The sequence below is a fragment of the Vicia villosa genome, linkage group LG5, assembly GCF_029867415.1.
Source record: "Vicia villosa cultivar HV-30 ecotype Madison, WI linkage group LG5, Vvil1.0, whole genome shotgun sequence".
NCBI lineage: Eukaryota > Viridiplantae > Streptophyta > Magnoliopsida > Fabales > Fabaceae > Vicia > Vicia villosa.
The window spans coordinates 139,643,104-139,711,548 of record NC_081184.1 but is presented as its reverse complement, the minus strand read 5'-3'; the positions used below and the strand labels follow the sequence as shown (position 1 = coordinate 139,711,548).

Sequence of the window (68,445 nt, the reverse complement as noted above, 5' to 3'; positions counted from 1 at the left end):
CCATAAATAACTTTTAGTGACAGATTTTTCCAATGCTAATTTTGTCACAAAAATTGATCAAATCTACATGGCATTCTATGTTACAACCACATAGCTAGGGGTGATCGCGGTGCGGTTTTGACGAAAAAAATCATTCGAACTGCAAGAGAAAAATCGTGCGGTTTGGTTTGGTTCGGTTGGCTTTTTAAAAAAATCTGAATCAAACCAAACCAAACTAATGCGGTTTGGTTCGGTTCGGTTTGTTCGGTTTTTTACAAATATTATATTGAACAATACATACATATAGATGACAACATAACTTTGTATTTAGATATTCATATACTGTCAAATAACAACAAAACTCGTCATGTTTTGACAACAACTTTATATTTAATATGTAAAAATTAAATTAGACAAAAGTTAAATAATAAACATAAAATAATAGTATAAAACAATATAAACATTATTAGAAATGAAAATAAAATAAAAGAGAGAAGAGATTAGTGAAGGTGAAAAAGAAAAAACAAAAGAGTTGAAAGATTATAGAAGAAGATGTGCGATAAAAATGAAACTGAAATAGGGAACATTTGCATAAAAATAAGGTAAAAAAGAAAGAATATAAGAGAGTCGATATTATAGAAAAAGAGGGAAGATGTATGTGGCAAAGAATGCGCGATAATACTATTAGAGATTTGAGAAGATCGGGACTAAAATCATATGTGTAAGGACGAGAAAATTGTTCCTAATCATAAGGCTAAGGTATAATACATTTAAGTTTGGGTTGGATGTGAGTTAAGTAAAAGTTAGGTTGTAACATAATGCGGTTTGATTCGGTTTGGTTCGGTTTACAAAATACAAACCGCAAACCGAACCGAATCGTGCGGTTTTATTAAAAGATGACCCAAACTAATCCGAACTAAATGCAGTTTTTTGCGGTTTCGATTTGATTTGGTTTGACTTGCGGTTTTCTATTGGGTTGGTTTGGTTTTGAGCATCCCTACACATAGCTTATTATAAGACTTTGACTAATAGTGTAGATGAAAAAAACTAATGTGCTTCGGTTTGTATATGTAAAGGATTTAAATGATATTTTTTAGTTAAAAAACTAAAATGAATCCTGACTATAGGATATAGGACTAAAAAATTATTAAATCTAAAATTAATATTGTTTACAAGCAAGATCATAGAAACTTTTATTTGCAAGTACACACATTTTAATTTAAATTAGGTCTACAGGCTCTTTCGAACATGATTGTTGCTTAAATAATTTTCTAAACACATTATGTAATATTTTGAAGGTAAAATTACACTTGAGATTATTTAAGTTATTTTTGGTAACAAATTGGTCCTTAGGATTTTTTTATCACTATTATTTCTTGCTCGTTCCGGTCAACGATTAAAGATTTTAGGTCTTATGTTTTAGAAGAAAATTATGGATATTTCACAAGTAAAACTAAAACGATTCATCAGGAAGAGATGTGAGAGATGTATTATCAAATGCACTAAGATGCTATTTTGTTGGCTTTTGGAGCCATGGGGAAGAGCGAGAATATAGTGCTTGGGTGTCTTCAAAAGAAAAAGAATGGCTCGAATGGCGTCTTGGTGCGCTTGCTATCGAAAGGGGTATGCTTCTTCATGAGTTTGTTGGGTCGTCTAATCTTTTAAGGGAAAAAGATGACGATGTGCGAGTGTTTAGGTACCTCTCTTTGTTAATTGAGAAGGTAAATATGTTGTCTATGGGAATAAAAGTGAGGGATATGACCTTGACGCAAGTCCGAAAGGCATTGTTTGACATAAAGACTTCCTTAACCAATGTAAATGAGGCGTTATATTCTTCTCATCAGACGGAAGGGGGGTAGATAGAGCCTTGAGTGAAGCCTAAAGTGATTTGGAAGTAGCTTAGAACGGGTTGTGTGAGATGCAATCTTATAAGGTTCATCTAACTATAGAGTATGTGAAAGTTATGGAGTTTAGTTACTCTATCGTGTAGGTAGCTTTTGAGAATTATTCCTTCCTAAAGTGAACAATTTGTTGAGCAAATTCATCCTGAGCAAGAAATAGTGGACGAGAGAGTGGTCATTGTTGACTTTGTAGGACGTATAACATTTTTTGTATGAATGGTGTTCCTCTCGAAAAGTCTTTGTAAGAATATTGCCAATGATCGAAACATTCTATCTATTTTTCTCTTATTTGTATGGTCAACTGTTGTCTTCTATTTACCATGTTTCTTTTTTAAAACATGTGTTAACTCCGTGTTTTCTCACAATGCGATATTTGCCTTTGAGAGTTATAGTTCTTGGAATGAGGTCAGTTTCCCTGGTCTTTGGTAGTTGTCACAAGAGTACGCTCTGAAGCTTTATTAGTCCTCTTTAAGGAGCGTGTTCGATCAAGCGTCTACTCCTTTTCCCTACCCAAGTGAAAACTTAGTTTAAAGTTGATGTGATAAGGCTTTACCTCATACGCTATGGAGCGGCTACCTACCAATGGGGTGATCCCAAATCACCACCACCTTTGTGGTCGGGGTCTCACCGCTCTTAAATTTATTTTTTAGATTTATTCAATAATCAATGTACATGGTCAATATACAAATTAAATATACTAATTATTTAATAAATTTAAAAGTATTATTATAAAATTATATAGGTCGACAATAGTATTCTATTGTAGTACTTCATTAAGTTAGGGGTGTAAGCAGATCAGAAAAAACAATTAAACCGACAATCTAAACCAAATTAAACCAAAATAAAACTGATTCCTTCTAGTTCGGTTCAAAAATCAAACAAAAGCAATGAAAATCAATGTAGTTTGGTTCGGTTCTGGATTTTAGTTTTTAGGAACCGTCAAACAAAAGAACCGAACCAATGGATAAAATTACGCTCAAGATATTTTATTCTATCCATCATTAATCTTAAATTTTGTATCAGTCCAACCATTCTACATATTTTTTTACTCTTCATTCCTTTAAACAAAACATACATCTAAAACCAAACTCCAAAATATAGAAAGTAACAATCATAAGTCACAAAAAGTTACTTTCATTGAATTGTTGATCTTGCTGCCCGCCATAATTGTTTCTATCTATATTGTTGATTCTAATATATTATGGTCGCCTTCTTCTTGTTCAAGTTCTCTATGTTAATTTTCATATTTTGCTTTTACCTTTTTTTTTCTTCTTCAAAAATTTCATTCTAATCTTGTTACAAAATAGTTTTGATGTTTGTTTGGGGTGTGAAACATGTTAATTGATATATGTTTTGTTGTGTTCTATTTGTTAAGCTTTTAAATCTCTTCTCAAGTTTCTAATGTCATGTGTTAACTTATATATTTGATAGTGAACTCATTTTATTATGCAATGGAAATCATGTAACTGTTTCGTATGGATTAAGAGCAACTTGTAATTTGTTTGAAAAAATAGAGCCTGGAATATATTATTTAAAACGATAATAGCATAAAATACACAAAAAAACATGATAGTTGAGAATACATTGATAGATTTAATGTTTTGAAAAAAATACCATATACCGATCAACCAAACCAAATAGGTCCAAACTTGATAGTTTGGTTCGGTTCTAATTTTGAAAAATATTAAAAATCAAACCAAATCAAATCGATAGAAACATCATCGATTCAGACCTTTTATTGATAAAAAACATGTCCAAACCAATTCGATTACACCCATAACATCAAGGGTCTAACCATTCTAATTTAAAAAAAGTAATGTATTATAATGTAGCTCAACAACATAGGTTTAGCAATTCTAATGCTAGTAAATACTCCTTCTCTCCAAAAAAAAATTCTTTTAGTGAGAGAAATTTATCCTAAATTAGTGTCATTTAATGATTTCAATATAATAGTTAATCCATTTCATCTTTAATCAATACACTCTATATACTAATATTTTAAAAATTAGACTGATCATCAAATAGGTAAGAATACTGAGTCATTAGTTTATTTGTCAAACTATTTAGAGCTATTAAAATGGATGTCTTATGGGTCAGTCCGTCAGGCCTAAAAATCATAGGGTTTGGGTTTTAAAATTAGAGCCTCATATTTTTCAGATTTTTTTAACCCAACCCTAAAAAGACCATTACCCATTAGGGTTAGCTCGTATGGGCCGTGGATAGTTCATTAAGGCTCCATAGCTACAAATTATTAAAAATTATATTAATCCTTATATTGTCGTACTCCAAAATATCAAATGATTTTCTCACCTCACTAAATTTTATATCTATTCTATTCAATCTTTCAATTTTAAATATTATACTTTAATATTATCAACATTCTTTACTTGTATTCTATTAATTTCTCTTAGGTTAAATATTCGAATATTATTATATATAATTTAGACATGTATTACATTTAAAAACACATTATAGTATTTATAAAAAATAATATAGTACTTAAAAATGTTTTATGTTTAAAATAATATAATTTTTAATTTCATTTATAATAAATATTTGGGTTAAATAAGTTTTTCATCCCTCTAAATATTTGAAATTTCATTTTTAGTCCCTCCAAAATTTTCCTTCAACAATTCATCCCTCCAAAAAATTTTGTCTCAATAATTGATCCCTGACGTCAAATGCCATTAACGGTTGCTTATGTGGCATCCTACTGTTAGGTGCCAAATTGTGTTTATATTTAGTTTAATTAATGGCACCTTTCGACCGTTTTTATCGGATATTCGTACAATTCCCTGAAGTTTTAGATAATTATTTATAGTTTATAATATTAAGCTTTCATTTTATGTTAATATGTGTTTTAGTTATGATTTTTGTAGGTTTTAGCCAATTTTGGGGAAGTTTGGAGCTTGTTTTGAGCTTTGCAAGAGAGTCCCAGGCAGAGAGTTGCGCGCGTCGCGCGGAGATGTGGGCGCGTCGCGCCCTGGGCGAGATATTTTGGAGCTTCCAGGCAGAGAGTTGCGCGCGTCGCGCGCATGGGCGGTTTATAATTTTAAGTGTATTGGCGCGAAGCGCGCTGGAGGGCGCGTCGCGCCCTGGACAGAATTCAGAATTCTATATAAAGGGGTTTTCAGATATTTTGGAAGGGGGTGAACTTTGAGAGAAAACATAAACACTTGTGCACTGTAGCAAACAAAGAATCGAAGATTGGAAGCTTTGATCGTCGATTAATCGCCTTTGATGCTTATTGATCTTCATCCTTTACTTCTTGTGCAAGCTACCATTCTCATGGATAGCTAAATCACTTTTGTATCAAGATAAGATGTAATCTTCCTAGCCTTTTGTATGTTTTTCTTGTGAATATATGTGTATGAACAAGTGATGATCAATATAGATGGTTTAGTTTGTTTATTAAAGCTTTTTCTTTGGTATAAGTGTTTGAGACATCAATGTTTGTATCTAGACCTAACTAATCATCTTTCAAACTATAAGTTGCAGACATGGATTTAGAGTTTGATGTTTACTAAGTATCGGTTCTTAAAACGTTATTCGTATTGTTTAAACGGTGGAGAAATCGTCGGTTAAACAATATGGTAAATCTAACTATATCGTTGCGGACACGGACGATATAGGTGTCGATACGTAATTATATTGATCGTTAGCAAGTTCATAAGCATCTATTTATAAGGAGACATACAAATTTAGGTCGATGAAATCGAATCTTGATACATTTTCTTTAACTTAGAACTTTCATTAATTTACTCTTTGCTACTAAAAGAATTGAATGATCTTTTGCAAACCTAAAACTAAAGTAACATTAACTCAAGACAAAATAGGCTATAGAACGGCGGTGATATCGCAATAATCCCTGTGGATACGATATAAACGAAAAGTACACCACAATAATCTTTCAACAAAATGGCGCCGTTGCCGGGGATTGTTGTTTAGATATTGCAAGCATTGCAATAGTTTGTTTTGTATTGAGTCTTATAATTAATATCTTGTTCTAAATTTATTTTCCTTGTGTTTGTTAATTTGCTTGGTTAGTTTTTCAGATTACAGTTTATGCGAGGACGTGTACCTGCAGATCAACTCCTTTTTGATCCTGAGATTGAGAGGACTGCTCGTAGAGAGAATAGCAAAACTCGTAGGAGGAGACAACTAGCTAGGGAAAGAAGACAGCAACAAGAGGCATCTTCTTCTTCAACTCCTGTTGAAAACTTGGTTGAGGAAGAAATGGCTGCGGATCCACCACCTCGAGGGCCATGTGTTAACAGCCCTCGTCTCAATGCACAATTTGCTCGTGATCAGGCCAATGGAAGAAACTCCGAAATGAAGACGGGGTTACTTCAATTATTATACCAAAATCCGTTCACAGGGGCAGATCACGAGGATCCATTTACTCATCTAACAAAGTTCTACGAGATTGCCGGAACAATAGGTGCTCCGGAAGACCAAGAAGAACAGGTGTTCAGGAGACTTTTTCCTCATTCCTTAATTGGAAAAGCTAAGGAATGGTACCTTGATCAACCTAATAATGTCATGACAAATTGGAACGAGTTAGAAGAGAAGTTCTTGGATCGGTTCTTTCCTCACAATAGGTTCATGGAAGCGAAAACTTCTATTGCGGTGTTCTCTCAAGGTTCGAATGAATCTCTCAATGAAGCATGGGAGAGGTTCAAGTCCATGGTTAGAAAGTGCAAAGGTCATGGGTTTGATGAGTTGTCTCAAATCCATATCTTTAGAAATGGACTCCAACCTCAACCAAAAACTCTTTTAGATGCTACCGCGGGTGGTTCGTTGATGTCAAAAACTGCTGCAGAAGCGATTGCTATCATTGATAGAATGGCTTTGAATGATCATCAAGGGCAACACAACCGTAGTGCATTGCAAAGAAAACCGGGAGTTCTTGAATTGAATACTAGTGATGCAATACTTGCTCAAAACAAGTTATTGACACAACAAGTTGAATTGCTCACTCAACAAATGTCAAAACTCCCTCAACAAATCAAAGAGATAAATGGGAGCCCTTCTAAAAATCAACATGTGATGTGTTGTGAATTGTGTAGGGGTGACCATCAAACAGGTTTTTGTCCTCCACCGGGTGAAGAGGTGAATTATGTGTCTAATCCTAATCAAGGATATGGTGGAAGACAACAACAACAACCTTACAACAATAACCAAGGTTACCAACAAAGAGGTAATCAAGGTTATCAACAAGGATGGAGGCCGGAAGCGGGCCCTTCGAATCGTCAAAATCCTTATCAAGGTGGTTACAATCAACAACCTCAACAAACAAAGCTTTCTATCGAGGACACTCTTAGCCAATTCATGCAATTGCAAATTGCAAGCCAAAAGAGTACGGATGCCGCAATTAAGAACCTTGAAACTCAAGTTGGGCAATTGTCAAAGCAACTTGCCGATCAAAACAAAGGTCCTTTTCCGGCTACTACACAAGAAAATCCTCGTGAGCATTGTAAGTCAATTCTAACTCGTAGTGGTAGAAATGTTGATATGGGTGTAGGAGAAATAGTTGAGGAGGAAATTGTTGAGAGTGAAAAAGATAGGGTGATTGAAGTAGAAAAAAATGTTGAGGGTGATTTAGTTGAAAATGAGAAAGAGAAAGAATTAGTGGAAAAAGAAACTCTTGAGAAAGTTGTAGAAAAAGAAAGAAAAAAATTGAGTGTGAGTGAAAAGGGAAAGAAGAAGGTGGATGATTCTATACAAGTGAAGAAATTACCTTACCCTCCTGGTCCGTCAAAGAAAGAAGATGCAAAGCACTATGCTCGGTTCTTGGACATTTTTAGCAAGTTGCAAATCAATGTCCCTTTTTCCGAAGCATTAGAGCAAATGCCGATGTATGCAAAATTCATCAAAGACATCATCACTAAGAAGAGAAGATTCTTGGATCCGGAGGTAGTAACGGTGAGCTCTTGTTGTAATGCGTTAATTCAACGCACCACTCCGATAAAATCAAATGATCCTGGGCGGGTAACCTTACCGGTGTCTATTGGAAATGTTCACATAGGCAAAGGTTTGGTAGATACCGGTTCTAGCATTAATTTGATCCCATTGTCTATGGTGAGAAGATTAGGAATCAATGATTTGAAGCCGACAAGAATGACTTTATCATTAGCAGATAAATCCACAGCTCATCCTCATGGAGTTGCGGAAGACTTGCTTGTCAAGGTTGACAAATTTTGGTATCCTGTTGATTTTATCGTTATAGACATGGAAGAAGATCCTGAGATTCCATTGATCTTAGGAAGGCCTTTTATGAAGACGGCCCGAATGATGATCGATATTGATGATGGCTTAATGAAATTAAGGTACCAAGATGAAGAATTATGTCTTGATCTCTTTGAAGCCATCAAGCATCCTAATGATGAGGATGATTGTTTTAGAATCGATGCTACCGAAAGGGCTATTATGAAAGTGGAGAATCAAATGCATTTGTCGAATCCTCTTGAGAAGACTTTAATGGAAGCTCTCGAAGTTCTCACCAAAGATCAAGAGAAGGAAATTGAAGATTGCTTGAGAAATTTAGAGGCTTGTGAGGAGATGAATCCATTTGAAACTCAAATTGAAGAGTTGAAGGATGAACCTAAAGTTGAAGAGCAAAAGGTGGAGTTGAATGTGTTACCATCTCACTTGAAATACGTGTTTCTCGGTGACAATTCTACTAAGCCGGTTATCATTAATAATGGTTTGTCTAGCAAGGAAGAGCATCGATTGAAGGAAGTATTGATAAAGAATCAAGAAGCAATAGGATGGGTTCTATCCGACTTGAAGGGTATTAGTCCGGCCTATTGTATGCATAAGATTATGTTAGAAGATGATTTTCGGCCCGTGGCACAACCTCAAAGGCGATTGAATCCAACCATGAAAGAAGTTGTTAGAAAAGAGGTTGTGAAGTTATTAGAGGCGGGGATGATTTATCCCATCTCCGATAGTGAATGGGTGAGCCCGGTGCATGTGGTTCCTAAGAAGGGTGGATTGACAGTTGTGAGAAATGAGAAGAACGAGTTGATTCCTTCGAGAGCGGTGACCGGGTGGCGTATGTGTATTGACTATAGGAGGTTGAACCAAGCAACAAGAAAAGATCACTTTCCATTGCCCTTTATGGATCAAATGTTAGAGAGGTTAGCCGGAAGAAATTTCTATTGTTTCTTGGATGGTTATTCGGGATACAATCAAATATCAGTGAATCCGGCGGACCACGAGAAAACTGCTTTTACATGTCCTTTTGGCGTTTTCGCTTACCGAAGAATGCCATTTGGACTATGTAATGCTCCTGCAACATTTCAAAGGTGCATGCAAGCTATCTTCTCAGATTTGATCGAAAAAAGCATTGAGGTGTTCATGGATGATTTTTCTGTGTACGGGTCATCATTTGACTTGTGCTTAAAGAACCTTGATGTGGTGATGGAGAGATGCATTGAAACAAATTTGGTTCTCAACTGGGAGAAATGCACTTTCATGGTGACGGATGGGATTGTTCTTGGCCACAAGGTTTCTTCAAAGGGTCTTGAGGTCGATCCGGCAAAAATTGAAGTTATTGAAAAACTTCCCCCTCCGGTGAATGTGAAAGGCATAAGGAGCTTCTTGGGACATGCTGGGTTCTATAGAAGATTCATCAAGGATTTCTCCAAGGTTGCAAAGCCTTTGAGTAATTTGCTCAACAAAGGTATGGAATTTAATTTTGATGAATCATGTCTAAAAGCTTTCCTAGAACTTAAAGAAAATTTGACCACCACACCCATAATTGTCGCTCCTAATTGGTCGCTTGAGTTTGAACTCATGTGCGATGCGAGTGACTATGCGGTTGGTGCGGTCTTAGGCCAAAGGAAGAACAAACAATTCCATGCTATACATTATGCGAGCAAAGTTTTAAATGAGGCACAGGTTAACTATGCCACTACCGAAAAAGAATTGCTCGCAATTGTATTTGCATTGGAAAAGTTTCGCTCTTACCTCATTGGTTCTAAAGTTGTGTGCTATACTGATCATGCCGCAATCAAATATCTTCTCACCAAGCCTGATTCAAAACAGAGGCTTATTCGGTGGATTCTTTTGCTTCAAGAATTTGATCTTGAAGTGAAAGATAAGAAAGGTACAGAAAATTTGATTGCGGATCATTTGTCTCGGTTAGTGAATACCGAGGTGACAAACAATGAAAAAGAAGTGAGGGAAGAATTCCCGGATGAAAAACTGTACATGGTACAAGAAGTTAGACCCTGGTTCGCAGATATGGCTAATCACAAAGCATCTGGCTGGATACCGGAGGATCTAACTTGGAATCAAAGGAAAAAGTTTTTGAACGATGCTAATTTCTATGTTTGGGATGATCCTCACTTGTTTAAGTTGAGTAGTGACAATCTTTTGAGAAGATGTGTCGCGGAGGACGAGGCAAAAAGCATTTTGTGGCATTGCCACAATTCGCCTTATGGTGGTCATTTTAATGGTTTGCGTACGGCCACAAAAGTCCTTCAATCGGGATTTTGGTGGCCTACTTTGTTCAAAGACGCCTACCACCATGTTGCCTCATGCGACAGTTGTCAAAGAACTGGAGGAATAGGGAAAAGAGAGGAAATGCCCCTCCAAAGTATTGTGGAAGTTGAGGTATTTGATTGTTGGGGTATTGACTTTGTTGGACCATTCCCTTCCTCAATGTCAAATGAATACATCTTGGTAGCTGTGGATTACGTGTCTAAGTGGGTGGAAGCGATTGCTTCACCCAAAGCGGATGGTAAGACCGTGATAAAGTTTTTGAAGAAAAATATATTTTCGCGGTTTGGCTCACCAAGAGTGATCATTAGTGATGGTGGATCTCATTTCTGTAATGCCCCGCTTGAGAAAGTGTTGGAGCAATATGGAGTAAAGCACAAGGTGGCTACTCCATATCATCCACAAACTAATGGGCAAGTTGAGAGGACCAATAGAGAAATTAAGAGAATTCTTGAGAAAACTGTGTCTAGTTCTAGGAAGGATTGGTCAATGAAGTTAGATGAAACCTTGTGGGCGTATCGGACCGCTTTCAAAGCACCGATCGGTCTTACACCATTCCAAATGGTGTATGGTAAAAGTTGCCACCTTCCCGTAGAACTAGAGCATAAGGCATATTGGGCCTTGAAGCTTTTGAATTTTGACCACAAGTTGTGTGGAGAGAGAAGAAAAATCCAACTTAATGAGTTGGAAGAGATGAGATTGCATGCCTATAAGTCCAATTCGATTTACAAGGAAAAGACCAAATTCTATCATGATAGTAAGGTTAGAATGAAGGACTTTAAGGTAGGGCAATTAGTTTTACTCTTCAATTCCCGGTTAAGACTTTTTCCGGGAAAGTTGAAGTCTAAATGGTCCGGACCGTTTTTGGTCAAAGAAGTGAGAAGCCAAGGGGCTATTGTGATAGAGGACCAAAAATCAAACCAAGAGTGGGTAGTAAATGGTCAGAGGTTGAAGGTGTATCGAGAAAGCGATTTTAATCGTGAAACTTGCGTTTTATCGTTTGGCGATCCTTGATTGCCTTTGACCGTCGAGCTGACCGACGTTAAACAAAGCGCTCTTGGGAGGCACCCCAAGTTGTATATATTCACTTGTATTTGTGTTATTTTTGCAGGTGGGATTTTTGAGTTGTCGTCGAGCCAGAAACGATCTACCGGTATTTTTGGGCGTGCTGAAACAATGCAGTTTTTCTGCTGTTTCTGGTGTAGCGCGCGTCGCACCCATTAGCGCGCGTCGCGCGCTTTGTGAGTTCTAAGACCCCTTCCTGGCAGAGATGAGGGCGCGTCGCGCCGAGTCTGCGCGCGTAGCGCGCTGTGCGTATTTTTGAAAAAAAAAAAAAAAAAATTTTTTTGTTTGGGCCCACCCATGCTGGGCCAGACCCAAACCGAGGTTAGAAGGGGAGTTAGGGTTTTTGGAGGTCTGTTGCCTCCATTGTTTCACCCTTTTCCTCTTTGTTCCAAGAAAGAAAAAGAACAAAACACACAAAGCTCTTAGATTCTTGCATTTTCCTCACTAATTTTCGTCTCCCCATAATCATCATCATCAAAGGTTAGTCTATCTTCTTCTCTATTTCCATTAATTTAAGTTTTAGTTGTTAGGATTTTAGGTTTAGGAGTATTTTGAATAAATCTGAAAAACTAGGGTAGAAACAATCTTTTGCTGTATATAATGCTTGCTGGGACCCTTAGAAGGGAGGAGAAGCTTGTTCTCCTCTTCTGTTTTGCTTTAAATTGAAGAATTTTTTTCTGGGTTTCGCAGAGCGCGCGTCGCGCCCTGTTCAGCGCGCGTCGCGCCCTGGGTTAAATTTTGAATTTTTTTTTCATGCATTCTGTGATGTTGTATAGGGTCTGTTTTGTGATTGATGATGAATGTGGATTGATGTAGGCTATTAGAAATGAGGTTATGCTAACTTTGTTTCAATTTGTGTGTGTTTTGTTTGATTTTAAATTTGTGCAGGAATGGCACCCTTTTTGAAAAGAAAGAAGGCTGGTTCTGGTGAGGGATCTTCCTCACAAGCTGGCAGGTTTGATCGGACGAGGTTTCTAGGTCCGGAGCAAGAGGCGAGGTACCATGAGCTTGAAAGCCGCGTTGTGTGGAGTGAACGCACGGTGGTTCCTATTGACCACGGCCTCTTCCAAAGGGCGTGGACTGCTTTGTCTGAAACATGCTGGGACAAGTTGTTCACTCCACCACAATTCTATCAGGTGGAGATTGTTAGAGAGTTTTATGCAAATGCCTTGCCTCCGAGCAGTTGGACAGGTACTGAAGCTTACCCGTTCAAAACATGGGTGAGAGGTAAGGCCATTGATTTTAGCAAAGAGGCTATTTTTGATTTTCTGGATAACCCTCTTGCTTTGGTAGAAGAGTGTCAGTACCATCCCAGGTTGAATAGAGGAAATTGGGATGCAGACAGCATTAGGGACAGGATTTGCAGGACTGGTTTCACCTATACTCTGACTAAAGCTGGGCTGCCAAAGACTTTTACTCGTAGTCAGTTGACGGAGGAGGCTCAGTTGGTGGCTTCGGTGGTCCTTTACAACATTAGGCCACGGAGTCACACTTCTTCTCTCACCATTGATACGGCAGGTTTGGTTCAGGGTATTCTGAATAGTGATAATATTGATGTGTCCAGGATTGTGGCGAATGAGCTGAAAAGAGTCGCCCTGAATGGGACTCTTCATGGAGATGGGGTGAAATGTAGGTTGATTTTTCCTGGTTTAATAATGGGTTTGTGCAGGAAGGCTGGTGTCCGGTTCCCAACTGGTGGGATGATCCCCATGGATGGTATTATCGATGATATTTTTGCTAACAGGTACTGTTTGCCAGGAGGTCGTCCTTTTGGTGTTGCTGCTGGTGCATCTGACCTTCCCGATGCTTCTCAGGCTGTTCCGGTTGCTGCTGCACCGCCTGCTGGTCCACAGTATGGTGATGCAAGTGATTGGAACTATCAGATGCATATGGCGCATCAGAGAGCGTTTATGTTTTTGCAGGATTCTATCCGGCAGCTTTCTCTGCAGCAGCCTGTTGGTTCCAGGGATGATTTATCGGCCTATGCTGCATGGCCTGAGGGCAGGCCAGATCCTGAGGAGGGGATGGAGCAGGATGATCCGGAGACTTCCGATGAGGAGTAGATTTTTTATTGCTTTATGTTTTATTGTTTTTAGTTTTATGTTAGAACAGTTTTTTTAGTTGTCTTTGTTTTTAATTTTGTTCCATCCTGGCGGATGAGGTACTTTGAAAGGCTAAGTTTTTACGCCTTTGGATAATTAACACCGCTTGGTGTGGTTTTTATTTTTATATAAGTTCAGTTTATTTTATTTTTGCATTTATTTATTTTTAAGTAGTTTATTTTAGTTTAGTGTTTATATTTTAGAAATAATGGTTTGACAAGTTGTCCTAATGATTAATTAGCTGGAACACAAATTTTTATTGCCGCGATGAATTTGGATGATACAACACAATTTGAGTGGTGATGATATAAGTTGAAAACTGTACGCGCAAGGTACATCCTTTATCGTTTTATTTATCAAGTACTTTTGATTCTGATGCTTTTAATTGTACAAATTAGTTGTCATTAATTTCTGTGGATAAAATTAGTTCAATTGTGAATCACTTTAGCCTAGCTGTAGTTGTGAGGAGACTTTCCACTGTGTATATATATAAATTGTGCTGGATACCAGCAATGTGCGTTTTAACTCGTTTTTATTATGATTAATCTTGCATTGTTATTAAATTGTGTTAAGCATGAAAGTGATCAAGGCGTTTTGTTCTGCACTACGAGTATAACTTCTCTTCCAAATATAACCTACCCGGTGAGTGTGTGAGTATTTGCTAACCACTTTGAGCCATTTTGCCAAGATTCAATCGGTATCATGTCATGCCTTATAATTGCCGATTTTTGATTTGAATCTTGATGACTTTCTGTGAACCTTGAAAAGTACCATGAAATGTGGTTAGGATTGATTCCTTTTCGCCTTAGAATAGGGAGCATTCGTGATTATGTGGTGGTAATATTCAAGTTGGGGAGAATAAAATTTTGATCTTGGTTGTATTGGTGAGTAGAAGAAAATAAATAAATTGCTCAAGAGAGAAAAAGAAAAAGAAAAAAAAAAATAAAAGAGAAAAAGAAAAAAGGAAAAGAGAAGAGCTTTGTATATAGCTAGTTCTTTTAAAATAAAAAGATGAACTCTTGAGCAATAAAATTGTGTGATCGGTTGATAAGGATGTGTGGATATAATCATGATTTGAATGCTCTCTTAGGAATTGACCCCTTTTGTTTCAATGGCCGTGAGAAATGACACTTCCTTGTTAACCAAGCCAAGCTACAACCTGAAAGTCCTTAGTGATTCATGCTTATATACTTTTTATATATCTTATGCTTAGATGAGTTTATAATTAATTCGGTATGTTTGCGTCATTGTCTGGTGAGTGTTAGGATCCTCCATTTTTGTTCTCTTAGTAGAGAAGTACGTAGGTGTGATTCATTCTTGAACTTCTTTTGCTTTGTGGAATTTCTGACATAGAATTTGTATATAGGATTAGCATTGTTATCATGGTACTTTGATGAAAACTGGTAAGGATTGATCTTTGTGTACTTTTGGAATTTGAACCATTAAATTGTTCTTGTTTCTGCCTTGTTGTTTCATTTGTGATATTTTGTGTTCCCGGTAACTTATCATTGTTTTGTTTGAGGACAAACAAGAGTTTAAGTTGGGGAGAGTTGTTAGGTGCCAAATTGTGTTTATATTTAGTTTAATTAATGGCACCTTTCGACCGTTTTTATCGGATATTCGTACAATTCCCTGAAGTTTTAGATAATTATTTATAGTTTATAATATTAAGCTTTCATTTTATGTTAATATGTGTTTTAGTTATGATTTTTGTAGGTTTTAGCCAATTTTGGGGAAGTTTGGAGCTTGTTTTGAGCTTTGCAAGAGAGTCCCAGGCAGAGAGTTGCGCGCGTCGCGCGGAGATGTGGGCGCGTCGCGCCCTGGGCGAGATATTTTGGAGCTTCCAGGCAGAGAGTTGCGCGCGTCGCGCGCATGGGCGGTTTATAATTTTAAGTGTATTGGCGCGAAGCGCGCTGGAGGGCGCGTCGCGCCCTGGACAGAATTCAGAATTCTATATAAAGGGGTTTTCAGATATTTTGGAAGGGGGTGAACTTTGAGAGAAAACATAAACACTTGTGCACTGTAGCAAACAAAGAATCGAAGATTGGAAGCTTTGATCGTCGATTAATCGCCTTTGATGCTTATTGATCTTCATCCTTTACTTCTTGTGCAAGCTACCATTCTCATGGATAGCTAAATCACTTTTGTATCAAGATAAGATGTAATCTTCCTAGCCTTTTGTATGTTTTTCTTGTGAATATATGTGTATGAACAAGTGATGATCAATATAGATGGTTTAGTTTGTTTATTAAAGCTTTTTCTTTGGTATAAGTGTTTGAGACATCAATGTTTGTATCTAGACCTAACTAATCATCTTTCAAACTATAAGTTGCAGACATGGATTTAGAGTTTGATGTTTACTAAGTATCGGTTCTTAAAACGTTATTCGTATTGTTTAAACGGTGGAGAAATCGTCGGTTAAACAATATGGTAAATCTAACTATATCGTTGCGGACACGGACGATATAGGTGTCGATACGTAATTATATTGATCGTTAGCAAGTTCATAAGCATCTATTTATAAGGAGACATACAAATTTAGGTCGATGAAATCGAATCTTGATACATTTTCTTTAACTTAGAACTTTCATTAATTTACTCTTTGCTACTAAAAGAATTGAATGATCTTTTGCAAACCTAAAACTAAAGTAACATTAACTCAAGACAAAATAGGCTATAGAACGGCGGTGATATCGCAATAATCCCTGTGGATACGATATAAACGAAAAGTACACCACAATAATCTTTCAACACCTACGTGTAATAAATTTTTGCTTTTCTTTTACTTTCTACAATGACAGCGTGGCATAAATAGGTTAATTTATAAAGAGGAATCCCAATTTCTTCATTTGCCCTAATCATTACAGAAAGTTTCCCAAATTTTTCATGTTCTTCTTCTGCTTCTCCTGCTTCATCTCCTCTCTACTAAAATCGTGAAACTCATCATCCCACTTGCTTGTCTTTGTCATCCTTTTGCTCGTATTCTTGTTCTGCTCTCCATCATCATGTCAACTGCTTCGGTGAAATCTCGAGTTGGGAAGTTCTGTGGGTGTCATGTTCGTATGGTATCGTATCTCTGCAAGAATGGACCAAATAACGGTATGTTGTTTTGGAGATGCCCTAATTGGAGGAGTGCAGATACGTGTGATCTCTTCATATGGGATGAAGATTTTGCAGACCATTTTGGAACTGAAGTTGCAGATTCGACGAACACTGATTCAGAAGCCATGTCATCTTTGGGATATATGAAGTTCTTGTATGAAGAATCAAGGAAGAAGAGCAAGAACTTGAAGATGAAGTTGAAAACAGAGAAATTTCATGGAAGATTGAAGATGTTTTGTCTTGTTGTGTCCTTTATCCTGAATGTGTATTTTGTTATGAAATGTAGTTGATGAATTAAGTGTTATGTCATGAAATTTGTAATGTCATTTTTTATGGTGGTAGTGTTGTAATGTTAACTTGATTTTTAATGAAAGGAGATTGTTATGTTCTGCATAATTACTTGTATGTATCATTAGGGTTCAAAATTGGTAAATTGGTAAATTGTTAGCAATAGTTACTTGTATAATGACTGTAATTAGTAAATTTTTAAAACAATTTTATTTGATAGATGACCAAAAGTTACTCGTAACATGACTGTAATTGGGAATAGGATAAGGATAACATTACTTAAGTTGCAAAATACAAAATGAGGAGCTCTATAACAGTAGTTGCAAAGTACAAAAAGTGGAGCTCCATTACATTTCTTGCAAAGTACATAATCAAGAGCAAATTACAATAGGTTCATATTACATAACTATAAACTTGGTTCATAACATATAAGTTTCAAGAAAAACACATAATGATAATAGGTTCCAAAACAAAGTAGTTATAGGTCTTCATTGAGTCATGTTCCTTTGGATTTCATCCCACTTGTTATTCCCTCTAGCACTGCCAACACTTTCTTCTCCTTCTTCTTCAAGAATTACAAGTGAGTCCTCTGGATCCCTTCCAGGCCCCACTATGTTTTTTGTCTTTAAAGTATTAAGCCTGTCATTTTTTCTTGTAGGAGATGTAAGAATCTTGGTCTTTTTCCTTGGTGATACCATTGTTTTCACATATCATTAGCAATGAAAATACACTTGGCATATCTAAGCATGATGAATAAACTTACAGGATCAGATGTCACAGTTTTGGCAGTAGGAGTTGGTGACTCAGGTCTTGGAACTTTGGAGCTTTTGATAGCAGGTTTTGGTGCCTTAGGACATCTACCTACAAAAGTTTTGGGACCAGACATATTTGATTTCACAGGACTTGTATCAGTGTTGAAATCCAGGATTTCATCATCATTTAACAATGCTTCAAGCTCATCAGGATCTATACCACAATACATTCTCATGGCCTCGGCAGAAGATTGTGTACTTGTTACCTCAGGTTGTGCATTTGGCAGGGGCACATTGTTTACAGCAACACCAGGGTGGGTCTCAGTGTTTGCAGCAACACCAGGCTGGGTCTCAGTGTTTGCAGTCTTCTTAGTTTTCTTATTCTGGACTCTTTTGCTAGTTGTTCCCTTTGGCATACTGTAGCAACCTTCCCTAAATATTTAGAATTTTAGAGTCGCCACCTATTCTGCCAAGGCGAATAGGAAACCCTACGAAGTTTAGAGATCTGGATAAGTTATTATAATCAGGTCAAGGGAAGGTGTTAGGCACCCTTAAATCTTTCCTAAGGTTTTGTCTAAGGTAAAAGTTTATGGCTAATAAAGAAAGGTGACAGACAGTTAAATAGGGCAAACCTTGAACTTATTGAAGCTTTGGGGAAGGGGACTCGCCTTGTTACCAAGTGCCTACGTACCTCCTTATGGAGGATCAGAGTCTACGTAGTTCGGGGGTATGTTGGTGTTTTTTAGAGGTTGTATGCATTTTGTAATTTGTATGTTGAAGTGTGTTTTAAATTGCAGTTCGCAGTTATGCAATTATCGCAGTTTCGTAGTTCGTAGTTTGTGAAATGTTAATGAATTATTAGTAGCATACAACCCTAATTAGTATTTTGAACTTTCGTTAATCGCGTTGATCAATTGATTTGATCAACACAATTAACAAATTAATAAAGAATTACTAATTATCGTAACCAATTTATTCGGTTAAAATCCTTAGTAAATGAACCTATTTAAATGTATTGTTTTAATTAAAAATTGAATAATTTATTATTAATCATCGTAATCAATTGATTTGATTAAAGTAATTAATAAATCGACCCTAAACCTGAATTAGCTTGACAAAATTAATTTGTCGCTAATTATCGTAATCAATTGATTTGATTAAAACAATTAGTGAAGTAACCTTAATTGCGCGTATAGAATTAAATATTAATATTAATTTGCATTTTTTTTAATCAGAAGCAAATATTAATAATCAGCGCGATTATTAAATATAATCGAATCAAATATTAATTATTTAAACCTAATTATTTTAATTATTTAAAAACCTAAGGTTAAATAAGAACAATTAAAAAAAACCTAATCCTAATTAAAATAAAATTATTCTTAAATAATTTACCTAGCTTCCTAATTAATTAACTTAATTAAAATAATTTTAAAAAATTAACTAATTAAAATAATTTAATTAAAATTATAAACCAATTATTCTAATTACTTAATCAAAACTATTATTAACTAATTAAAATAATTAAACTATAAAAAACTAATCTAAAAGAAAAGGGAGTTTATATAAATAAAAATAAATAAAAAATTGAGAAACCTGGCGCCTGATCCTGTGTGGTCAAGGCTGGGAGGTCCATGTTGCACCTGCAGCTCTTGGCTTGTTAGATCGATCCAGAAGACGTCTAGATGGCTGAGATGATATAGGCACATGGCATCTGCGTAGGTCTTAACGTACCAGACCCAAAGACTTCCCCCCACACACGCGCGCCTTCTTCGTTTTGAATGGGCAATTGATACGACGACACGTAGTCGTCTCCTACCTTTGTCCGTCGTGTAAACTCTGCAACTGTTGCTATAGGCTATAGCGACGGTTTTCTAGCGTAGCCATAGCTCTTTTCCCCTGGAACCTGCAACTTATCATCAATACACAAAAACAAATAGCCCAGACCGTGTATAAGCTACCTCACGAGTCTATTGGACTCATCAATTTGACTTGACATCGCCCCTAACGGAAAATCCCTCTTTTGAGAACTATGAACCCTAACAATGGAGCACGTCTGTATCTGGACCAAAACTCAAATTAAAGTAATCAAACACGTTATAAACATCATAAATAACAATAATACGCAGTCAAAATCAATTAATGTTGCATGAATTGAAGAAAACAAATTTAGACATGATGAAGCAAACTGTGACTTGTAGGATGCGTTTCTTGATACCTCAGGCCTCAATTGTGATTAGAAACGATCAGCAGTTCCCCAGGAATGTATTTGAATCCTCCACAAGCCTTGATTGGTCTCTAACTTCAAAAACGATCTTGATTTTTTTACTTGGAATTTTGGAGTATGGAAACAATTCTGGAAGCTGCCCGAACCTCTACTTTAGGTCTGCAATGCTTGCTTATATATGGGAGAATGAATTAGGTTACTAAAACCTGAATAAATCTCATAGAATCAACCATTGGAAATTTGATTGAAATGTGATATCAAACTTTTTAAATTGGGTCCAATTTCAATCTCATTTAATCCAATCTTGTTTACACGTATTTAAATGTAAAATATGATGTTTATTTGATTGGTTATGATTGGAAATCAAAATACAATCAAATCCTTTTCAAAATTTCTTGATTATTTGATTTTCTAACCATATTTAAATGAATAAAAACTCAAATAAAATCAAATATTCTCCAATAATTCGTGGCAATTGGATTTGATGCTTTGGATAACTTGAGGATCAAGTTTGAATCAAAAAATATTGGGCCCATTTGCAAGAAAACTCATTTTGAACCATATTTGCTTCACATTTTTTACTCAAATTTACCCAACTTTGACAAGGCATATCTCCCTTAATTTTTAAGATATGAAAGTGTTCTAGGACTTTTTGGAAAGCTCAATATGTCTTCTAAAGCCACTTTGGAACAATTTTTCCATTTGGAGATTTTATCTTGATGATATGAGCTTTGACAAAAAATGACTTTTGGTTGACTTTCAAAAAAGGACCTATAATCTTTTGGACCATATCTCTTAAATAAAGCATTTTTGGCCTTAGCATTAGAGAGACAAAGTTGTAGAGAATTCAATTTCCTTCAAGATAGGCTTGGGTTGAGAAATTTCTGAGAGTTATGATCAGTCAAAGTTGGGTTGACTTTTAACTCAAAAACCCTAATTTAGAAACTTTGAGTTTTATTGATTTCTGAGCTTTCCTTGATGAATCATGATCAACCTTTGATCAAATGATGAGTGTTACTTCAAAATATGTTGACCAAAAATCAGGAATTTTGACTATGATTTAACCATTGTTGACTTTTAAGTCAAACTGATCGATTGTTGACCATTTGAGCATTTGACTGAGCAATGTTGTAAACTGAGGGTTGCAACTTGTCATGGAGATGATTTGAATCCTAAGAGATCATATGAAGCTTACTTGAGGCCTTGATTCATCAATTTTCTTAAGAGACTGCAAAACCCTAGTTCAGGAGGTCTTTGATTAGGAGAGTGTGTCTTGAGTTAAACCTTGAGCCTTGAATTATTGTATGAGTTTGAAAGTGAAATGAGATGGGCAAATTTTGGGGTATGATACATACCCTGCAACCATCCCAATTAAATCAAGTCATGATGAATTCTAAAATACATTCAAAAATATAGTCTAATGACAATTTGAGATACTAACCCTTTTTTATGTTGTCTCCATTGTTGCAGTTTGAGTTTGACTACCTTGGGTGGCTGCAATAGTTCTTGGCACTTCTCCTTCAACACATGCTAGTTGTTTATTTTTACTACAGGTCCTTTTGTTGGGCCCATATCCAAATCAAGTCTTGCACCTATGACTTGTATTTGTCCTTTTCCACTTATTTTGAGAATCCTCATCTCGCTCTCTTCTTCTGAGTTTCTTGGGTCTACCTGGGCCTCTCTTAAAACTAGGTGGTAATATGTCTGGGTCAGTAGTCCTTGGCCATTTATTTTGGACATTAAGAATGGTGATAACTTCATTGTAGCATGCCAAATAAGTATTCCTATGATAACATTTGTGGACATACTTAATGGGATCATTAACTTTCCTATTTATGGCTGCAACTGCATGTCTACAAGGGATACCAACCAAGTCCCAAAAGTTACAAGAACAAGTCTTTTTTTCTAAGTCTACAACAAAACTATTTGTGAACATAACATGTGTGACCTGGAAGGTTAATCTACCAGCATAGGTTGACAATCGATTTTCACTTTTTTCTATCTCCCTATCTAACTTCCTAAGAATCTAAACTAACCTCCTTAATATGATTCATTTTCTCCTCATGTGCTTCCAAATAGGTGGCCTTTGCTGCAGCCATAATGAGATCTATGTATAGTGTACCACCTCCATTTTTTTCTTAAATTTAGCATATAAATGCCTCAGGCAAAACCTGTGTTCAAACTCAGGATATTCTTCATCAAATACATTCACAAGTTCCTACATAAATTACAATAGATCAGAAATAAACAAACAGTAATGAGGTACGAATCATGAACAAACATTAATGAGGAATTACAAACACCTTCTACTGGTCAGACACAAAGCATCACATGTTTTCATGACCAATATCATCAAGAAATAACTTAACAAACCAACTCCAAGAGTCTCTAGTTTCAGTCTCCACAACCCCAAAAGCAAAAGGAAGGTATTGGTCATTTGCATCCCTACTAACAGCAATCAGCAAGATTCAACCATATGAATGGTCTGCATCCAACCTTCAATGCTTTCTTAGTTCCATCAAAACACGTGTAGAATCTTTCAAACCTTGGAGGTGTTCCATAAATGTTCATCTTAAATGTATTTCCTATTGATGCCCTTCTCAATTCAGCTCCATAAGACCAAAGCATACTGTATTGCTTGGCTGAGTCTCCTTCAACAACCTTTCTAGCTAGCTTCCTAGCCTTAAAAGCCCTACACCCAATAATTTCTGTAGAATACCTAAGTCTTACATCAGCCACAACTTCATTCAATTTCATACCTGAGTTGTTCTTTAATTTTTCAACAATAACTCTAGAGACCCAATCAGCATTAACATTCCTGTTGTCACATTGTTTTGATCCTAAATGTTGTTATTCTCAGTACCTTACTGCATAGGAATTTGTAGTCACATTGTTTTTTATCCTTACAAACAACCCTACACCTTGTTAAATCATTTTTTACAAACCTCGCCTCCCTACCATTCAACACATTGTGTTCAAGTACAACCTTCTTAAATTGATTTACAGATGCAAACTCCATTCCCATCTTGAATGAGAACTCTTTTCTTAGTTTTTCACCTTCATTAAATCTGATCACTAGTGGCCTCTCATCAGCACTATCATCATTTGCCCCACTATTAATATCATCAGTCATGTAACCATCATCAATTACATGTTCCCTATCCATATCATCAGTAATTAAACCCTTCTTAATACCTTGACTTGTTCCAGCATCAACAGGATCATTCATATTACTTGTCCCAACACCAACACCATCACCAGCAACATCATTCACTTGAGTTGTACCAGCATCAACACTATCACCAACAGCATCATTCCCTATACCTGTCTCAGCACTACCACGTTTCTCCACATGACTTGGACCTTCACCAATGAGTTCATCAAAATCGTGCATTCTTTCCTCTTCACTGTCTTCAAAATGTATACCATTCAAAGAGTCCTCAGATGATTCACTATTAACCTCTTCAATTTCCTCAACAACAACATGGCCTTTTTCTTTCTCTATTAAGCTCTATATGTAAGTCTTCTCACCACCAGGTAATCTTGCCTTTGCATATATCTCGACATCACACTTATTCTCCTTAGCACACACAACTAACTTTGTTGCATCAGCATCATTATCAAAAGGTTTAAGATCATTTTCAAGACTTTCCCTTTTCAGCCTTCCACCACATCTTAACATCTTCGATTTTAAATGAAGAATCCATGTCCTTAATCAAGTCACAGGCTTCAAAGTAGAACCAATAATCCGGGTCTTGACCACTGACAGCATAAACATCCCCCTTCATATGTTAACCCTACATCCTTTACAAAAGAACCTTTTGTATAGAAAACAACCTTAAATAACCCCATTTCCTACACGTTTCAAGAAAAAACAAAAGTAGGTTCAGTTTTTAAGAAAACTCATAAACCCTACTTTTTCAGGTACGAAATACAGTTGGATCGTTCTCACTGTCATTACTGAAGAGAATAAACAAAACGGAGTGGGCCTTACCTTGTCGTTCTTGGGACCGCAACAAGCTTCGTAACCTTCGTCAATTGAGGGACCACAGAGGAGCTACAATATCGCGCGTTGAAGGAGGGAGGGGACAAGGGACCACACCTTTCTATTAGGGATTCTGAAATGTTTTTGAAATTATTATCAATAATTCTTATCAATAATGTATAAGGACCACAATATGCCACCTAAGCTAATGTAATCCAAAAGTTAAAAAGAAAAACAAAAATTTATTACACGTAGGATACCACATAAGCAACCGTTAGTGGCATTTAACGTTAGGGATCAATTATTGAGACGGGAAATTTTGGAGGGATGAATTGTTGAAGGAAAATTTTGGAAGGACTAAAAATGAAATTCAAATATTTATAGGGACGAAAAACTTATTTAACCCTAAATATTATGAGGTTATTATTTTAATTTTTTTTATTAAAAAAAACTTTGTTTAGGGTCGGGTAGTCTGAAACCCATTTAGGGTCGGGCTCTGGTAGTAATTTTTGAGCTCATGTTATAATAGGGTTTTTTTTTACACAATCCTAAAAAGCCTGATGCCTGCTATGGTCGGGTAACCCATGTTGATAGCTCTAGAACTATTGGATCACTAGTCAAACCGGACGATTCTATCTCTAAAAAATATCATGACACCTATAAAATTTCAAAATATCATAATTTTACGTGTTCATTATCTAAATTCAAATTATAAATATGATCATCACACATAACAAAATAATACAAAACAAAAATATAAATAAATTTTGAATCGGATCTAATTGCAAACAAACAAAAGTTGTTCTAAATAAGTTTTGAAAAAAGTCTAATTATATTATATTTTTTTTAAAAAATCATCAAAATGACATCGTTTTGTCTGAGAAAAAAGACATGTATTTAACTTGCCGATTTTCCAAAATCGTCGATTCATCAGTTTTACCAATTTTGACCAATTCTCAATGGTTCAATAGCATACCCGATCTAGCAAATCAGGCCAAACTAGTAACCCGTCCTGTTCTTAATTCGACTGGTCCAACTGACTGGTTCGGTTCGATTTTTTAAAAAACTATTTTAACTTATAATACCAATTGTCATAAATATATAGTATAATATAACAGCAATGCTATTCTTACACCCCAAGTATTTACACCGTATTTTACATCGTATGTACGGACGATACTATTCACCGTTCGTACATGAACAGTGCAATATTATATTAATATATATATATATATATATATATATATGTATATTTTACGTTTTTTTTAATTTTTTTAAATATTTTTTTTTTAATTTTTTTTTTTATGTTTTTAAAAAAATATTTGACAATACCTGCAGATTTACTTCCGAATTTTACCTGCATTTGACATTACCTGCGGATTTACCTAAATTCGTAGGTAAATTCGCAAGTAAATCCGCAGGTATTGTCAAATTCGTAGGTAAATCCGCAGGTATTGTCAAATTCGTAGGTAAATCCGCAAGTAAATCCGTAGGTATTGTCAAATCCGCAAGTAAATCCGCATGTATTGTCAAATATTTTTTTTAAAAACATTAAAAAAAAATTTAAAAATAATATTTAATAAAAACGTAAAATAAATATTAATATAATATTACACTGTTCATGTATTGACGGTAAATAGTATCGTCCGTACATGAAGAGTACCATCCGTACATGAAGAGTACCGTTCGTACATTCGGTGTAGGTGTACACTTTAGTGTACAAATAGCATTTTTCATAATATAAACAATATTAATTAGAAAAAAAGTTTGAAATACTGCATTTAAAATGTAAACAATACGTATTTTATAACACATTCTTTTTGCTACAAAGACAACTCTTTTAGGGCATGTACTTACTAGCCTACAAGATGGTAGCTAGGTACCGGCAGGGACGTGTCTAGGGAGGGGCATCAAGGGGTAGGGGTGTTCATGGGTGTGGGTCGACCCACGAATCCGCGAACCCAAACCAAACCAACCCATAAATTACCCGAACCCATTCATTTACGGGTGTACCCAACCCAACCCGCAACAACCCATATAGTTTTGGTTCGGGTATCGGGTTTGAGCTTTGCAACCCGCAGACCCGTTGACCCAACCCATTGATGTTACATTAGTAATTTTTATTATTATTTTAAATAGAAATATAAATTATTATCTCAATTTAACCATAATTTCTTCAAAAAAAACTTTATTCTCCGCCAATAATACTACTAAATCAATAAATTTACGTAATTCTAAGACTAAATGTTGTTTCTTATTTTCTTTTGTATCATTTCCAACTTACGTATTTTATAAAAATAATGTGACTTGTGGAATTTTATACTATTATGCAGTATTATGTCATGTCTATGAATATAATTAGATATTATATGATGTGCTTCATCCATTTTGTGCGTTAGAAATGAGTTTAAATGTATTGAATTGTGTTACAATATTTTTAAATTGAAAAAAAATATTATTTTTTAAATTTGAAACATAACCCACGAACCCAACCCAACCCAACCCATAAATGAACGGGTCGGTTTGGGTTGGTTTTGATAATGAAATTGTGGGTTGGACGACGAACCCAACCCATTGAAATTTGAATGGGTTGGGTAACGGGTTAGGCCAAACCCAGCTCAACCCAACCCACGTACACCCCTATCAAGGGGCTTGAGCCTTTCCTTCTTCATCCTATTAATTATTATTTTTAATTAGGCTTAAATGCAGTTTTAGTCCCCCTATTTTACTTTTTTTGAACTTTTAGTCCCCCTATTTTATTTCTCAGCTTTTTGGTCCCCCTATTAAGCTTTGACTGGTTTTTTTTTTGGTCCCTCCTCATTTTGGTCTATTTGGCATTTGTAAAAGCTGATGTGTCACATAAAAAATCCTGCCACCTCACTTATTGAAAATAAAAATCTTAAAAAACAAACATATCAATTTTTAAGTAAAATAACTATTAAAAAAAGTATCTTAAAATAAACTAAAACTTGTAAATTATTTTTACGAACCCTACTTTATATTGGTTGTGTGTAGATGTGTGCTCTGCAACTTTCGTCGCGTTTACAGCTTTGTGCCGTAGCCGTTTTCATCAAATTTTCACCTTCCGTGTTCCTCAATATTGTTTACGACGCTCTTCACCTTCATTCTCTCTGCGTTTAATCTTTATCAGAAGCAAAGATTTTCACGGGTTTTGGAAGATGAGGTATGTAAATTGCAATTTTTTCCGGGTTTATGGTTTGCTGAAATTGTAGTAGTTTAATAGCTTGAGTGTTTTCTTATGATTGGGTTTGCATAATATATTTTCCAGACCTTCTCAAAATCCTCCAATGGTAGACGAGGCTGAATTAGTAAATGATTATGAAGAGGAAGTACAATTTATTGATGAGTTTGCTCCAAATTCTGATGATGAGGAAATAGAAGTTGAAATCAATGAGGATGAAGTGCAACTTAGGGGTGAATTGCAAGTAGTTGTCGATGATGTTACTGGTTATGTTGGAAGTGAAGATGAATTTGATAGTTTCAGTGACACTGAGTATGAGCATAGTGATGATATTGTTGACTTTGATTGGACCACAGTTCTGCCTTCCGAGATCTTATTTGATAAGGTGAACAATTCTGACGCTGATGATGACTCTGATGTGTTGCTTACACCTCCTGCTAGTGAAGATGATGAGGAACATCAAAAGTTTCCTGCCTATAAAAGTGGAGAGGTATTCAAGTTTCAACTAGGTATGATGTTTAACAACAAAGATATGGTCAGAGATGCTTTGAAGGAGTATGCAATGAAGATGAATAAAAATGTTGCTCTGAAGAAAAATGATGGAAAGAGAATGGTAGTAAAATGTATGGATGGCTGCAAGTTCTACATGAGAATTACCAAAAGGGTAGGGAACCAATTTTGGCAAGTTGTAAGTCTCATTGATGAACATACATGCTATCGAACTGCACATAATAGGCAGGCAAAGACAACATGGCTCGCCAAGAAATTTGCACATATTTTAAGGCATAGCCCTGACATGAAACCTGTGGGATTGATTGCTGAAGCTGTTGATAGATGGGGAGTAAAATTGTCCCACGATAAGGCATATAGAGCCAAAAGAAGGGCTATGGAGTTAATCCAAGGTGCTGGTATGGACCAATTCACCCATTTAAGGCGTTATGCGCAAGAGTTGCTAAAGTCAAACCCTAATAGTAATGTTGTGGTGCAATGTGCTGATTCTAATGAAGGTCCCGTGTTTGAGAGGATTTATGTATGCTTAGATGCTTGCAAGTCTGGATTTGAAAAATATTGCAGGCCACTTATAGGTTTAGATGCTTGTTTTTTGAAAGGAGACTATGGTGGACAATTAATGGCAGTTGTGGGGAGAGATGGAAATAACAAGATATATCCTATTGCTTATGCTGTTGTGGAGGCCGAGACAAAAGACTCTTGGGAGTGGTTCATCAACATTTTAATGGAAGACCTGGAAAGCCTAAACCATAGGGCTTATGCCTTCATTTCAGACCAACAAAAGGTAACATGTTAATGTAAAAAACTTTTGCTATTATTGTATAAGTTTTACTCTATTTGTAAAAATCTCACTATATATATAATGCCAGGGCCTAGTACCAGCAGTGCAAAGTGTGAGTGTTCATGTGGAGCAACGCCTTTGTGTGAAGCATTTATATGGGAATTGGAAAAAGAAATATCCTGGGTTGGAATTGAAAGAGATTATGTGGAGTGCTGCAAGGGCTACAACAGTTGCAGCGTGGGAGAGGGCAATGCTAAGGATGAAAAGTTTAAATAAAGCTGCTTGGAAGGAAATGAATGATATCCCTGCACAACACTGGAGCAGGTCACACTTCAAGACTTATTCTAAATGTGACCTACAGGTAAATAACATGTGTGAAGCATTTAATAGGGCAATTTTAGAATATAGAGATAAACCAATCATCACTATGTTAGAAGGGATTAAACATTATTTGACTAAGAGAATCACTACTCAGAAGGATGCATTAAGCAAGTATAATGGTGATATTTGCCCTAGAATACAGTTGGTACTTGAAAAAAACAAGAAGGTTGCAGGACTATGGTATTTAATATCACCATATTACTTCAGGACTATGGTATTTAATATGTTCATTGTAGAATCACCATGGTACTTATGGACTTAAGCCTTATAGTACTCCAGGACTGTCATGACAGAAATTTGGATGAGTTGTTTCATTCATAATTTAAAGCAATATTAATTCACACATATACTACAATGACACAAATTTGGAGCAATATTAATTCATTCATAATTTATCATTACATGATTGTTTCACAAACCCAAACAACTAAACAACAACACCACAACATGGTTGTTTCACAAACCTAAACAACTAAAAAACAACACCACAACATGGATGTTTCCAAAACCTAACCAACTAAACAACAACATCACAGCATGGTTTAAAAACCTAAGTAACTAATCAACAGCATGACAAGGTTGTTTCAAAACCTAATGTGCATCCCAATTGTTGCAACCAGTCCCATTAATAACACAATGCTCATCCCAATTGTAAACTTCAACTGCAATTTCACAAATTTCATCTTCACAGTCAAGTCATTCTCCTTCTGTTTGAATTCATTGGCTTTATTCTTCTCTATAATTAACTGCTCATTCAATGAAGAAATTAACTCTTTTGCTCTTGGAGTCGTCTCTTCATCGTACCAAACAAAATGGTTGCACATTTTGTGTCCCTGAATCTACAAAGAACGCAGGAAAAAAATTACTATCGAATCAAACAGAAACAGGGCTTAAGCGTAGAATAAAGTGAGTTATAGAGCTTTAATACCTTATACATTCCACACCCATAGAAACGACGTCCTGGATTAGCATCAGTCCATGTTGTCATCAATGGTGCATCCAACCCACATCTGCATTCATCACGGATGAAAGGATATTTGCTGCGAATGCTTCCTTGGGAAAATCGAGACATGATTGTTTGAACAAGATGGTTGGATTAGGGTTTCACACGGGAGAATTGTAGATTTTATAACTTGATGAAGGTGCAAATTTTACACGGTTTTCACACAGATTAGGGTTTGAACAAATTGATGAAGGTGGAGCTCACAAAGGGGAAGGGATGAGAAGAAAATGCGATTCACACAGACATCCAACACACAATAGGATTTAGTAAAAATTAATTAAAAGTTTTAATTTATTTTAAAATACTTTTTTTAATTGTTAACTAATTTAAAAATTGATATGTTTGTTTTTTAAGATTTTTATTTTTAATAAGTGAGGTGGCAGGATTTTTTATGTGACACATCAGCTTTTACAAATGCCAAATAGACCAAAATGAGGAGGGACCAAAAAAAAACCAGTCAAAGCTTAATAGGGGGACCAAAAAGCTGAGAAATAAAATAGTGGGACTAAAAGTTCAAAAAAAGTAAAATAGGGGGACTAAAACTGCATTTAAGCCTTTTAATTATTTAACTAAATTTTAAAAGGAAAGTATTTTGATTTTTTTTTTAATAAATTATAGATATGCAAAATTATTAATATAGCGATTGAAATTTGAAATTATATCGACTCAAAAATATCATTATAAATAACAATTTAAATTCATAAAAAATATTACTCAATATATATTTTTAATTATTTTGAATTATTTTGGCCCCTTTTGTTTGATAGGCTTTTGGATCCATCCCTAGGTACATACATACCAAGGCATAACACGTGATATTTATCACATTCTCCAAATAAATTAAAGTAACAAATCAATGTTTAATTATAAATTATTTTTTCTTCTTGAAATTTTCGCATTTTTTTATTAGTGGAAGCTTTTTTTAAAACATTTGACATTTTTTCATTAATATGTATTTTTAATATTAGAACATGTTCCAAACTGATTGAGAGGATTTTGATTACACAATTGTTGCAAAGTAAACGTGATATAAATTTGTGTTAAAATACTTCAACAAAACATTTTTTAATGAAATATTGGTCAAACCATTCATTTTTTTTACGGGATTGGTCTAATCATTCATGAAAGTCTATTGTCAAACCATTCATGAAATGTATGGATGTAATGAAATTGTATGGAAGTGACATAAAAACAAAATAGGTTTAATAATGTTTGCAATGTTCCTTCTCTTTGGCCAGGCCATATGTGATCGCTTTACTTTGATTGGTGTATAAATAGAAAGAAAAAAAACAAAACAAAACTTATAGTAATAGACAGACACATCGTTGAAGTTACTTCAACAAACTATAATTTGTCGTACGTGGTAGGATGCAAAAAGAAGTTTGGATTTGAACCACACATAGATAGTGCGACAAATGAAGAGCAAAATATCTGTTGGGGGGAGGAGAGATTATAAGGGACAAGGTTTTTGCTATTGGATGATTTTGTTGACTTTGTCTTTATTTTCTTAAATCAAATATTTTTTTATTTTAATAATTTATTTTAATAATTTTGTATTTATACTAAAGTCATCAAAAGTCACCAAATAATAAATTCTACCGGCCTTATGAGTGTGCAACAAGAATCACTGCACATATCTCATATACGAGGTCTCAAATAAAATATATAATTTAATTAGTATTTATAACATTTGGTTATTATATACAATGTTGTGCAAACATTTAATATGAATGATAAACTAGCATGATGAATAACACTCTCTTCCAACATTTAATATGAATGATAAACTAGCATGATGAATAACACTCTCTTCCAAGTAAAGTGCTGTTAGTTTTTTCTTTTTACTAGAAAGATAATTCATTTATTCAAATTGAAAAACATATTGATCATTACAAATTCAAGATCCCTTAAAATTAAAAAAGTGAATTTGCAAACAATCTTGCAGCACCTAGGTTAATAGCATACAACGGCAACATGAAAGTGCCTACAAATATGACAAAATAAAAGTCACCAAAATATTCATATTGTTGTATCTGTAACATTGACGCCCAAGTCTTCCTCAGAGCTGCAATGATTTGAAGTGATTGTGTCAATCTGAACCAACAAACGTCGTACTAAAATGAGAAAACCAACAAACACTGTATTAAGACGGGAAAACCAACAAATACCGTACAAGAAACAAATCTATATGGATAACCACTTATTTAAATAAAAAGAGAAAGAAAAACAGTGTGGAGGGGTTATTTCTAGTAAAAAATGACCAAAAACCATCCCTAAAATGAAAGAATGAAAAGAGAGAAAAGTTGAAAGGAGAAAAGTTACTTTATAGAAAGAGAGAGAAGAGGAAGGGGCTGTTAGTTTAATTCTCATGGTATGTTTTTTTTTTCTTGTTTTATTTACAAAAATGACATCATAAAGACTTGAACTAACAACTATCACCTTAAAAAGTTTTATTCAACCACTTCATTGAATATGAATTATTTTAGAATACTTAAAATACTTGATAAATATACCAATCGTTAGTCGGTCTAATGGTGATTGGCGCTAGACTTGGTAGGGAGAACCACGGTTCGATCTCCCGCAACTGCGATCGGGAGGGGGATGAAACCACTTGAGCGATCGGGAGGGGGATGAAACCACTTGATGCTAGAACTGACCTCCGAATCGGACTAAACCGGTGGTGACAAACCAAAAAAAAATTGATAAATATTAAAAAAAAATATTAGAACCGATTTTTTTTAAATTTTTATTAATGTCTCATTTTTAAATTGCGATTAGAATCTCTATAATGTTTGAGTCGGTCCTGAGCAAACTGATTGAAGGCAAGCAACAACTTTTTACATGATCAAGTTATCAATTATCAGTTAGGTATCTTTCGATTTCAAACTTAACCTTAGTAAGAACAACACAAAGTTTGATTGAAATGTTAGGTAGCAAATCTTAAAAACCATTAATCCATATGATCAGATCAGTATTACCTTACATACATTCTGTAAGGGTTCTTCCTATGCATATCTTGCTTAGCACTTATTTATGGCCATGTGCTATCCTATTTCATGAATTTTTTTCATAAGAGAAACTCGAACTCTTACTTTGAGACGACACGATCTCGAAATTCACACATGTGAAGTTCATGTTGTATATTTTTCCATGAGATACTCACCCCCAGTTTTTAAATTCATTAAGAGGTTTAAAATCCTCAACTCTCTATTTAAAAATAGTTAACATTATTTCACAATGTCTGCCACACATCCAAATCAACGACTTGTTGTTACCCATTAAATCTTGAAGTTAATGTTCGTTTAATGTAAGATTGGGTTGCCGCCATTGTTGGAACTCTTATTCAAGGAGTTTTAACCCCATATCTCTCAAGGTTTTCTTAAGATCCAGGTTGACGCAACTTTGCTGTAGCATGCTTTCAAAATAAACATTGCTTTAATTAGGTCTTTTGAATGTTGTAACATGGTCTGGTTCACGGTTTTTGAACAAAAGGATATACGGTTCAAAATTTGATTTTAGCCCAACCCATTTGCTTTGATGTTCTTCAATCCCACATTCAGTTAATTCGATACATACATTCAACTTTTAATGGAAGTTGTAGGTGATGATGTGATGGTTCGAGAACCACTGAGATTTTTGAGGTGGCAGTCACCCATTCTTGTTTGGTAGTCAACAAATTTTTTCTTTTGTTTAAGGATTGTTGGTAATCCTTCTTTTTTCGACTTTTTTGTTGTTATTTACCCCTATTTTTGTCTAGATTGTTCCTTTTGAATTTTCAATCCAGCAGGATGCCCTAATTTTTTGCCTAGGTGGCTTTTTCATGTTCTCGACTTAGCGAGCTTTTCTTTTTTGATTCTTTTTTATAATTTTTTATTTTTTGGAATAACCTGTGTGACATTTGTTTTCTTGATTTAAAAGATTTGTGACCGCCATATTGATGGTTCAACAGAAACAATTGTTGTAAGCTTTTTGGTTCTTCATGATTTCGTCGACACTTTACGATGTGTGCTAGGAAGAAGATGTAATTGGACCTCTTGTTAGAAGGTATCTGAAATGGTTCCTGTAGAGATGGAATGATTCTCGCGGAATTCGAATGCATCAATCATTTTAACTGAACAACCACCATGCCCAGGTTAAGATTAATGGTTTTTTTCATGCAAAAAGAAACACCAACTTCTAGGCTCATAGGTTTTATTCAAAAAAAATTATTTTCATGGTACGAAAACAATTTAGTTAAGTTTGAATGAAAAAGTCTTTGAATCGATTATTGATTTTATTTGTGAAAGTGTTTTGGTATGTTATTGAAAATGGCTTGATGTTGATCAAGCATTTTATTCATAAAAGGATGGTTTTAATTGTTGCATTAGCAAGGTAACTAACTACACTAAAACGAAAATCAAAATGAAATAAAGTAAAATCAAGGGAGGGGATACATGTAACACCCCATTTCTACCCGACAATTATAATGCGGAAAATATTAGAGTATTTAAAAAATTCTCGACAAACACATGAGGCGTCACATATTCATTTAACAACAAATCACATCATCGCATTTAGCGGATACATAGCACTTCTTTGATCAATTAAACAGATACTCAGCATATAATACCATTCAACATAGAATAACTTCTTTTATTAGAACATGTCGGAATCATAGTTCTAAATCTTTAAATCAATAACATCATGTTCAGCTAAGATAAAACAATAAACAACAAATGGTAAACAACATAAATCATCCCCCCGAGTGCTACGTATCAGAGCGACAACCGACTCGATAAACAGCTACTAAATCTTCATACCCGAACACCTGCACGTTACCAATATAAAGGCAACGGCGAACAAGAGAAAAGGGTGAGATATCAAATCATATAAGTGAGCGTATGATAAATTGTATATTAGGATTCAGACATATATAGTTATCACATCGCAAGCATTAATATTGCTATACACTTCATGCTTTCACTAATTCACAAATCTCACATGCCGTACATCTCACAACAAGTCACAACACTTCATATTCACATCAATTATATATATACTTCATCTACTTTGCAAGCCAAGTCCCAATTCATCATAAGTATATAAATCACAATTCTAAACCTAAAACATCACCGCATATAAGTCATACATCTAGTCACAAAAATATCACATATAAGTCACCCAAACATATTCAGTTAATTGCACTCACAGGTATTGATATCATCATAATATTCATAAAATCATCAATTCACATTTTCACATACTTCCATCATTTAACAAGTCACCAAATACAATCACAATATATTCACAAAACGTCACAACTATGAATCACATAAGACACATGGGACATGACTCATGTATATGCATGTGGTACCAATCGGAGCTTCAGCCCTCATCACCAATTGCCATTTGGCCCGTCATGTTTGCCATAGTTTTCAGGCCGTCATGTTTGCCATAGTTTTCAGGCCGTCACAGAGTATGCATATGGAATGTGACTCGACAAACAAGACAACACATCATACTCATCACAATCACATATCGTCACGAGGCATAAGCCTATATCACAATCACATTACCATTTATTCGAGGTAATTCACGTCACCATAATATTTCATCTTCACTTAGTCACAAAATTATCATCACAAATATATACAACATCACGTATTACCAATCATCACAAACATCGTCATGTTTCGACACATCATCGCAAATCATATAACTTCACATATTAACAAATTCATCACAACATCATCATGTTTTGGCGTAACACCACAAACATATAACTTCATATACCGACAAAATCATCACAACAAATAGACACATTAAGCCAAGTCGAATTAGTCTTATAATTCTCTATAAATTAGTCTTCTAATTAACTCACTAATCCACTATCAACTAACCAAAATTATTCACCTAATATTCTCTAATTAATCGGATACATCCCGCGTCACTACCAGTTATCTAATTTCCGGTTAAATTCTTAATATTCACGACTTTACGAGTCTTTGGGTTACACTTCCAAGTCACCAAAAACACAACTCAACCGGTTAATTCGGATACAATTCTATTCTTTACCGGTTATTCGATTCGTTCGGTTAAATTCTCAAGATACCGTTATTTACCGACAAACCGAATAATTAATCTAAGTCTAAGTGTTTTTCAATTAAATAAACTAATTGAGATTAATTCAACCATTAATTTAATCGACCAATTAATATTACAATTTCGACAAAATAACACCACCACGTTAATCTACTAATTAAACTTAGCTACCACGTAAATTTTCATCAAATTCCAGTCAACTAATTATACCACTTAATTCGGCTATTTCGGTCATACGGGACTGTTTTTACATTTTATTAATTAACTAACCCCATTAGAACCAATGCTAACTACTGTCAAACAAATTGTATTAATCAAGTAATTTTCTCCTCATGTGAATATTTATTTCTAAATGCCAATCCATTTCTTCCTATAGTGAAACAGTGAAACCGGGTATTTAGTGTATTTAGTGCTACGATCCTACATCATTATCTCACAGACTCACACTATCTATAGTATCAAGAAAATATAATATATGTCATGGTTTATTACTAATAACTAATAAGGCTCATATATTCCAACACTTTCAATCATGATTTGATAGTTAATAAAGTAGTCAAAGACAGCAAGAAACAGTATATAGCACCTAATTAGCAGCTTCATAAAAATGAAATGTGGAAATAGTTTAATGAAATAGCATAAAAACAAGTCACAAAGAGAATACAGCAAGAAGAGCCACCCTTCCAAGACAAAGGACGCCCGTCTTTGGGACCAACATTAACGACAACAACAAACAACAACAAATAGAATTCCAATTCCGGTACAAGTCAGCACATCAAAATATTAATCTAAATTTTTAATTTCCAGCAATAATTACCACAAACAAATGCAATAATTTACACACCCAATTCCCCACATAAAATTGTTCATGAGCCCCATTATAGGAAGAGAACGCACCCTTACCTTATCAATGGAAGCAACTCAATGGGTCTCTAATTGCATCTTCAATTGACACCATGGATGAAAAATCTTCAAGCTCCTTCTTCTTCTCCATAGTCTTGCCTCTTTCTCCTCTATTTTTGTTCTCTCCAAAAATGACAACTACTCATTCTCATCTCTAAAACCCTAATTTTATTATTCTAATTGGGCTTAGTCTTTCACTTCTTTTTCACAAACTAATTTAGGCTCAATAAGAATAATAACTTAAAATAACAATATATCACTTTAAATAATATTCCACCAATATAATAATTCCGACTTATAAATAATATTATTCTTAATATTATTTTCCGACTTCAATTCAATAATTCCAAATGTGCCCTTAAATAACACCGACAATCCAAATTCGACTAAATCGAATATTTCCGGTCTAATCTTAATTACTCAGAAAATTCCCAAAACTTCAAATATTATCCCAATAATATTTCTAATACTGAAAATATCAAAACTCTTTATTAAATATCAATCCGCTATCCCAAACTAATACCGACTAAATCGTCTCAAAATACAAAAACTTCACTAAACACTCCGAACGTCTAGGTTAAGCGAATAACCGAATTTCCGGGTGTTACAATACATTTTCAACATCGGGATAACGGAGCAAGCAAATCGTAACTCACACGTCAAGTAATTGTATAGAATAATGTCACACATGAATTTTCACGTAAGGAAACATATTGAGTTCATTCATTACGAGGACGCGAATTCATATCAGTCTACAAGATTTAAATTATACGCAATAAAATCGAATCGCTGTATTAACACAAATCAAAGCACAAATTACTAGTGTGTGACGCAATCATGGAAACTAAGTCGACATATGAAATGTAAACTCAATGATAAAGAAAGCGATAACAAATCGTAACATTTTGAAAATTAAGTTAGCAATAGCATAATGTAGCAACCAAACCAAGCAAACTCAATGTGAAGAAATGCGACACAAATCTCTTATCATAATTGAAACGGGGACACAATGACAATAGAAGCAATATATCACGCGTAAATACGAGAAAATCCAGCGTGGTGCTAACATGTGATGCGCTCATGCAAACTTAATCGAACAAAGCGTAAACTGTTATAATATACAAATAACGCGATGTAAAGCTACCGCCACGTATGAATTCAAAATGATAGCACTTAGAAAATATAGCAAGCCTCTATGCAAATAGAATTGCGACATGAATTCAATGTCACGGGAATCAAACTAACGCAAACATCAACACATACAAGTAGTACATATAAGCAACATATTTATATTATCAGCACATCATTATAATATCACAACAGTCCCAAAATCCAGTGGGAATACAAGTTCTCAAAACCTAGGCCGAATAAACGATATGTTATGATACAAACTATGTAACACCCTAAACCCAATCACTTGTTTCATAAAATATGTGAAATAATTTATTCAAAAAAGGTGTCACATTTTCTCAGCATAACATACTTTTCAAATCATATCATAGAAACAGAAGTACATCTCAACACAACTTTAAGTGTCTCATAAATAAAATCAACTTCATTTTAAATAATAAAATAAATAGTTCAACAACTTACAGAATACAAAACAGAAAACAATATTCTCATCTCAGTGTTACATTATTAGAGCGACATGCAGAAACTAAACAACTCATAAATAATAAACAACAAAGAAGGCCAAGTATGCCATCGACCAACACAAACAACATCTAAATCTCCTTTTCGGCTCTACCTGAGTATCTGCACCATAAGTTTAAAAATAGCACAGAAAACAAACATGGGGTGAAAATGCATTCATATATGTTAACAATGCATAAAATAGCAAGGATAATACAATTAACATAGATAATCTATCACATAATTCATCCCCAATAATAATCATTCACAATTGCAAATATGTATACAATGCATTCATCTCTTCTACTCTAATTCATGTGGTATCAAAGTTTTGGATGTCAGAGGTATGTTATTGATTAATCTACTTGTTATTGGCTCCTCTCTAAACCTGAAACTCATCATTAATTCCTCTCTGAACCTGAAACTCGTCACTGGACCGAAGTCTTACTTATCACTAAACCGAAGTCCTAACTATCTCCAATATACAAGATGCATGAGTGCGACAAACAAATACAATTCGGAAAACTCCAAAATACCCCTGAAAAACACCCCTGAAAACTCCAAAATACCCCTAAAAACTCCAAAATACCCTTCGAAAATGCATCTCCGAAGGCACCCATATCCTAATTTTAAAGATTTCAAATATGCATCTCCGAAATCACCCTTAATCAGATTTCAATGATTTCGGATATGCATATCCGAAATCACCATATGCAGATTTTCAATGATTCATTTTTTTCCAAAATAACAACATAGTAGAAATAAAATTAAAACCTCCTACTATTCGATAAAATGTAACGGAAATAAAAAATACGAAATATAGATTAAAAAATAATACAGTAATATGGAAGTAGTTGTTCGGATAAGTGCTCAATGTAAAAATATTACAACACCGAATAAAAAGTCATAAATAAAACATAAATAGTCATCTACTACTGAGTATGCCTAATGTGAACTCCCTGCGACCACCTCTACCTCCTATTCCCCACCACACTGGACGCCTCACCGACCATCCTCTGCACTGTAACAACCGCCCTGCTCAATGACCCCTCTATCTAATGCCTCCTGTCCTATCGAGTGTATCCGCTAACAGATCGGCAAGAGATTAGTGGCATAGTTATCCTCGGCTTGCTATCTCTCCAAGAGCTCCTCATGTGTTGGCCTAGGTGGACGCCTAGGAACATCGAGTGTCATGATAGGATGTGACATCTGATAGAACCATGTCACATATCCATCTACACAGTGCCAGCTCTGGGTGGCCAGTGTACGCCGATACTCCTCTGGGACTAGATGATGTGCCCAATCCTCAAAGATTGCAGTGAGCTCCCAGCGGTTAACAGAGTCAGTATCAACCTCAAACGGAGACCTCAGTATCATCTGCACACGTCCAAACTGTCTCATGCACCACTCCGACAGATATCTGACCACGGTGTTTGCCCCACATGCCAACCATCCAGAATACAATGTAATATGGTCGAATGGGACAACCGTAATCAACGAAGGGTGTCCATTGGATGTCATCGTGAGCAGTACGATCGAGGTATACACGATATGGCCCCACTTTTTGATTCCCCTTCTGGAGGACATATCGTGCAGCCCTAGGCATGGCATCAATGTAAGCAGGATCAAGATCGTAGTCGTGGGTGCGGTGGAAATAAGAGATGATCCAGCTCAGAAACAAAAATACGATATGTTAAAAAGAAATATGATATAATTAAATGTGAAATAATTAAAAATAAATGTACCCTAAAGAGTGTGCAAGAGCCGGTCATTTGTCTGGTCCTCTTGTTGGAGGCTTCATTCAGCTTCTGGTATAGGTATACCAGAATGGCGGCCCCCTAGTTCCACTCGTGAACTGTAGCCAGATCAATAAAGTACCAGAGATAAGTCATGTCCACGTAGGTTGCACTTTTGTCCATAAAGAGTGCAGTGCCTACCAAGAACATGAACCAACACCGCAGAGCGCAACCATGGTGATACTCAACAAAAAGCCCGTCACCTCCTTCTCAGACTCCGCTACCGCCACCAAGCGATTTTCGTAAAGCTCTTTCAAGCTAGAGAACTGGATATGCGCCCAACTCGTCGCTCTGCACTCATAATCCGCCATATTTGGGTCCATACCCAAATAATCCACCATCCACTCTATGGACTCAACCTTCTGTATACGAGAATGGTCCAGTAACCTCCTCTGATTGGTAGGTGGAGAAGACAGGCCACGTCATGTAGGGTGATCTTCAACTCCCCAACTCCCCACGTCATGTGCCACCTTTCAGCAAATGCCCCCTGCATGTCGTGGTTGATGGTACTATATCCGGTCATGCATAACCCGCCAAGCTCGCTCCCAGCTACAACGTCACTAAACCACTAAGCCTGTGGTTTAAATAGATCAAATATTTTCTGTGCATGGTTCACGGATTTTATGGTCGCCCGCTCCTGTCACAGCAAAAACAAAAAACAATGTTAGTTAAACCGTTTGAAGAAAGTGCAATAAAAACATAAATAAAAAACTGTTAAATTATAAAGTGCAATAAAAAATAACCTCGTCGTCCCAAACAACCGACTCCTAAATGCAAGATGAAGATCCTGCAAGCGCGTCATCCATTTGGATTGGTACTCGAACTCGATCCCGTCCCCGAGCCGCTGCTTGTTGTGCAGCTCTCTCGCGCCGAGCTGAGGCTGTCTGTGTCTCCCTACCTTATCTAAGTCGAGCGACCGGTGCCTGGATGCCTGCCATTTTTCTGAAAAAGTGCAACTGGTAAGACTTTGAAACAAATTTGAAAATTAAAAAAACAGTTCAGACCATATTTCAAAAGTGCATCTCCGAAACTAATCAGAGGTGATTTCGGAAATGCACTTCCGAAAACACATGCGAACAACCATTTTTGACATACCACCATTTCTTGTCCTAACTCAATAAAAATCCAATTTTTACCAACTAAACATTATCATTGACCTACAATAACTACACCCTACAAAAAATTTCTAATTTTTTAACAGCCTTAATAACATTTCCAACTTAGAGTTCAAAGTTATGGAAACTTACACTCTGTTGAAGCTTTGAGTTGATGTTGAATGAGGCTTTGAATACTTATCTATGTTTAGAACTAGTTGTAGAGCAAGAATCATTTGAATGCAAGTTGGCACAGATGGGTTTATTTGAAAAAAAATTGTTTTGAAGAGAATGAAAGTGAAGGGATGTCTGTTTGGGTTTTGTAAAAAACGCAACAATTTTCGGAGATGCGTCTCTGAAGACACCTTTTTTTAAAAAAAAGTTAGGTTATTTCGATATGCATATCCGAAAATAATTTTTTTTTTAAAATGTGTCTTGGGATATGCATATCCGAAATCACTTTTTTTTTTTTTAAGAAAAATGTGCCTTAGGAGATGCACATCCAAAATGTAAGGATATTTTAGAATTTTCATAATAGGTATCTAAGAAAGCATATTTAAGAAAGCATATTGGAGTAAAAAGAAATTCTCTAATCATTAAGGTGTTTGGGCCTGACTGCATTCCTCTTGGCCCTTAATTTAAGAATTCATATATGTGTTGTTCTTACTCATGTGGATCTTCTTCATGTGCTTTATCTTCCATAACATCATCATATCTAAGGAGTAATATGATATTTTGATATAATGCCCTAATGATTATGACAAAATACTCTAAAGATTGCTTAAAATAATTCGGTTGCCACTACAAAACATATAAGATAGAGCAGAACATGATCTCTGAATCATCATCTCTTTCAATGCTCTTTTGCTATAAACCTATGGAAATGGATGGCTAGCATCACAGACACCCATCATGAGATCACTGGCTAGCATCACAGACATCCATCATGAGATCACTTCTTTGCTGATTGTTAGACCATGATTGAAGCTCGAAATTCCAACCATTCTAAGATCATTATTATGTTGTCAGCCATTTCCAACACACTACCAATGAGATATAGAAGGCAATGAACCCTGTAATATTTAATAGCCGTAAATTCAAATTGGAAATCAACCTGCAACTTTTTCCTATGTTTCTCTTTGTGGCAGGCTGATAGAAGCCTCATCAAATCGACCTATTTGTGATTTAATGCTTCTTAAAGCCTTTAGGATTCAATTCAATCTAGCAACACCTCATCTGCTCAAAGAGATTTTATGGACTCCTCTTATTGTTGACTGTTTTAAAGGGAACATTGATGGTGCCTTAGTTGGAAGTTGGAACCCATAATATTGCAACTTGGGGTGGTACCATACTGTCAATCACATGGACAATGTTACCTCTTTTCTAGGTGCAATCATGGCCATGGAATATGTAATCTCTTCTAATTGGCCGCATTTTTTGTTGACATTCGATTCAATGCTAGTATCAAAACCAACTTTGTTTCATTGAAAGATAAGAAATAGATAAGACAATAGCAATCTCGGCTTGAAGCCAAAAAAAATAAATTAATGGTAACTCATATTTATAACAAAGAAGGTAACAAATTTACAGACATTTAAGTTAACTTAAGCCTAAAATCTATGAACCATTCTTAGTGGGATGATATACACTACTGTAATTATGAATTTTAATAGAAATTTGTTAGTGCTTTTTGGATGGGGTAATTGAAAAATTTAAAAGAATTTAAAATTAAAAGAAATTCAAATGATTCAATTGAAATCCATTCATTTTTAAATTATTTTATTTGGATAAAATATTAAGATAATTCATTGTTAGATTTTTGGGGTCATTTTTTATAAAATTTAAAATTTTTGGACCAAATTAAAAAATTAAAATAATAGGGACCAATTTGCAATTTTTAAAAATTTGAAGGACCAAATTGTAAAATTTAAAAATGAAAAAACAAATGCCCGCAAAAGCCCACAAAAAAACAGGGCGGGGCGGGCACATTAAAGACAACGGGCCTAAAACCTTGTCCTGCCCCGCGAAAAAGTGCGGATAAAATGGGCTTTCTCCGTGGGCCGGACCCGTTTTGCCACCCCTAGTTTTTGGTGTCATTTCAAAATGATTAAATTTAACTTACATCAAATCCTCCATAAATTTCCATCATTTTAACAATTCTTCATTTTTGTATCTAAATAATAAATTTTGTGCAAATCATTTTAAATTTTCTTAAAATATTACATTACCTCATTAAAATACTTCATTCAAAGACACACTCTTAGAGTTATCAACTCTTAAATCCTCCTATTTTTATACATATGTTTACCAATGACTTGTTGTCCACTTTTATCTTAAAAAAAATATTACATTAAATGAATATTAAAAAAAATACGTTACAAGTATTTAAACCCTAACTAAAATTCACTTCAAATGTGCAACGTTTTAATGAAGATCCTAATCTCTCATTCAATTACTTTGTAACTTTGGACTGATCAATGAAACAATAACTCATAGTAGGGGTGCTCGCGGTGCGGTTTGGGCGATTTTGACGAAAAAAATCATCCGAACCGCAAGAGAAAAAATAGTGCGGTTTGGTTTGGTTCGATTGACTTTAAAAAAAAATCTGAACCAAACCAAACCAAACTAATGCGGTTTGGTTCGGTTCGGTTGGTTCGGTTTTTTACAAATATTTTATTGAGTCATACATACACATATATATGACAACATAATTTTATATTTAGACATTCATACACTAACAAATAACAACAAAACTCGTCATATTTTGACAACAATTTTTCATGTAATATGTAAAAATTAAATTAGACAAAAGTGAAATATTAAACATAAAATAATAGCATAAAACAATATAAAATTATTATAATGAAACAAAAAAATAGAAGAGACGAAAGATTAATGAAGGTGAAAAAGAAAAAGAAAAAGTGTTGAGAGATTAGAGAAGAAGATGTGCGATAAAAATGAAACTGAAATACAGAACATTTACATAAAAATGAGAAGGTGAAAAAGAAAGAATATAGGAGAGTAAAGATTATAGAAGAAGAGGGAAGATGTATGTGGCAAAGAAGGTGAAATAATGTTATTAGAGATTTGAGAAGATCGGAACTGAAATTATATGTGTAAGGATGAGAAAATTGTTCGTATTGATAAGGCTAATGTATAATAGGTTTAATTTTGGGTTGGATGTGAGTTAAGTAAAATTTAGGTTGTAACATAATGCGGTTTGATTCGGTTTGGTTCGGTTTACAAAATACAAACCGCAAACCGAACCGAACCGTGCGGTTTTGTTAAAAAATGACCCAAACTAATCCGAACCAAATGCGGTTTTTTGCGGTTTCGATTTGGTTTGGGTTGGTTTGCGGTTTTCTATTGGGTTGATTTGGTTTTGAGCACCCCTAACTCATAGTATTTTTGTTCTTTATTTTCAAGTGTATTGATTAAGTAGAGAGATAGAGGGGTTGACTTGGTTTGCAACACTAACACAAGTTACACATGCCAAGTGAAATTCGAGACTGAAACAAACAAATGTAACACGGTTCCTTCCTAATATGCTTGACCCACTCACCGTCCTTTTCTTCAAACTTTTGGAAATGGTTTCAGACCAAACAAGTGATTGATAAATTGAACTGGAATAAATCACTATCATTAATTTCATTCAATTTTAATTTTTTTATAAATTAATTAACTAAAGTTTAAAACTGTTAAATCAATTTAAAATAGTAATTTAAAACTAATTAATCTTATCATCGACTCTCTTCCTATCCTCCTCTTTTTCTCTCCACCCATATCTCTATCACTGTCTCTCATTCTCTACCTTCCATGTGAGATAGGACTATATCTTTTGATCACTGTTGTAAGTAAAATATTATTTTTTAAAATTGTGAAATAATTAATGTATATGGTCTAATATATGAATCAAATACAACAGTTTATTTAAGGGTTAAATACATTTTTAGTCCCTATAAATATGGGACCCTGCATTTTTAGTCCCTATACAATTTTCTTTTAATGAATGATCCTTCTAAAATTTTTATACATGTAATTCCAGTCCCTGCTATTTTCTAAAATTTTAAAAACCGTTTAATTACCTTTTAATTTTTAAATTTTTGAATAATTTTTTTTATATATGTTTAGAATACTGTAAGATATTTATTTACCAAGTTTTAGAATTTTTTTAAAACGAATGATTAAAGTAATGAAAATCTCAAATTAGAAATTAACTTTCGAGTTTCTTTTTTTTCCAGAAACATTTTAAAACATTGTGAACATGTCTGCAAAATAATCATTCTAAAATACACATTAGTTTGACAGTAGAGACTGAAATTAGGTGCATAATAATTTTATAAGGATCATTCATTAATGAAAAATTTTATAGGGACTAAAAATACAGGATCACATATTTATAAGGTCTAAAAACATATTTAACCTTTTATTTATTATTTGTAAAATGAAAGGAAAACTCATAGTGAAAACAATATATAACAGTTACACAACACAAAAATAAAGATGAATTCATCGTACTTTCGACATGATAGCGACTAGACAGACACAGTAATGAGGGGATAGCCACTTGAATAACACAGTCCTTTTCTTTAATAAATTTTGAGCAGCTCCAGTGGCATGTTTTTCGTTGCATCGGCCAGCATGGAGTACTAGGTATCACGTTTTCTTTTTCTTTTTTGAGTCTCTTCATAAATTGACGATAAAAGTCTCACATTGGTTAGAAATAAAAAGACTTGAATAATTATAGGTGAATTATTAATTGCAACAACTTTGAAAAGTTAAGAAACTTATAAAACAGCCAAACATCAATATAACTCTGATATAGTGATATTGATTTTTGTGTAGACACTCTCAATAGTAACCGATATCTATGTTCTTAGTGTGAGAGTCCACATATCTATCATCTAAACTTTTTGGTGAGTATGTGATGTGTTTCTCATAAAGGTATGTTTCTACAAAAAAAAGTCTCAAATATAAAAATACTCTCTCATGTTGACCCCCCGAATAGATTTAACAGTGATATCAGAGACTGAGTCGAGTGATGGAACATACTTGTATCAAAATTTCTTATTGGATAGGAGGTGGCTCGTTAAAAAAGTGTCAACGGCGATACAAGTGTATGTGATAACAAAAGAGCTTTCACTTGAGAGAGAGCATTGTGGATAGACTTGTACTTGAGGGAAAGTATTGATAATAAAAAGTGTGAGTAGTGTGGGAAAAGTTCCATATTGGTTAAAATGTGGAGACTTGAGCATTTATAAGAGAGAGAACCCACGTACCTATTACCTTAAGGTTTTGAGTGAGTATGTGGTGTGTCTCTTACAAAAGTGTGTAACTCAAAAGAAAATGTCCTAAACGTAAAAATAATCCCTCGTGTTGACCTCCTGATTATCCCTAACACATAATTATTAAAAATTGAAATGTAATTATTGAGATCTCAAATTTAAATTTCAGGAAATTTTACCGATACTCTTACAATTATCACCTTACTCCTACAGTTTATATAATTTTATCAAAATACTCTTGTATAAAGAGTATGTATTTCAAAATTTTCATTTTTTTCATTTCAATTCAAATTTTTCGATTCATTGAGAGAAGTTGAGAGAACTTGTAAAAAAATTGTGTACCAAAAGTATTACATACAAGTATTTTGATCAACAAAAACTCGTTGGAAGTCTTTTTCCAAGTTTTCTGATACACAAGAGTACACCGAAACCCATTCCCCTAAGTCTTCCAATCCACTTATCAACACCAGAAGTCTTACTTCCAAGTTATCCAATCCACATATCAACACTGGAAGTCTTAATTCCAAGTTATCTGATCCACAATCTTTCTACACTGGAAGACTCTTGAGTAAGTTTTTCGGATCCTTTTTTTTTGTTTGGCTATCAGATGTCAAGTAGGTGGACCTGAGCAACACCCGCTTCAGTAATCTGATAGATCATATGACTTGTCTCTTCTCATACGGTACGGGCACCATGTTGCTTGTCATTTCTGGTACGACGAGGTAAGTAAGACTTAAACACTCTATGTTGAATAATCTTTAATTTTGTTTAATGTTTATAATATATATTTTTGATCTCCAATGATTATTATTTATGATTGAGAGGTACCCAGATGAAACTGATTTATCTTCACTGTAAAGAACTAATATGAGTATGATTGACGAAAATCTACTATCAGTATTCATAGAGAAATGACATCCAGAGATTATGTCCTTTCATATGCCATTCGGCAAGATGGCCATTACCTTGAATGATTTTTCTTGTCTGCTACACCTTCCCATTAGGGGTGATTTCCAGGACCCTGTCGAGGTTATAAGTGAAAAAGGTGTTATTGATTATGATGTTGAGTTTTGGGAGTGGATTTAGAGAAGGCAAGAAAATAGGTTTGTGCTTGCAGGGGTCCATATTATAAGATATAATTGATGTACGATTTATTCTTGTGTCATCGAGCTGCTAACCAATTGATTGGACTTTATTTCTAGAGCCTACATGATGATGTTGGTTGGTCCCTGAGAAGAATATCCTTTCCATGCCTAGAGGCAATTAAAACATTGGAAACCTAACAAGGATCCTTGCTGCCCTCAGAGGAAATCAAAACGCTAGATCCTTGAGAGGGATCCTTGCTGCCCCTGAAGGCGAACAAAATGTTTGATCCCTAAGAAGGATCATTAACGCTCTAGCTACCTAGGAGACATCTAGAAAAGAGGTAATGACTCACCCCCATCTAAGGGGCTCACCTCTACTTAAGGGAGTCACCTCAAATTGAGGGACTCGCATCCCATTAAAGAGGTTGCCTTTAGCTGAGGAACTCACCCTAAGCTGTGGGACTTGCCTCTCATTAAAAAGGTTGCCTTCCGATGAGGGGCTTACACCATGCAAAAGGACTCGCCTCCCAATCAACAGAGTCACCTTCAACTAAGGGACTCACCCCTAACCACGGGGTAAAAGCCTAAGGAAGCATAAAATGTCTTAGCCTCTTACAAGCCCTCATTCTTGAAGGATTCCATAGTGATATATTTGTAATATTTCTAAATAGGGGAGACAAAAGGGTCCCGCCTCATGAAGCTTTGCCCGAGCGTTACCTTTATGTGGCATGAGGGGCCTCTCCCTATGGATAAACATGTACAATACCTTTATATCTTCACTAGTCACATACACAGAGTCATACCCTGACTCCTTATAAAATAGGTAGTCAACAGTATCCCCCAATCAAGGGGCAGTAATTACCACTTCTTAGGGTTTCCTAATTTCTAGGTCCACATCACAACTTACCCCACGCATTTGTTAAAGTATATGAATGTTTTTATTTGATGAAATTAACACTTAAACTAATTAGGAAAGGACATATCACAACTTACCCAACATAACGCATAAACACAAAGCCTCTCACCTCACGGGAGCTAACCCTCTCATACCGTCGTAAACATCACCAAACAGGGTCTCTCACCATCGTGAGCAAGACCAGATCACCCTTAATCACAAAGGCCTCTAGTTATCCCTAACCCGCGTAGGGATACCACACAGACTTGTACTTTTTTACAAGCAAAAAATTGAATTGCGGTTTACCTTGCGAGACTAGTCAAGAAATAGGTAAATGCTTTGAATTAGCTATCCTAGTTGATCGCCACCTAGGACTATGGGCTAAGAGTATGAAACTCTTAGATTCTTGACTTACCATGACTTAAGTGCTATGGACGAGTAGATAAATATTTAATCACTAAGGATTTATGATTAAATAATCTAGAGAACGAGTAATCATAAATGACAAATACATTAACTAACGAGATCGTATAAAATGTGCAAGGGCAACCCAAGGTCAGACTCATCCCTAATAATATTTTATTATTAATTTTCTAATCGTTTATTTTATTGTCATTCCAACATATAATCAAACCTAACAAAATCTTTCGTGACTCTAGCGAAGAAATCAATTATGCTTTCACTATCTTCCATCTGAAGCAATTCATACGTTCTCGTATGAGTTTTTAACCTCACCTCTTTCACCTTTTCTACGCCTCCAAAAGATTTTTCAAGGATCTCCCAAGATTCTTTTGCAAATTCTATACTAACCTTTTCAAAATTATCTGAACTCAGACATTGATGAATTATAAAGAGAGCTTTATAATTCTTCTTCTTCAATTCTTTATGTGCAGTCTTTTGTTCTTCCGTCGCATCTTCTGTAAGCGGTTCTATCCCATCTTTCACAAGATCACGAAGATCTTGACGACATAGCACAACATTCATCTGCTTGCACTAATTCTCATAGTCATCTCCTTTCAGAATTGAAAAAGTTGCTGGAAAATGCACTTTCGGATGATTCATTGTCATCGTCATTCTTCTTGTCTTGAATCGGTTAAACGGAGCTCTAAATAGTATATGTTGGAAATCCACCAATATCTATGATGAATTTATATTAATCTTGATGAACAAGATTGTTACTACCATACAATGACAATGAAAAAATATGAATGAAAGAAAGACAATGATTTTCTGCAGAGTCTCTACCCACAAACTGTGGAAAACTTCTTATTCACTTGCAACTGCAAATTCTGTGAATATAATTTTATTACTAAAATAGGGGTTACTCCCTTTATTTATAGATTTATGTTAGCCTGCTCTTTAAACTAAAAGCCCAAAACTATAAAAACCTAAAATACTAATTTTGAAACTAAATCAAATCTAATCAAATATGTGTGTAACTAAATCAAATCTAATTAAATAAAATCTAGTTCAACACACATTATTCAAACACTATGAATTATAATTTAACATTCCTTAGTTAATAAATTGTTTCAGATTCTTAAATTTTAAGGCTACTAAACGCGCTCTGTATTTTAGAATTTGGATGTCATTTTTGCCTCAATTTAACAAGTGGGAAAAAAATTCTCACAACTTTTGCACTTTTGCTAGTCTTAAACCACACAATTGTTACTTGATAAGAATGTTTTTGTTTGACTAAATTAAGACTTGAACTAATTAATAAATGAGGTTAATTGTTATACACTGTCAGTGTAAAATACTTTACACAGTCGGCGCATCACAATCACTCATTGATATTATTTTATATATATTTAAAATAAAAATTAACAACTTATAAAAATCTAACGGCTATGATTAACTGACAGTGTAAAATATCTTTACACTGTCAGTGCATGACTATTATTCTCTTAATAAATATGAAATGATATATAAATATATTTTTATGTTCATATATTTATTTCAATTAAAATAATAAAGATAAAATACTCCCTCAACTAACCGTACATAAGTATAAAATGAATATTTTCCTAATTGTTTTTATCATACGTCATTTAAAAAATCGTTTCACCATTTTACAATAGCAATAAAATTATTAATACTATTATTTATCATATCATTAAGTAATTATTGATCATATTTATTTTAAATTTTTAAAATTATTTTTTGAATAATATTGTTAAATAGTATTATAAAATAATTTAGAATTTTTCTTTTTGATACATAATTAAATTTTTTTTTAGCATATATGAAAGTTCCAAAATTACATATAATAAAAAAATAAAAAAGAATATAAATGTATATATTTAATATTTATTGATTATTTCAAATAAAAATAACGAAAATAAATTGAATAAAAAGTTATAAATTCAAACCTACTTAAAATAGTTTATCAAAATATCCTATCAACTAATAAAAAAAACAATACAAACTCATGTAAAATTGTTATGCAAAATATATTTTTTGGGTATGAGATAATAAAATATAAATTATAAGTTTAAATTGCTTAAAATTAAACTGAAGGAGTGGAATGAAGAGGTTTTTGGTAGGTATGATCTAAAAGTGGAGGAAGGGAAGAGATGTATTAATCTTTGTGATGAGGTATTGGAATCGAGCAATGTGGATTCAATAGAAGAGGTGGTTAGGAGGAGGAGGGATGTGTCTAGTAGATTTTGGAGGGACTTGCAAATCAAGGAAAACATGTTACTTCAAAAATCGAGGTTGAAATGGTTGAAGGAGGGAGATTCAAATAGTGGTTTTTTTCACAAGGTCATAAAGGAAAGAAGGAGGCTTAATCATATTGGCCCTATTCTTTCTTCGAGGGGCAATCTTGAATCGGTTCGGGAGATCAAGGAGGAAGTCCATAGGCACTTTAAGGATAAATTCAAGGAGGATGTGTTGGAAAGACCGATGTTGGAGGGGATTATTTTCAATAATTTGAGTGGGGCTGAATCGAGCTTTCTTGAGAGACCGTTTTCGGAAGACGAGATTAAGGAGGCTATATGGAGTTGTGGGGGGGCGAAGAGTCCGGGTCCGGACGGGTATTCTCTCCTTTTCTTCAAAAGGTGTTGGTCTTTTTTGAAGAAAGATATTGTTGGTTTTTTTAAAAGCTTTTACGAGGGAGGATCTCTTTCTAAATCGGTAACGTCTACTTTCATATCTTTGATTCCTAAGTCTCATAACCCTTTATCCTTAGATGATTATAGACCTATTTGTTTGGTGGGGAGTATGTATAAAGTGGTTTCGAAACTTTTGGCGGGTAGATTAAAGAGAGTTCTTGATTCCGTTGTCTCGTCATGCCAAACCGCTTTTGTTCCGGGTAGGCAAATGTTGGAAGGGGTGGTGGTGGCTAATGAAGTGGTGGATTATGCAAGGAAAGAGGGTAAAGATTGTATCCTTTTCAAGGTAGATTTTGAGAAGGCATACGATAAAGTGAATTGGAATTTCTTGAGGTATTTGTTCGGGAGGATGGGGTTCGGAGCAAAGTGGAGAGGATGGATGGAAAAGTTGGTTTTTAAGAGTCATATGTCTATTCTTGTGAATGGAAGTCCGACGGATGATTTTGAGGTGGGGAAGGGCTTGAGACAAGGTGACCCTCTATCACCTTTTCTCTTTGTTTTGGTGACGGAAGGTTTAACGGGTTTGGTTAGGAAATCTATCGAGATTGGGGAATTTGATTGTTTTTCTATCAATCGAAATTGTCCTATCGATGTTCTTCAATTTGCGGATGATACTTTGTTGGTAGGGAAAGGAAATTGGAATCACATTTGGGCTATTAAGGCGGTGCTTAAGGCTTTTGAGTTGGTGTCGGGTTTAGGCATAAATTATCATAAAAGCAAACTCATTGGAATCAATCTTAATGAGAGTTTCTTGGAAGCGGCATCGAATGTTTTATCTTGTAAGATTGAAGATAGTAATTTCTTTTTTCTAGGAATCCCGGTGGGGTATAATCCTAGAAAATATGAGACTTGGGAACCTCTTTTATCCAAGATGAGAAACCGGTTGGCGGGATGGAAAAATAGATTTTTAACTCTAGGAGGGAGAATTACCTTGTTGAAGTCCGTTTTGAGTTCTCTAACCGTGTTTGTTATGTCCTTTTTCAAGATGCCGAACAAAGTGGCGAGGGAGTTCACCCGTCTTCAAAGCGGTTTCTTATGGGGTGGAGGTGAGGGTAAGAGATGCATTCATTGGATTAGTTGGAGAGAGGTGACTAAACCTTTTGAGAAGGGGGGATTGGGCATTAAAAATATTGAGGATTTTAACTTGGCTCTTTTGAGTAAATGGAGATGGAAGATCATTCAAGGGGCGGATTCTCTTTGGTTCAAAGTTCTTAAGGAGAGATATGGTGATTTGGTTCTTAAGGTGATGGGAGGGGCCGGTGATCCCGTTGAGAGGAGGAAGGAGTCGATGTGGTGGAAGGATCTTGTGAAATTGGGGAGTAACTCTTTTTTTGACCCGTTTGTTTCTTCTTGTAGGTTTCTTTTGCGGAATGGTCATAATGTTCCGTTTTGGGACGTTATGTGGATGAATGGGTTGATTTTGAAAGAGGTGTTTCCGAATCTATATGACGCATCTTGTTTGAAAAGGGTGTCGGTGGCGGCTATGGGAGGATGGGTGGATAATAGGTGGGTGTGGGGTAATTGTGGTATCTCCGAGAATAGACTTCTAGAGCATGGAGTGGCGGAGGAATGGGGCATTTTTAGAGGCTTTTTGGAAGAGAAGGGGTTAACGAGTACGGATAGAGACGGGGCGGAGTGGATCACCCCGAGGGGTGAAGATTTCTCGGTGGCGTCTTGTTATGAGAAGTATGCTTTTTACCGTATTCCGTTTGGCCCGTTTGGTAGACATTATGAAGCTAAGACTTTGGTTTGGAAAGCGGATGTTCCTTTCAAAATTAAAGCTTTTGGATGGAGGCTCCTTGCAAATAGGCTTCCTTCTAAAGATTTTCTTGTGATTAGAGGTATTCCGATATCTTTTGAAGCGTCCTTGTGCTCTTTTTGTAAGATTGAGTTGGAGAATAGGGACCATTCTTTCTTTTCTTGTTCTTTTGTAAAGAATATTTGGAGGGACATGGCGATGTGGATAGGTAAAGAGGGGATAGGCGAGGAAGAGAGCCATTCAAGTTTTATGGAATGGCATTCCTTTTGTATATCTAAGAAAATGTTAGATAAGAAGGTAGATATTGTTTGGTTAGCAACTACGTGGGCTTTATGGTTAAGTAGGAATGGGGTTTGCTTTAGGGAGGAAATTTGGAGCTTTGATAATGTTGTTTGGAACATCAAGGCTTTGGTTTGGAGGTGGTCTTTTTGTGGTGAAAATACCCATCCCAATTATTCTTATTATGATTTTGTTAAAGATCCGATCCGGTTCTTATCATAATAGCAATTGGTGGGTATTTTTTCCTTGTTCTGGCTAGTGCCCCCCTTTTGTAAACAGGTTGGTGAACCCTCAGTTCACCGTTTTAATGTCATCTTGTTTACTAAAAAAAAAAAATTTCTCAACAGAGACTTTTCAAAGTCAACTCCAAACATACATTAACATTCGGAAAACATGTTTGGCAAAAGAAGTATGGAAAAGAAGTACTGTAGATTTTTTATGTAATGTAAACGTTATCGTTTAATTATCGATTCTGCTTAATAATTGATCATTTTAAATTTTCAAAAGCTTTAAGTAGGTCAGTACATCCTATTTTGTCACAATTTAACTTGATAAAACTTTTATAAGATTTTATTTAGTTATTATGCGGTAGACAGTCTTGCAAATAAAAACATTTCCTCCACATTTTAATCATGTCACGCCAAGGTTATGTTTGGTCAAATTTTCCTTTTGCATGCTTCTCAGATGCTTCTCACGAACAAGTATTGTTCTATAAATTGGATGAAACCTACGCTTAGTACTCAGACCAAGACATTATTGAACTAGTTCAAATCAATGGCTTTTCCTCTCCATTTTGTTCAAAAAATTTCTCCAAACAAAAGCTCAACTATTATGGCTATCAACGTATATGAACCCATGCATGCCCATTGTAGTTTCCGCAATAAAACCATTAATTGTACTCTTTCCTTTAACCAAATTAATATATCTAAAACTGCAAAAACCAAGGTATGGACCATTTTTTTGGAAAATTCATTTTTCTATTTATTTCGGAGTTTCATAATGTTTTGTAGCTAATCAAGCTTACTCTTTCAAATAATATTCATTTAGGAAACTCTTCATATAAGACATGCTAAAGCATTGGATGAAGTTAAGCGTTTATTTGTTAGCCAAAGTACAGATGAACGTTTATCTATGGTAGACTCAATCCAAAGATTAGGCATTGAATACCACTTTGAAGATGAAATTGAAGCAACTCTTGAAAGGAAGCATATGATGCTCAGATTCCAGAATATCCAAGGACTGTCACAAATCGCATTCCAATTTCGTATGTTAAGACAACAAGGTTATTACATTAGCCCAGGTTAGTTAAGATATTCGTTTAAATTGATAATTATATATCTATACGTATTAAATATCTATATACGTCACAGCTACGTGTGTCTGAGTTTACAGTGGTTATTATTGTTTTGCAGACATGTTCAACATTTTCTTGGACAATAAAGGCAAACTCAAGGATACATTTTGTGAGGATATAAATGGTTTAATTGCATTGTTTGAAGCCTCTCAATTAAGCATAGAAGGAGAAGATTCTCTTGACATTGCAGGACAGTTCTGTTGCAAGTACCTTAACGAGTGGTCTTCAACGTTTCATGACCACCCTCAAGTCAATTTTGTTACACATACATTAATGTGTCCTACTCATAAAACTTTGTCCAGATTCACACCAACAATAATTCAATCACAAAATGTACCATGGACAAATTCTTTACAACAGCTTTCCAAAATTGATACTCAAATGGTTTCCTCTTTACATCTCAAGGAAATTTTCGCAGTTTCCAAGTGAGTACTACTTAACAATTTTCAAAAAATTAAATTATACTGATAAAGATTAATGACCATAACAATCACTTAATCATTGTATATACTATGTAGATGGTGGAAAGACTTAGGTTTGTCAAAAGACTTGGAATTTGCTAGAGATGATCCCATTAAATGGTATATGTGGACTATGGCGTGTATTCCAGATCCACGTTTCTCGGATGTAAGGATCGAGGTCACAAAGCCTCTGTCTCTAATCTACATCATTGATGATCTATTTGATAATTATGGAAACATTGATCAACTCACTCTCTTTACCGAAGCTGTTAAAAGGTAATGATGTGAATAACTCTCACTCGAATGTATGTAGCATGAGTTTAATTTTTAATTTTTTTTGGGAAGCAGATGGGATTTGGCAGGCATTGAACAATTACCAGACTGCATGAAAGTATGTTTCAAGGCTCTCTATGACACAACCAATGAATTTGCACTTAGGACACATCTCAAAACTGGATGGAACCCTATAAGTTCACTGATAAAATCGGTATGCAAGAAACTCATTTCATTGTATCAAAATCAATGCATTAATCCTATGAGTATCATGTTATCTTCTAGAACTATTTGTGCTTAATTTTTTTTAATTACAGTGGATAAAACTCTTGAATGCATTTCTGCAAGAAGCAAAATGGTTTGCTTCCGGGCATGTTCCAACGTTAGAGGAGTATTTGAAAAGTGCAATAGTGAGCACCGGTGTGCATCTGGTGCTTGTTCATGCTTTCTTTTACATGGGCCAAGATGTAACCAACAAAAACGTTTCTATAATCGACGACTTCCCAACCATCATATCTACAACCGCGACAATTCTACGTCTGTGCGATGATCTTGAAGGAGACAAGGTAGAAAAGAGTCACCAATTTTTTATATAAATAGATCAATTATTATTATGGAAGAGAAGGATTAAAAAAGTTGAAATAATCATTGCAGGATGTTAATTGTGATGGTAACGATGGATCATATTCAAAGTGTTACATGAAGGATAACCCAAGAGTTAGTATTGGACAAACAAGAGAACATATGAGTAAACAAATTTCAGATGCATGGAAACAACTCAACAAAGAATGTTTGAACACAAATGAGTTACCATCATCTTTTACTAAACTTTGTCTAAATGCTGCAAGGATGGTACCTATGATGTATAGTTATGATGGTGATACTCCTTCAAAACTAGAGAAGTATGTGACATCATTGCTTTATGATGATTGTCACTACTTACAAAATATTCACTCCCCAACATATTAAACATCATGGCATTCTACTTTTGTGAAGTAATCTTATATCCACACACACATACACTATTAGTTGATATTGGTATAGTTTTAGTCAAATATGTTGGTTGCTATAAATTAGGAGTATTCTATCTGTATACATTTTCCCTTTGTTGTATTTCTAATTAATTTCAAATTTCAATAATATGAAGTCGTTCTTTAATAATATGAGTGATTATGCCCTACAATAAAATATCGAAATTTTAAACTAATTCTCACCTTAGTGGGGTAACCTATGTGAAATCAAAATGCAGTGGTAATTTTGAAATATTCACAAGGCCGGTTCAACTTAGGTGAGGCATAAGGCGACTATTAAAATAAGATTTTTTTGTTTATCTACTATAATAAAATATTTGATTTTTAAAAGAAGTTCTAAGATTTTTTACGATTAATTTTTTTCGTATCTACTATGAAATTAATGTTAATTTTGGTAGTTAAATATTTACATTTTTTATCAAGATTGAATTATTTTTCAATATGAAACATCATTTACTTACTAACTAAGCTAAACAAACACCACTGAATTTTAATTTTTTAAGGCCTAAGATACCTTTAAAAAAATTTAATTTTTTTGAGGCCCAAGGCGAGGGCCTAGCTCGCCTTACCCTTGGGCCGGCCCTGAATATTCATCAATGATCAATGGGTCACGTATCCCCTCGGTTGGCAAATGAAGCAGTAGGAAAACCATGTGGTCACAAGTCTCTAATTTCTCAAAAATTCTTTTTATTTTTATTAAAAAAATAAATTACATATCCTCTCGATTGAATAGTAAACCAATAGGATTTTTTTATTACGTACCTTTCAATTCTTTTTATTTTTATTTAAAAAATAGAAATGACCTATTCCTTATGTTGGAAGAAGGCCTAATAGAAAAAGTATCTGACTATCCCCTCGATTGTGGTACTTAACCGATAGAAAATTTGTCAATTCATTTTTATTTTTATTTAAAAAATAAAAATGACTTATTCCATCGGTTGAAAGATGACCCGATAGAAAAAGTACATGGTTATCCCCTCGGTTGTGTTACTTAATGATACGAAAGTTATCAATGAATATACATTTCTTTTTGGTTAGGGTATTTGATTGATATGGAAGATAACTTTCAAAACTTAATTCTAAAAGTCTCTATTTCATTCATCCACAAAAATACACTCAAAACAGGTAAACAAACTTCATGATGAAACAAACCATAAACTGAAAACTCCATCTTCTCCATAATCGAAACTCGAAACTTCATCTTCTCCAAAAATGAATCTCAATAATTCATCTTCTTCCATGAATGAAACGAAACTCGAACACCATTACTGCCAACACAACTTGAATGAAAATCGAAACAAAGTAAAGGAAATGAAAATTCGATCGTCTTTATCATCTTCATCGGCAAAGGAAACAAAACTTTTATTCAGCCACTCGAAACAAAACTTTATCCACCTCAACGGTTAATGCCAATGTTTTCATCAGTAATAAACTTCACCTTCATCAGCTTATTCATCACCTATTTGTCTTCTTCACCCTTTTAGGTACCATCCATGATGATCGACCATCCAAAGGTCTACTGACTGCCACCAACTTAAGTGTCAAATATGTCATCTTGTACAAGATTGATGCTGCCAATTGACCACCTCCAATCATAGTTCAAGTATTACCCCCTAGCCTTGCTAGTTTGCTTTATCAAATAGGAACTAGGGTTGCGTTTGACTTTGGAGACTATGTGTTTGAGCAAGTGGTAAAACATGTTGAATCCTATTTTATTAAGCTTCCAATTGACTTTCCTTCAATGATCTCTAGTATTTTGATTAAACAAAAACATGATATTGTGATTGCTAAAGATGAAATTGGCGTTCCTCCTAGTTTGTTGAATTTTAGTTACAAGTTATTTGTTGGGAAATATGTCCCAGACATTGTTATCCCCAACATTCCCAATTTTGATGAATCTGATATGACTGTTGGTGGTAATGTTCATGAAGTCCCGTCCATATCTTGTCGTATTGCAATTGGAAGCGATCTTCTTATGCAGGAATCTAAGGCCTTACATGAAATAATTGCTAAATCCACAACCAGAAAAGGTGTGGTTGATGGACTTATTCAAATGATGAATCCAAAGGTTGCTCGTGCATCTATTTCTCAGGTTGCAGTGTAAGACGCTGAGAAAGATGTTGGGACATTAGGTGTGGAAAAAGACCAGGAAAGTAGTGATAGTGAATAAGAGATTGAGTACGAGATTGATTCTAATGGTGACACTGTTTACTCCTCCCATTTATTTGATGTCTGTTTATGAAGAACGTTAGTTTTATTTTGTCCTTTTGATAATTTGTTCTTGTAAGACATATGTAGGACATGATAATCGTTATGTTCATTATCCCCCTGTGTGGGATGGATTTCTTGATGCTTCTTATTGCCCTAGTGTGGGTTGGATTTCAGTGATCTCTGATGATGCCTTTTTTTTCCCTTGCCTGTCTGGACAATTACCTTTCTGGTTTGTATGCCTTTAAGGGCCTAAAAGGCATAATAGTCAATCAGTATTTTTAACATGTTTTATGTTTGCTCCGGTGTGATTAGATGTATGTGTTAGAGTAAGCCTAATAGTCAATCAGTATTAGTTGTGATATATATTTTTAACATGTTTTATGTTTGCTCTGGTGTGATTAGATGTATGTGTTAGAGTAAGCCTAATAGTCAATCAGTATTGGTTGTATATGCCTTTTGTATCACGACCTTGATATATATTATCTGTTAATATATATACTTATTATTAGGCATTGTATTTATTATGCTATTTGTATATGACATGATAAAGTCCTTAGAGTAATTAGTTTGTTTAATGATTCGTTAAGTGTGAATTAATTGTGAGATCTCATTAAACATAAGGACATTATTCTTAAAGTATATGTAGTCAAGCTTTACTGTCACATAGGACAACTGTGATGCATATAGAGTGTTATGTGAATAGACTGATGACATATCTCACGAGTCATGGATATGAGATTTCAAGTCTTCACATAAGTATAAATATTAGGAGTAATATTTATACTGGATTGATCCACCATGAGAATACTACATAGTATGTTATGTGAGATTCATAAGTTATTCTCATAGTGATAATGGTGTATACCACCCTTCGACCTGAAACCACTATGGACCCTAGATGTGGAGTCAAGTGCTTTATTGTCAATCAAATGTTGTCAGTAATAGGATGACCATAAAAATGGTTGATGGCTATCGCGACACCAAAAATACCCGAGCGTACCACACGCTCGAAATACAACAGAGTTGACACCGAACTTTATTTATTCCAAAAAGAAAGGGAAAATATTGATAAAACCAACAAAAGAAAAGAAAATGTTCGTCGCAACCAAATCGGGTTTGCGAGTCGGTTATGCAAGGGTAAGGTATTATCACCCCTCACATCCATTGTACTCGACGGGACCTATTTAGTTAGTTTTACGAAAGAGTGTTAGCATACGTTAGTTTGTGATCTTCAACTTATTTAAAGGTTTATTAAAAGAAAAGGGGAACTAAAAAGTAAGTTTTTGATTTGGTTGCCTGACAAGATTTTAAAATCTCGTTCCTACGTATCTCTAGGTGTGATGGAGAATTCAAGGCTGCATAGTTTTGGGTAGGAAATGTTTGCGTTTTGGTCGATTTTAGTAAAAGATTCCCTTGTCGCATTTGAACGGAAAACATTGATGCTCAAAACATGGATAATTAAACATTTGTGTTGCTTAAAAAATGGATGACATAATTCGGATCAACGAAAATTTATGTCCTCATCACATTCGAGCGGAAAACGTTTTGATATTCTCATGTGGAAGTGTTGTTTGCATCATTGTAGAATGGACGGAACGTCTTTCATTTTTTAAAAGGTTTACATCGCTCAAAGGTGAAAAAGGATATTTGTTTGGTTGAGTTGTTTTTATGTGGATGACAAATACTCAAATAGTGAGCCTTATGTTAATATCCTAATATACGAGGAAGAAAGAGGCATACACCCAATTAACCTATATCTCACCCAAATTTATTTTGAAAGGGGTGGTGGACCGCTGGAAAGGAGTTAAAAGGTGGTTGAACGGAGAAGATGAGGTTGGGGACAAGAGTTGCTCTACAATTCTGAGGAGAGAGAAGTGAAAGTGTTAAAGTAAGGGTTTAAAAACCCTAGTGCTTTTTATAGCGCATCTCCCAGACGTCTGATGGCTGACATTTGGCAACTCCAATGCCCTTTAATAGTTGACACTTTAATTCATCCTAGAGATTGCTTGCTATTTAGTTTTTTTGACAAGCTTTTTTCTTTTTTTTCTTTTTATATTTGCTTGTTTTATATTTTTTATTAGTTATTCTCTTTTGTAATTTTTAAATAAAATAATTGTTGTTTTATTTTAGGATGATTTGGTATTTTTTTTACATTGTTTTATAGTTATTCATTTTTGTATTATTATTTAATTTTTTGATTAATTATTAGTTTTATTATTGTTAATTGAGCAATTAAATCAATATTTAGTTAGAATAAAGATGAATGAATTTCCAAAAAGAATAAAAAGAGTTTGATCCAGCGTTAAGCATTTTTTTAAAATTAAATTAAATTGAATGCAACGCTAAAACACTTGATCATACATCAATCGTCATTTTTTACGATTAATTCAAATGCTTTCATAATCAACCAAATGCTTGATCCAACGTTAAGTCGTTTTATGCGTGAAAATCTTTTTCTCAATAAATTTGAAATACAAAGAACCGAGGGATGCACATCTCTTTTAAACCCCTAATAGTCAAGCGCTTGGTGCAAACCTTGTTCAAAACGACTATTGGTCTTTCAATCTAAAATACTACAATTAAGCTTGGGATAAAGGGACAATTTGATGCACATCCATGTGAATCCCGAGTAAACAAGCGCTTGGTCCACTCCTTGTTCAAATGTTTACTCATATTCCGCAAAGATTAATCTTCATAAAATGGACAACAAAGGACAATGAGATGTACATCCTTGTGAAACCTTGGGTAAACGAGCGCTCTATGCACACCTTGCTCAAACCGTTACTCGAATGCATATCAAACCAACTCATCAAACATCTTTTTCACCCTTGCACGACTCCGAATTTTTTTCCAGAAAGGAGTATGCTTTATTCATTCTGACGTGAAACAAACAAACGCTTCAGCCTCCAAGAGCGAGCAACAAGCAAATGTCTAACCACTCAAATGTGACTTAATCATCACTTTTTAAAATCAATCAACTAATACCTAGTTTTCTACCACGAATTATGAAGCTCTGATTTTTCAATTACACCTTGAAATACGTAAGCACAAAATTTTGAAATCTTGGTGAGCACAATAATAAAAAACCTAAAAAAACCATTTCTTTCTTTCTTTCTTCTCGCTTGATAATTAGGAAGTAATAAATATCACACTAAGATTCTTTCGCAAAACTAACTAAATGGATCCCGTTGAGTACAATGGATGTGAGTGGTGCTAATATCTTCCCCTTGCATAACCAACTCCCGAACCCTAATCTAGTTGCAACAACCATTTTTTTTCTTTTGTGGGTTTTATCGATATTTTCTCTTTCTTTTTGGAATAAATAAAGTTCGGTGGCGATTGTATTTTGAGCATTCCTTGCGCTTGGGATTTTTTACGCTGTGACACATACATAACATTATACAGTAAAAAAAATTCCAATGCAATTCATGATTCTTTTATTTCCTGTGTTAGCGGTCTGATACCCGGTGAAAATGGAGCGACCCTTCTCATAATCCAACCAAACACATTATTTGTATTGGGTAACTTTCTAAATTACTACATTTTGTTCAAGTTTATTTAAAACCGGGATGCCCTATGCCACATAAATCACTAGAGTGGACAACTCATTTCACAAAGGAAATTAAAACTTGGCTATATTACTTTTTAGATAGGATGGAAGAATTCACCAAATTGAGTGAGATTGAAAGAGAGTCAAAAAAGAAAAACTCGAAGGCAGAACCACCCATGGATAGAGATTTAGGTGGTGACACATGTTTTAATGCATTTTATATTTTATCTAGTGACTTGTTTTTATGTATGTAATGTTGGATAGACTATTAACGATGTAAACTAGATACATTTCAGTTTTCTAAAATTTTCTAGCTTTTTATGTTTCATAGTAGGTTATATTTCTGTATCAAGTTATGTATAAGCAGTTAGGGGTGAATCCTGAAATGTACTTCTGGATGTACCCCATTTCTAAAAAATTGCTAGCAGAGGATAATTCATAACTATATTTTCGTTTACACCCTAATTTTAGTAAGCTAAACATGGTGAATTCGAAAGTACAATCTGAAATATCCTGTGAGACAGGATTGAGTTTCTAAGGTATATATTGATCTAAAACTTGTATAAATATGAGTGTCCCTCGTGTTGTCAGCAACATCAAACACAAAATTTCTCAATTTTCATATCTTATTTGTGTCTACTTCAATAACCAGATGCCCCCTTTTGAATTTAGATTCACATAGATCCCCGTCTTGTCGATCTAAAATCTACACTAGAGAATATGTTGTCTTACCCGGACAATCAAAGAGTTGTGAAACTCTATTATCGTTCACCCTCGATTGACAACGAAGAGAAGATACAGTTCAACAAGTTTAAGTTGAAGACTAGTGAAGATGTAATTGTTATGTGGAATATATTTCACAATTACGAAACAAAAGATTCGATCGAGGTGGATGAGAAGGTTGCGACATCAACCGAAAATATTCTAAAGATGTTAAAATGTCATCAACCATCACTTGATGATGAAATGTAATGTTAAATTTGCATTAAAGCTATTTTATGTAATGATTCATTTTTAATGTATGTCATGACAATAATTGATATTAATTTTTATTACGTTTTCTACATCAATTGTTTCTTATTTGACAAACACAACAGTTTTTGGAAATAAAGTTCCGGATTTTTTTCTGATGATTTCTTGAAATACATTTCCATATTAATTTTTTACAGGCAAAAGATAAGTCCGACTCACTTATAAATGAATGGGGCGAAATAAATGAATGGCCTAGCAGTCTCATCACGCATTCTTTCTGGGGAGGGGAGGAAGAGAACTCACACATACAATACAGTGGTGATGGCCGCACAGTATGGCGAAGGGCCACCTTCCCCTTCATCATAGAGTTTATTTTCTTGTCCTCATTATTTCTTGTCTTTATTTTGTTAATTCTGTTTTTTTTTTTAACACCTAGATTCTATTGGTGTTACAGGTTTCGTGGAGGGGGCAATACTTGTTTTATGAATGCTAAAGGTTGAATATTACGAAAGCGGGTTTGTCTTGCGATTGTATCATAAATATTGGAACTGTGACTGGTGTTCCTTTTTCATGCTATAATGTCGTGAAATATGTGTTTTAATATTTACTTGTCTTTTGTGTAAGAAGAAATATTTACTTGGCTTTATGATATCAAAAATCAACTCATTCTAAAAATATAGCTAACGGTGTTAAGAAAGGAAAAAATATAGCAAAGAATAACATGGTTCATTCTAAATATTAATCCAAAGAAAGATAAATAATGATAACACGCATTTGAATTTTATGTAGTTTGAGGAGTTTACAAATTTGCAGCAAACTTTAGGGAGACTAAATTGTTGGTTCACAAAACATAAGACAAATTTGTGCGATACAATAATCCCAAATAACTCAAACAATTGATTTCTCTAAGAATGGAAATAGGTTGTCCAAATACAGCGTCCATACAAATCCTCAACAGAACTTTTCGGGGGCAAATTCAAGCCTGCACTACATGCGCATATTGCACACCGTGCAGGACCATGTAGGATCATTAGATGATGCAAATTTCTTTTATATTATCATGCACTTATTAAACTAGATTTTTTCCATCTTCACATTCTCTCTTTGTCCCCTCTCTCTATGGAAAGCACAGACATACAAACTTCCTCTTACACCATACAAAAATGAAGTCATTGCTCAACCCTACCATAATTGAGACAACACTATTTTTCTACAATCACAATCATGAAGCATCTTCCCTAACAAGAACCACGTAAATAAAGAAGAAACAAAGACAACGGCAAAGACAAGGTTTGAAGAAGACATTGTGAGGGGGTTCGAAGTTCAAGAACAAGGATTGGTTCATATACATTTCTTCCCCATGAAATTTCATTGCTGGTTTTTTTTCTTGATCTATAGTTACAAATACAATCACTTGGATATGCTTTTTTGCTGCTTTGGTTTCTTTGTCTAGCTGTCAACCCTAATTGTTTTGTACTTCAACTTCTTGTCAATGGACAAGATTAAAAAGAGAAGATGTAGAGGTGTTGTTTGATATGAGACCGGCATACTCAAATTATATTTTAGGTATAGAGTATAAGTGAACCAAAGAAAATTAAAACATAAGCTAAATCTCTTCATGCATACAGATGCATGTATTGAAAACAGCTCATGGAAAGTTTAAGGGCTGATATTCAACAAGGAAAAGAACAAATAATCATCAGACAGAAAATGGCATTTTCAAGCAATCATTTTACAAAGCTCAGATTGCCAAACAAAATCCACTCATGAAAGCATTGCCAATTCAACATTATGACTAGTAAAACATAGAGTTCAAAATTAATAGTAATGGACACAACAAACAAAAGCTACTACTCACTCGTCTGCTGGCAACTCATCTGCCGGCAAATTCAGCTTATAGCGACAGTAATTATTGGTTTTTCCTCGTTCGACAATCTCCTTGGCCTCTGAAACCATGGACTCACTCAGCAGTTTGTCCACCACAACTTGCAGCAATGATGCCTCAACACGGCAATGAGTGTAGAAGATCTCCTTAACAATCTCAAGGACCATTTTCAAATCACCCTTCTCACATAGAAAAGGAACAATTATTGAATAAGTGGCCTTATCAGGATCATACTCAGACTTTCCAATTTCACCAAACCACTTCTTAGCTTCATCTAAGTTCCCTTCATTTGCAAAACCTTTGATCAAAGCATTGAAGCTAAAAATATCAGGCTTGACACCCTTTTTCACCATTTCCTCATAAAACTCAACAGCTTCACCAGTTTTCTTCACCATAGCCAACCCCAACAGCCTTGCATTGTAAGTCCTGATATTAGGCACAACATTCTTCTCACCCAATTTCCCCCACAGTTTCTCACCATCCTCAAAACGACCCTTTGAATACAACCCATCAAGCAGAGTATTAAACGTGATCAAATCAGTTTTCACTCCCTCCTTCTCCATCTCCTCAACCACCGCAACCGCAGAATCAAAAGACCCCATTTCCAACAATGCCTTAATAAAAGTATTATAAGAAACCAAATCAGGTTTCACAGAGAGCTGAACAGGAAGATCCCTAAAAAGCTTCTCAACAACATCATACTTCTTCGAATGAAGATAAGCCGCCAACAAAGCATTGAGAGATAACACCGAACGGTTACAGTTCCTCTGAGGCATTTCATCAAACAGCTTCTGTGCGTGTCTGTCCATTTTGGATTTTCCATACAGCGTAATGAGACGCGCTGAGAAACCTTCATTGGCTATGTCCGTGTAATTCTTCTGGTGCTCGATGATGTCGCGGACCCATCGGAAGCGCTTAGCTCTGGCGAGGCGGCGGACGGTGTCTTCGTAGATGCCGGCTTTTGTGCGGAAGCGGTCGATGTCGGAGGCTTTCTTGAACTTGTCAACGAGTGTCTTGAGGTTTTGTTCTTTGTAGAGGTCTTGTGAAATGGACTTGATGCTGGTGGTTGATTCTGCAATTTCTACTGCGACCGTGCACATGCTGCGGTGGAGAATGCGATACATTATGGTGGCTTGATTCTTTCTCGACGGAAAGAGTGGGGAAATGAAAAGAGTGTGAGTGAGTAAACCAGGTTTTGAGTTTGATGAGTGTGTGGTAATGCTATACACTATGTAGTGAATATTGGGCTTGGAGCACTTAACTAGGCCCAATCTGTTTTTCGTGTACACCCTCCAGACACGACTATGTACAATAGTTTATCGATTCAACACCATAATTTTTTACTTTTCACACTCCACATTATCTTCTCTCTCACTTCCACCTAATAATTCAACACTCATTCAACTTTTACTCACTACAATGATTTTTGTTTGATAAAATTCAACACCCCTATCCCACCACTTTTATTTCATATTTATATTTTTTTTATGTTTTTGTTTTTGTGATTAAATATTAATAACAATTATCAATTGAAATTAAATTAAAATAATTAAGAGTTAAATATTTTTTTTCTAATTTAATAACTTATTTGAATTTTATTTTTCTAATTTTATATTTTAGTAGAATTTTGAGTGTTAAAAGGTTATTATTGAGATCTATTTTACTAAAAAGATTGTTAGTGCTACAAACAAAATTGTTAATTTTTTATTGCACATATAAAACAAACAAGTACTTCTTATGCCAAATGCCTCTATTTTAATTTACTTATTTCAAAAGTTGTTAGGGGTGTTGATGATTTAATGTACATACAATACAAACAGGTGTCGACTACCACTACTTGATATTGTTGGTGTTATATCCATGAAGTTGACAATTTCGGTTGGTTTTACATACATGGAACATGAAAGGGAGGAAAATTTCAAGTGAGCACTAGTAAAGCTAAAAGAGTTGTTCGCTTCTGAGAAGTTGCAACCAAATGTTTTGGTTACTGACCGTGAACTAGCGTTGATGAATGATGTGGAAGTTGTGTTTCCAAACTCAACTCATTTGTTGTGTATGTTCCATATTTAAAAAAATGTTAGTATGAAGTGTAAGGAGTGTGTCGAATCCCAGAGGCATGAGCATGTTATGGATATGTGGAACAACGTCATATATTTAATTACGGAGACTGATTTTGTGGTACACCTAAAGCATTTTGAAGTTGTATGCGCTGATATTCCGAAATTTCTTAAGTATGTGCACAGAACTTGGTTGACACCCTATAAAGAAATATTTGTTACTGCATGGACTAATAGAGTCACTCATATAGGGAACACATCAGTCAATAGGTACATTTATGTGAATCTAAATATAGTTAGAGTACTAATTATCAAATAATCACATTTTGTTTTGTTTATGATTTTTTAGGGTTGAGTCTGCTTATTGGAGACTAAAAAATATACTGAGAAGTAGCAAGAGATATTTATGTAGAAGTTGGGATAAGGGGTGGCAAAAAGGGTTGCTAGCCCCACCTTAAGCCCGCAAAAAAAAATGGGGTGGGCAAGTCCGCCAAGTTGAAATGGACATAAAAATCTAGCCAGTCCTGCCAAGGTTGCTGGTTGGAGGGTGGTGGGCTAGCCCGCCTATTTTTTATTTTTTTATTTTTCATTTTTTTAATAGATTAATAGGTTTTTTACCTTTCAATTAGATTTTTCACTTACTTTTTAGAACAATTTTTTATAAAGTATATTTCAAACAAATTTTACTAAAAAAATATTGCATATATTCACAAATAAATGTATAAAATAAACCATCAAGAATTGAAATTACTAGAATTAACTAAAAAATCGTGGGCTTAAGGCGAGATGAGTTGAATGAACAGGCAAGGCGGGCTTTGACGGACAACGCGTTTTAGCGGATCGAGCTTTGGGGGACAACAGACTTTGGAAGGGCGGACTTTGTTGAGCGGCGGGCTCAAAATTCCAAAGGGAATGTGAAACATCGAGAAAGCCCCACAAG

The 68,445-nt window shown here is 34.9% G+C and overlaps 5 protein-coding genes across 5 annotated transcripts; 2 read left to right on the top strand and 3 right to left on the bottom strand.

The window, feature by feature from the left end:
- The first annotated feature begins 27,217 nt into the window (after nucleotides 1–27,217).
- On the top strand, nucleotides 27,218–29,073 carry LOC131605589 (uncharacterized). The gene is made up of 3 exons (XM_058877931.1): nucleotides 27,218–28,405; nucleotides 28,491–28,928; nucleotides 29,020–29,073. The coding sequence occupies exons 1-3, from the start codon at nucleotides 27,218–27,220 to the stop codon at nucleotides 29,071–29,073; spliced, it is 1,680 nt and encodes a 559-aa protein (XP_058733914.1).
- A 137-nt stretch (nucleotides 29,074–29,210) lies between these two features.
- On the bottom strand, nucleotides 29,211–30,008 carry LOC131607541 (uncharacterized). Its single transcript, XM_058879533.1, has 2 exons — nucleotides 29,712–30,008; nucleotides 29,211–29,622 (listed from the first exon to the last, which is right to left on the bottom strand). The coding sequence occupies exons 1-2, from the start codon at nucleotides 29,853–29,855 to the stop codon at nucleotides 29,368–29,370; spliced, it is 399 nt and encodes a 132-aa protein (XP_058735516.1). The 5' UTR covers nucleotides 29,856–30,008; the 3' UTR covers nucleotides 29,211–29,367.
- A 9,525-nt stretch (nucleotides 30,009–39,533) lies between these two features.
- LOC131605588 (uncharacterized) lies at nucleotides 39,534–39,923 on the bottom strand. Its single transcript, XM_058877930.1, has one exon. It carries the CDS (start codon nucleotides 39,921–39,923, stop codon nucleotides 39,534–39,536), a length of 390 nt encoding a protein of 129 aa, XP_058733913.1.
- Nucleotides 39,924–54,440: 14,517 nt separating this feature from the next.
- Nucleotides 54,441–56,960, top strand: LOC131607540 ((3S,6E)-nerolidol synthase 1-like). Its single transcript, XM_058879532.1, has 7 exons — nucleotides 54,441–54,656; nucleotides 54,759–55,011; nucleotides 55,124–55,490; nucleotides 55,584–55,802; nucleotides 55,875–56,013; nucleotides 56,117–56,365; nucleotides 56,454–56,960. Exons 1-7 carry the CDS (start codon nucleotides 54,486–54,488, stop codon nucleotides 56,766–56,768), a joined length of 1,713 nt encoding a protein of 570 aa, XP_058735515.1. The 5' UTR covers nucleotides 54,441–54,485; the 3' UTR covers nucleotides 56,769–56,960.
- An 8,254-nt stretch (nucleotides 56,961–65,214) lies between these two features.
- On the bottom strand, nucleotides 65,215–66,653 carry LOC131607537 (small ribosomal subunit protein mS78 (rPPR3a)). The gene has a single exon (XM_058879531.1). The coding sequence runs from the start codon at nucleotides 66,570–66,572 to the stop codon at nucleotides 65,418–65,420; it is 1,155 nt and encodes a 384-aa protein (XP_058735514.1). The 5' UTR covers nucleotides 66,573–66,653; the 3' UTR covers nucleotides 65,215–65,417.
- Nucleotides 66,654–68,445: the final 1,792 nt, after the last annotated feature.

Coding starts and splice junctions, on each gene's coding strand:
- LOC131605589 (XM_058877931.1), top strand. CDS start 27,218: ATGGTAGACGAGGCTGAATTAGTAAATGATTATGAAGAGGAAGTACAA. Junction 28,406..28,490: donor TCATTTCAGACCAACAAAAG/GTAACATGTTAA, acceptor ATATAATGCCAG/GGCCTAGTACCAGCAGTGCA. Junction 28,929..29,019: donor TTTGCCCTAGAATACAGTTG/GTACTTGAAAAA, acceptor TGTTCATTGTAG/AATCACCATGGTACTTATGG.
- LOC131607541 (XM_058879533.1), bottom strand. CDS start 29,855: ATGTCTCGATTTTCCCAAGGAAGCATTCGCAGCAAATATCCTTTCATC. Junction 29,623..29,711: donor ATGGGTGTGGAATGTATAAG/GTATTAAAGCTC, acceptor CGTTCTTTGTAG/ATTCAGGGACACAAAATGTG.
- LOC131605588 (XM_058877930.1), bottom strand. CDS start 39,923: ATGACATCCAATGGACACCCTTCGTTGATTACGGTTGTCCCATTCGAC.
- LOC131607540 (XM_058879532.1), top strand. CDS start 54,486: ATGGCTTTTCCTCTCCATTTTGTTCAAAAAATTTCTCCAAACAAAAGC. Junction 56,014..56,116: donor TAAGTTCACTGATAAAATCG/GTATGCAAGAAA, acceptor TTTTAATTACAG/TGGATAAAACTCTTGAATGC. Junction 56,366..56,453: donor ATGATCTTGAAGGAGACAAG/GTAGAAAAGAGT, acceptor TAATCATTGCAG/GATGTTAATTGTGATGGTAA.
- LOC131607537 (XM_058879531.1), bottom strand. CDS start 66,572: ATGTATCGCATTCTCCACCGCAGCATGTGCACGGTCGCAGTAGAAATT.